We start from the raw sequence: 69,131 nt of genomic DNA on the forward strand, positions 1-69,131 counted from the left end.
AATAAAGCCCTTCTGTGGAGAAAAACTAATAATGATGTGCTGTGCCTTGCTCCCCAGTGGGTGGGCCTATACCCTCCCAGGCCCACCCATGGCTGCACCCCTGCCCAGTCATGTGAAATCCATATATTAGGGCGTAATGAAATTATTTCAGTTTACTGATGTCCTTAAATGAACTGTAACTCACTGTGTGACCGTTTAGTCACGTAACAACCCGTAACAGCCCTATTCACACCTGTCACGTTCCTGACCTTATATCCTTTGTTCAGTCTTTGTTTAGTTGGTCAGGACGTGAGCTGGGTGGGCATTCTATGTTTTATGTTTCTATGTTGGGTTTGTTGTTTGGCCTAATATGGTTCTCAATCAGAGGCAGGTGTTTGTCATTGTCTCTGATTGGGAACCATATTAAGGTTGCCTGTTTTCACTGTTTGTTTGCGGGTGATTGTTTCCTGTCTTTGTGTTCCTCTGCACCAGCTAGGACTGTTTCGGTTTTCACATTTATTGTTTTGTTACTTGTAGTGTTCACGTTGTTATCTTTATTAAATTATGTTGAACACTAGCCGCGCTGCGTTTTGGTCCTCCTCTCCTTCACCAACGGAAGAAAACCGTTACAACACCCCTTGACTTTTTACACATTTTGTTGTGTTATAGCCGCAATTTAAAATGGATTCAATTGAGATGTGTTGTCACTGGCCTACACGCAATAGCCCATGATGTCAAAGTGGAATTATGTTTTTAGAAATGTGTACTAATTCATTAATAATGAAAAGCTGAAATGTCTTGAGTCATTAAGTATTCAACCCCTTTTTAATGGCAAGCCTAAATAAGTGCAGGAATAAAAATGTGCTCAAGTCACATAATAAGTTGCATGGACTCACTCTGTGTGCAATAATAGTGTTCAACATGATTTTTGAATGACTATCTCATCTCCATACACCAGACATACAATTATCTGTAAGGTCCATTAGTCGAGCAGTGAATTTCAAACACAGATTCAACCACAAAGATCAGGGAAGTTTTCCAATGCCTCACAAAGAAGAGCACCTATTGGATATCCCTTTGAGCATGGTGAAGTTATTAATTACACTTTGGATGGTGTATCAATACACCCAGGCGCTACAAATATACAGGTGTCCTTCCTAACTCAATTGACAGAGAGGAAGGAAACCGCTCAGGGATTTCACCATGAGGCCAATTGTAACGGCGTTCCTCCTCCTCTTCATCCGAAAAGGAGTAGTAGTGATTCGACCAAAATGCAGCGGTTTGATACGACATGATATTTTAATAAACAAAACAGAAAACACGACGAACACTTGAATAATTACAAAACAAATAAACGATGTAGACAGACCTGGACACGAACTTACATATAACGTGAAGAACGCATGAACAGGAAACAGACTACATAAAAAAACGAACAAACAAACAAAACCGAAAACAGTCCCGTGTGGCGTAACATACACTGACACAGACACAGGAGACAACCACCCACAAACAAACAGTGTGAAAACACCTACCTAAATATGGCTCTCAATCAGAGGAAATGAAAACCACCTGCCTCTAATTGAGAGCCATATCAGGTCACCCTTATACAAACATAGAAACACATAACATAGACTACCCACCCAAACTCACGCCCTGACCGTCAAACACATACAAAATAACAGAAAACCGGTCAGGAACGTGACACCAATGGTGACTTTAAAACAGTTACAGAGTTTATTGACTGTGATAGGAGATAACTGAGGATGGATCAACATTATAGTTACTTCACAATAATAACCTAACTGACTGAAAAGACTGAAGACTGAAAAGAAGGAAGCCTGTACAAAATAAAAAAATATTCCAAAACATGCATCCTGTTCGCAACCAGGCACTAAAGCAATACAGCAAAAAATGTGGCTTGTCTTGAATACAAAGTGTTATGTTTGGGGCAAATCCAATACAACACATTACTGAGTACCGCTCTCCATATTTTCAAGCATAGTGGTGGCTGCATCATGTTATGGGTATGCTGGTTCAGTCTGCTTTCCATCAGACACTGGGAGATGAACTCACCTTTCAGCAGGACAATAACCTAAAACACAAAGTCAACACTGGAGTTGCTTACCAAGAACACAGTGAATGTTCATGAAGGGCCGAGTTACAGTTTTGACTTAAATCCTCTTGAAAATATGGCAAGACCAAAAAATGGTTGTCCAGACAGAGCTTGAAGAATTTTGAAAAGAATAATGAGCAAATCTTGCACAATCCATGTGTGGAAAGCTCTTAGAGACTTACCCAGAAAGACTCATAGCTGTAATTGCTGCCAACTGTGATTCTAACATGTATTAACTCAAGGAGTTGAATAGTTGTGTTTTTCTTCCACTTTGACATTACAGAGTGTTTTGTGTAGATTGTTTACAAAAAACGACAATTAAATCCAGGTTAATCCCACTTTGTAACACAACAAAATGTGGAAAAGTCAAGTGGTTTGTATACTTTCTGAAGGCACTGTGTTGCTATACCACATTTGTGTTAGCTCGCGGGATCAGGCGGCTTGTTGAGATTTCTCACTGTTTGGATTTGAAAACAGCCCCCCTCATTATCAACGCATCGTGCCGACAACAGCAAAACAGACTTTCCAGACACTGAAGTCAGGACTTTGGCATCAGCCAGAATTTACGAGCAGCAGAGGAACATTGTAATAAAGCATGATATATAGTATACAGTATAGGCTATCCATAAACCAAACCCGTGAAGATATTTCCGTTCCCAGTAACATATTGTAATGAAACAGCAGGGAGCAGGTCTCGAACCTTCGACCTTTCAGCCCGAAGTCCGGCGCGCTATCGACTGTGCCGCAAAAGCATGCGGCAAAGTCGATTTCCGTGCTTATAAACCCAGGGTCGTTACAATATATTTTAGTGCCCTTGGTATGTGCTATATACAGTATCTTTGACAAAAAAAAACTCAATAACATAGCTGCTACTGTATGTGTGTGGTGACTAAAAGTTCACAGGAATTTTCATGGCTCTTTTGAGATTAAGGTAGAATATGAGCCATTCCGACGAAAAACAAGTCACTCAAAAAGGAAAAGGTTGGCACTAGCTGTGCCTTCAAGAAGCTACTAGACAGATTTTCATTTCCCTCTGAATAACAAGTGTTAGACAGAGCAGTGAAGGAAACCAACCATTTAACGTCTTCAAGGAAAAACGAATGAAAATAAAAAAGAGTTTGACTGTAGCTTTCATTATAGCCTACATTATGTGTGCCATAATAAAATAATGTGAAATCATTGCGGGCTATGAATTATTTTTGAAACTCGCAAAGATTTCCTCCAGTGCAGTGACCATTACACGTTTCTACTATCTGGTTGTTTAATTGCTATACTGAATAGCCTACTGTTGAAATATTTTCAACCATGATAAATGCTTACCTGTTGAAGCTTCAGATGAGTTCCCTGCAACCGGCGAGGTGTTATCATACAAAACCGACACATTATAGAAATCCATTGATAACTTCCGATGTAATCTCAATCAAATCTGGGTAAAGAAAAAAAGATCAAGAAGTGTTTATGCTCAGGGAAAATTCTCAAGCAGTTAATAATGCAACTGTCTTGCTGGTTTTAAATAATATTGTAGTGGCTAGAACTCACTGATAAAACAAATAATATTTACAGTTCCATCTTGCACATAAAAATTCTAGTAGTATTCTAGTATTATTAAATACATTCAATAATGCCACTCGATTTTATTTGTGAGATCCATCTAAATATAATAAACGTTTCCGCTCTTGTAGTGGATTTTACTGATTAGTAGCGTATCGTTTGCACGCGCTTGATGGAGTGGAGACAGACGCCCAGTATCTTCAAGTATTTTACTAGGAGACTGATAACTCTCCTGCAGCTGCACGACGGTACTGTAGTCTATTTGCGACTGCGTTCTTCGTCTTTCATTGGCTGAGGATGAAGTTTCGAGGATAACTCTTCTGTTTAAGAAGTCTAGCTGACTGGCACCATTGAGATGTGGCTGTATTGTCTTGACTCACAAGTCGATGTGTGTATTTAATACATTTTGACAGCCACATCAAAGATCAAGGACGGCCAATGCACTTTTTTAATGCTAACATGGCACATGGCACCTCAATAAAGGCATTTTAATAGCACGAAGAGTGGTCCTACTTGTTATTTGATGACCAATAGCCTAGCCCGAAAGAATACCTTCACCAACATACTGTACGTTTTTGAAACTGTAGCATATCCAATCCCGGAATTTATTGCTTCCCATCCTTCTTTTTTTGTGACAAAATGAAAGCGAAAATGTTCGACGCATTGTGACGTTTTAATGATAATTTAAAACTAATTGGGAACTTACAGGTAGCCTAACTGCCAAAATAAAGGAAACATCAACATAAAGCAGTTTAATAGGACGCTGGGCCACCAAGAGCCAGAACAGCTTCAATGGACCTTGGTTGGCATCATTGTGTGTCGTAGAAGTGACGCCATCAAACGTCAGCCAATGCCTACAAGTGTCTGGAACTCTATTGGAAGGATGCAACCATAGAGATCCAGAGTGTTCTAATTGCTATGGATGCAACACCATTCTTCCACAAATTCCATTTGGTGTTTTGTTGATGGTGGTGAACATTGTGCTAATTATACCGAGTTTCGGGGCCTAATAGTAGACATGTCATTTAAATGTATATTGTTTTATACTACCTTTTCATTTGGCATGAACACAACCAATCATGATGTTTTCATCTTATTGTCAAACCAATCCCTTCAAAAAGTAACTATCAGCAAACAAAAAAATTATCACTAAAAATAGAATGTGGTGTATTGATAAATGTATTATGTGTTAATGAGTTTAGGTTTAAAATGGTTGCAAATAGCCAATGGGGTTTGCATGCAGGGGTTCAGTTATTTGAATTAACAAATGACAATGGGGTTTCCGTTCTGGCATTGAAGTGATTGGATTACGCGATGCAAGGGCGGTTAAAGTTCAATTATGTATTGGTGAGCTGGGCTGAAGACACTGTAGAGAGTGGTCGACTGGAATGTGTTATGGTGAACATGAAATAAACATGAAATAAATCTATTCCGTTTATTATAAGTCTTCAGCAGAAGAATCCAGCATCTTAGGATGCAACATAGAAATCACCCAAACATAAATATTAGACACTGTTAAAACATTTGTGTGGAGAAGATATCATTTTATTTGACATTCTGGGAGAAAGAAACACGTCACTCAATTCAGTGCTTCCAAGTTCCATGGATCAAACAGTTATTTCAATTATATTAAAATTAGGAAAATCTGAAAAGTCCCCTGCAGATCCATAAATGTAATAAATTCCAAAAATAAAATAATAACAAAACTTATAACAGAATGGCAAAACTATTTTCAACATTTTGTTACATTACAGCTTTATTCTAAAATGTATTAAATAAATACACACAATACCCCCATAATGACAAAGCGAAAACAGGTTTTTAGAATTTTAGCAAATGTATTAAAAATAAAAAACTGAAAAACCTTACTTACATAAGTATTCAGACCCTTTGCTATGAGACTCGAAACTGAGCTCAGGTGCATCCTGTTTCCATTGATCATCCTTGAGATGTTTTTACAACGTGATTGGAGTCCACCTGTGGTAAATTCAATTGATTGGCCATGATTTGGAAAGGCACACACCTGTCAATATAAGGTCCCACAGTTGACAGTGCATATCAGAGCAAAAACCAAGCCATGAGGTCGAAGAAATTGTCTGTAGAGCTCTGAGACAGGATTGTGATGAGGCACAGATCTGGGAAAGGGTACCAACAAAAATTCTGCAGCATTGAAGGTCCCCAAGAACACAGTGGCCTCCATCATTCTTAAATGAAAGAAGTTTGGAACCACCAAGACTCTTCCTAGAGCTGGCCGTCCGGCCAAACTGAGCAATCGGGGGAGAAGGGCCTTGGTCAGGGAGGTGACCTAGAACCCTATGGTCACTCTAACAGAGCTCCAGATCTCCTCTGTGGAGATGGGAGAACCTTCCAGAAGGACAATCATCTCTGCAGCACTCCACCAATCAGGCCTTTATGGAAAAGTCGCCAGACAGAAGCCAGTCCTCAGTAAAAGGCACATGACAGCCCACTTGGAGTTTGTCAAAAGGCACCTAAAGACCCTCAGATCATGAGAAACAAGATTCTCTGGTCTAATGAAGATGTGCATGCTCATCCCCAGAATCATTTCACGTGTCTGTTTTCAAATGATGGAGCTGAGAACATGAACAACTTCACAGTTAAGAACACTATAACAATATGAGGGATGTAACGGCTGTCTATCTCTTCCTCCTCATCTGACGAGGAGAGGCGAGAAGGATCGGAGGACCAATACGCAGAGTGGTAAGTGTCCATGTTTTAATAAACTGAACACTATACAAATAACAAAATAACAAATGTGAACGAACCGAAACAGTACCGTGTGGCGACAAACACTGACACGGAAGACAAACACCCACAAACCAACAGTGAAAACAGGCAACCTAAATATGGCTCCCAATCAGAGACAATGCAAAACACCTGCCTCATGGTTCTCAATCATATCAGGCTAAATGAACAAACCTAAACATAGAAACAAATAACATAGACGGCCCACCCCAACTCACGCCCTGACCATACTAAATAAAGACAAAACAAGGGAAAATAAAGGTCAGAATGTGACAGTACCCCCCCCCCCCCCACCCCCAAGGTGCGGACTCCGGCCGCAAAATCTAAACCTATAGGGGTGGGTCTGGGTGGGCGTCTGTCCGCGGTGGCGGCTCTAGCGAGGGACGTGGACCCCACTTCACCATTGTTTTTGTCCGCCTCCTTAATCGCCCCCGTGGCCTCTTATGAGCGGCAATCCTCGCCGCCGACCTTGGCCTGGGAACCCTAGCCATGGGTCCCGAATGGACGGGAGATTCCGGCAGCACCGGAATGAAGGACAACTCCGGCAGCTCCGGACAGGCGGGGGACTCCGGGAGCTCCGGAATGAAGGACGGCTCCGGCGGCTCCTGACTGACGGGCGGCTCAGGCGGCGCTGAGCAGACGGGCGGCTCAGGCGGCGCTGAGCAGACGGGCGGCTCAGGCGGCGCTGGACAGACGGGCGGCTCAGGATAGACGGGCGGCTCAGGACAGACGGGCGGCTCAGGACAGACGGGCGGCTCAGGACAGACGGGCGGCTCAGGACAGACGGGCGGCTCAGGACAGACGGGCGGCTCAGGACAGACGGGAGACTCTGGCGGCTCAGGACAGACGGGATACTCTGGCGGCTCAGGACAGACGGGAGACTCTGGCGGCTCAAGACAGACGGGAGACTGGCTGCGCTGGAGAAGAGGAAGGCTCTGGCAGCGCTGGACAGGCGGGAGCAACTGTAGAGAGAAACCGGAAAGACAGCCTGGTGCGGGGGGCTGCCACCGGAGGACTGGTACGTGGAGGTGGCACCGGATATACCGGACCGTGAAGGAGTACAGGAGCTCTTGAGCACCGAGCCTGCCCAACCTTACCTGGTTGAATGGTCCCCGTAGCCCTGCCAGTGCGGCGAGGTGGAATAGCCCGCACTGGGCTATGCTGGCGAACCGGGGACACCATGCGTAAGGCTGGTGCCATGTACGTCGGCCCGAGGAGACGCACTGGAGACCAGATGCGTTGAGCCGGCTTCATGGCACCCGGCTCGATGCCCAACCTAGCCCGGCCAGTGCGGCGAGGTGGAATAGCCCGCACTGGGCTAAGCACGCGTACTGGGGACACCGTGCACTCCACCGCATAACACGGTGCCTGACCAGTAGACGCCCTCTCACTCCACGGTAAGCACGGGGAGTTGGCTCAGGTCTCCTACCTGGCTTAGCCACACTCCCCGTGTGCCTCCCCCAAGAAATTTTTGGGGCTGACTCTCGGGCTTCCAACCGCGTCGCCGCGCTGCCTCCTCATGCCGGCGCCTCTCTGCCTTCAACTCTGCTTTGGGACGGCGATATTCCCCTGGCTGAGCCCAGGGTCCCTTGCCGTCCAGAATCTCCTCCCAAGTCCATGAGTCCTGTGTCTTCTGCCGCTGCTGCTGCTGTCCTTTAAGCAAAACTAACAGTGGCTGAATGATTCATGCCTTCTGCAGTGCTATAATGTCCAAAAGTTATGGAGTTACAAAGTTGGCTGTCAGAAGTTTTACAATATAAACTTACTTTGAGTCCGTCTATATGCCTATTTCAAGACATGGCATATGAGGGTGCGGTGAGATTCCCAATGGGTTGGACTGTATTTTTCTCGTCAATCTTTTTTTTTTTTACTTGGAGATGTGAGGTACCGGAATGCATTAGAACAAAATCACCTTCATAATAAAGCATTGCATACATGTCATCACATTTGCGTAGTGGCGTAGAGTAGAGGAACTTACCGAAGTTACACACATGGGGGAAAAAATGTTGTGGCCTAGTGTCCGGGAAATGTGGTGCCTTTATAAACGCATTTCATGCAATGCCACGTCATTTTACATGACTGGAGACTTTGGCATAATCGTTTTTAATGCCGCGTTTAAAAAAAACTGTGAATTAGGAGTTGGGAAATCTCCGACCTCAGTGTGTTCAAGACAACTGGGAAAGCAGGGGAAAACTATTTCCTACTGGGAAAATTAGTTTTGAACGGTCATCCTCGCTACAATATGAGGAAAAAATTAAAGTCCTAAAAATGCATTCCAGTTTCACTGACTCACCCAATGATGCACAGCTCGCGTGCTGTTGATGGCATATGAGCTCATGGCAAAAGCCTTTCTCTCTCTCGCTTTACTTTGTAAAACAATATTTGGAAGTTCAGAAAATATTTGGTACCCTACAGCTTTCCAACCTGTGCTTTCCTGCAATTGTAGACTATTTGAAATATTGCGAAAGGCCGGTTTTGTCTGCATGTTCTTTGTTCACTGACAGATTTGCTGCGTGTTCCCGGCTATAGGTTGTGCCTTGTTATTGGGCTGCACTCCGCAGTTAGGCTATTTTGAAAATAAGCTATTCGTCTGTGGCTAAATTTATCGTGGTGTAGTAGGCTATTCTGAATTATTTCATTTATTTCTGAACAGACAGCAGTAACTCTTTGGCACATTTATTTCAATTTATCAGGTGTGCTGCAGCTCCTCCGGGGTGGGGGGGGTTGCTGATTGCTGATGGCATTGCTGGACGTCCGATGTCTGTAGTGTTGCATGGCAGTAAGCATGATGGGTTTTTAATTGCTTAATTCACTCAGGAACCACACCTGTGTGGAAGCACCTGCTTTCAATATATTTTGTATCCCTCATTTATTCAAGTGTTTCCATTATTTTGGCAATTATCTGTATGTAGCCAATCAAATTATCTGCATATTTTTTCTCCTGTATCATTTCACAATTTATTCTAATTTTGTACCACTAGATGGCCCAGTAGTCCCTGCTATGGAGTCCCTGCACCTTATGACACATCTACAACAGGCGAGGTCTAGAGCCAAACTAAATGTTGTCGTCTACTCTTCACACATGCATATTCATACAAATGTTTGTGTGTGTGTGAGAGAGATCTTTAGAAAACAAAAATATAATTACTTGTCACATTGGAAAGCACTAACCAAAAAAAACGCAAACTGGAATGCTATTTGGCCCTAAACAGAGCAGTACACAGTGGCAGAATACCTGATCACTGTGACTGATTCAAAATGAAGGAATATTCAGTTTCCACAAAATTAGGTGGAAATTGAGATGCACTTTCTAACCTCCTGCCAAATATATGTCTTCTTTTTTTATTTAACCTTTATTTGACTAGGCAAGTCAGTTAAGAACAAATTCTTATTTACAATGACGGCCTACTAAAAGGCGAAAGGCCTCCTGTGGGAACGGGGGCTGGGATTAAAAATATAGGACAAAACACACATCACAACAAGAGAGACAACACAACACTACATAAAGAGACCTAAGACAACAACATAGCATGGTAGCAACACAACATGACAACAACATGGAAGCAACACCACATGGCAGCAGCACAGCACGGTAGCAGCACAAAACAGGGTGCAAACAGTATTGGGCATTGACAACAGCACAAAGGGCAAGAAGGTAGACAACAGTACATCACGCAAAGCAGCCACAACTGTCAGTAAGAGTGTCCATGATTGAGTCTTAGAATGAAGAGGTTGAGATAAAACTGTCCAGTTTGTGTGTTTGTTGCAGCTCGTTCCAGTCGCTAGCTGCAGAGAACTGAAAAGACGAGCGACCCAGGGATGTGTGTTCTTTGGGGACCTTTAACATAATGTGACTGGCAGAACAGAGGACCAGTTTACAGAGGAGTCTAGAGTGCAGTGATGTGTCCTATAAGGAGCATTGCCAATGCCAATTAGAGACACATTTCCCTCAGATTACACAGACCCACAAAGAATTTGAAAACAAATCCTATTTTGATAAATTCCCATATCTGTAAGGTTAAATACCACAGTGTGCCATCACAGCAGCAAGATTTGTGACCTGTTGCCAAAAAAGGGCAACCAGTGAAGCAAAAAAGTCATTTTAAATACAAACAATACTCATCTGTCTATTTATTTTCCCTTTTGTTCTTTAAACTACTTTCACATTGTTACAACACTGCATAGCCAGATGTATAACATTTGAAATGTCTCTATACTTTAAGAAACTTTTGAGAGTTTAATGTTTACTGTTAATTTCTGATTGTTTATTAAACTTTTGTGTATCATGTATTCCACTTGCATTGGCAATCTAAACATGTTACCCATGCCAATAAATCCCTTTGAATTGCATAGAGAGACAAAGCCATCACCTACAGAGAGATGAACCTGGAGAAGAATCCCCAAAGCAAGCTGGTCCTAGGGCTCTGTTCACAAACACACTCCACAGAGCCCCAGGACAGCAACACAATTAGACCCAACCAAATCATGAGAAAACAAAAAGATAATTTCTTGACACATTGGAAAGAATTACAAAAAAACTGAGCAAACTAGAATGCTATTTGGCCCTAAACAGAGAGTACACAGTGGCAGAATACCTGACCACTGTGACTGACCCAAACTTAAGGAAAACTTTGACTATGTACAGACTCAGTGAGCATAGCCTTGCTATTGAGAAAGGCAGACCTGGATCTCAAGAGAAGACAGGCTATGTGCACACTGCCCACAAAATGAGGTGGAAACTGAGCTGCACTTCCTAACCTCCTGCCCAATGTATGACCATATTAGAGACACATATTTCCTTCAGATTTCACAGATCCACAAAGAATTTGAAAACAAACCCGATTTTGATAAACTGCCAAATGTACTGGGTGAAATACCAGTGTGCCATCACAGCAGTAAGATTTGTGACCTGTTGCCACAAGAAAAGGTTAACCAGTGAAGAGCAAACACCATTGTAAATAGAACCCATATTTATGCTTATTTATTTTCCCTTTTGTACTTTGACCATTTGTACATCGTTACAACACTGTATATATACATAATATGACATTTGTAATGTCCCGACTCTTTTGGAACTTCTGGGAGTGTATTGTTTACTGTTCATTTTTATTGTTTATTTCACTTTTTTATATTATCTACTTCACTTGCTTTGGTAATGTTAACATATGTTTCCCATGTCAATAAAGCCCATTGAATTTAATTGGGGGGGGGGGGGGGTCATTTCTGTGCAGATGTAAGTATTCCCAAAATGTCGCGATAGGAAGCTTCTTATATACAGAGCTCACTTTCTAGGAAGTGGATAGCCTACTAATAACACGTGTTTGTAGAATTTCAAGGGATAGCAAGTAGAAACAAGGTAACATTAAATGTATGTAGGTGGACTTGGCCTAGGCTACTTCAGAGACCTGAATAGTTTCACTTTAGCTTCATGCAAGTCCTGGTGTACCGTCGTTGACTTTTTTGAAATGATATAGCCTGTATTCTTGTTTAATTAGCCTACAGTGTAGTACTAGCAAAACAATAGCCTAATAGTCGTATCTTCGTCATCTTTCTTCTGTTGGAGCTAAAGTAGGCCTACAAGTCTCGTGTCTAAGTTTTAGCAATTGTGACAACTAGGTTACTTTTAACTTTGTAACTAACTTGCTTGTCAAACTAGGAAACAATAATTTATTGCATTGTTACAACTATCGGAGCTCTTTGTTTTTATTCCCCAATGTTTCACTCGAATGAGCTGGACATTTATACAAAATATTGATGTAGGCTAATGGCAAGGAACGAGGGCAGAAAACATTGTACCAGACACAAAACGATTTTCAGTCAAAATTTGACATTCTATTAGCTCGAGTTTTGAGTCATCAACCACATCTGTCTGTCAAACATCCTCTACAAGGCGTGTAAATTAGCAATCCCATTAGTTTTGCACAGCTACAGTACACCTATTGGATATGACAGTATTCTCACATCCGATTGGTCAATTGTGGAGATGATGTGCTTTAGTTGGTCTGAGGAAACGTCAATCAGATTATATCCTTCCTCCCCTGATTGTGCAAGCTTCAGAATGCTAGTATTGTCTGTGGGCGCGGCATTACATCACAAGCTATCATATTAGTGCATTGTTTTTCGGTGTTGGTTAATGTTGCTTTACTGCTACATAGTCTCAGGTTCTCTATCTGCGTTCTTATTCACAGGTTTGTAGCGGCGTGCAGCGAGTGAGGGTATTTGCGCTACTCGGAGTGACTGGTCAGACCAGGGGGAAAACGGGACCGGAGCTATTCTGTTTTTTTTTCTGACATTGTTAATCATTTTCATAATTCCTTGGAGGAATAAACTCCATTGAAAGACTTCAGAAGGGTACTTGTGCGTTCATCAACACCGCATACAAGTGTTCCAACAAGCCTCACCATGGAGGCCATTGCCAAATACGATTTCAAAGCCACTGCAGATGATGAGTTGAGTTTTAAACGAGGAGAGACGTTGAAGGTAAGCAGCCAATTGTTTCACTATTTATATTCTTAAGAAATATGTCAGGGACAGCATGTTCCTGACTGATTAAAGATATTTTTCCTTTGTGGTTATTATTAGGCCTAGTTATTACACTATTTGTAATGGCCTGTTACCTTTATTTTGGTCATTTTGTGTCTTCATATTAGACACTCCTGCACAGTAACTGGTTTTAAGGACGTGATCTAAAAACGTGTAAACAGTAAGTTCCCAAATTCACTTGAATTGGTCGATATTCAATAACAAAGTATTTTCCAAGAGATATTACCTTGTCATTTCAAAGATCTATTTATTATGATAGGCCTACAGAATGAGAGGGAATAGAATGGAATATAATATAAATAAAAATATGTTGTAGGAGTGTTGTCCTTTGGTTCCAACACATTTGAATGAGGCGCAGCTAATGTCTTTGCCAATGGCAAGTCATATGGTAATCGGTGTCATGTTTTCAAGGAAAAGTTAAGCGATTGTTTCCGTACAGATATGGAAAAGGATAGCACTGGTAACCTTTGGCAGGACACGATTCTCTTTCTCACATCCTATAACAAGCATCCTATATTGTATGCCACATATTACACGCAGTCATCATTTTGTGTGGAGAACCAGAATGAGCAACCCCAAAATTAGTCTTCGTGGCCTATATGACAATAATTTTTAGAGTCAAATAAATGCTACAAGAGGAGTCAGAATGCTATGGTAAGTAAACCCTCCCTATAGATGGTTAAAAACAACACTTAAGCTCTTCCATCAAATCCTTTCTTTATCCTCAGTAGTTCAGCAATATTGGACTTCTTCTGTGGTTAAGTAGGCTATGTGATAATGCTGAAACAGGAAGTCTCCAGTATCATCCTTGGCTTCTATACATTTTTCCTCACTCAGAGAGTCAGAAATGGAGAGGGGGAAGGAAAGAGAGCAGAGAGAGCAAGAGAGAGAGGATGAGCTGGCAGTATGTTTACAACCACACCCCTTCCCTTGCTGGGATTATGACAGCTCCTTCATTTCAGTGTCAGAACTGTACGTTAACAGCTCTGCTTCAAGACATGCTACAATGGTTATAACAGCTCTATTATAGCTGAACTTTTTGTGGCATAACTGCACACTGACACATGACTGCCTGCACTGCAATCATAATACTGGTGTCAGTTCCTGTTAAAACCATATGCAAAAAAAAAAAAACAATATGCAGTAAAGTGAAGATTGAGAGTGAAGTGTGTGTTTCTGAGGTAAATGGCTGGTTGTGTGCAGTCTTGTCTTCTTTCCAGCTCCCTCTCTCCGCTGGTGTTTTGAGAACGGTCTGGCCCTGGTCTTGGCTCACCCTCCCTCCCCTGTTCTCCTCTACTCCGGCAATGTACCCCGGCAACGCCACGTTCAGAGGCAGAAACAGATCCGGCGAACCAGGACAGGAATACACATTCATATCTCCTCAAGAGAAACATCAGTTGTAGATGTTCACACTAGAGACAGGGACATATCTGATCATGTGGCTTTAAGAGAAATATGGCCGCGAGCTGTGAAAACGGTGAACACGGTGAAACGGTGAACAAAGTTATCAGTCAATTTGTTGCCTACTGACTTAACAAGTCTGTAATTGTCCAAGAGGAATATCTGAAGGACGATTGGTGCGATTGCCGATCAGTGATAGGAGGCATGTGCCTCCTATACTGCGTACAGTATACACTAGTCTAAGTAACTTTTACTATCCGTATAGTACATTCTGTCAGCCAAACCAATGGATGTCCCTCCCTCCTGTATTAGCCAAGCTTTTAGCCGGCGTGACAATGACCATAGCATTTGGCAAGACAGCACAAACCAATCTGGAAGCAGGCTATATTCTAACAACCAAGTCAATAGATTTCTTTCTTGTGTTAGCTTATTTGTTCACAGAAATGAAGCTCAATGGAGAGTGAACATTCTTTATCACAGCGCTGTAGAAGGGGATGGGGAGTATGCCAGGCAGCTTGCTCCATCCCCTGGGCCTTAGGCTTCGCTCGCTCGGCGGGCGTCACATAAATATTAATCGTCTAAGAGTGTGGTGTGTGGCAGCAGCTTGCCGGTAAAAACACTACTACACCCGAGGCTATTATTTTTTCCCCCCTGCTCGGTTCTTTCTGCGTAGCGCAGCATGCATGAACTCTGCCCGGACTTGCGAAAGGGTTCTGTTGAGTTCCGTTCTTGCAACTTCCTGGGATTGCTCTGCTGACGCAGTCTTGGCTCTTCTGAGTTCAGAGAGGGAGGGAAGGAGAGAGGGAGAATCTGGAGGGGATTCAGGAACGTCGGCAGTGATCCTATCCCTCCTTTCCTGATTGAATTCTGACCATGGAGGGAGGATGGGGCTCTTTGGCACTGTTTTCAGGGCGCATGGGCGGCCTCTTCTTAACCACACACTTCAAAGCTTTTGGCCTGGCACTGGGTTAATGCTCCAGTACTGTTCCAGCATGTACTATTACACAAGTGTTGTTACATGGTATTCAGTCAAGTGGCTCTTATAAAGTAGGTCTACTCTCTTGATGAACTGAGCTCTTATGGAATAAGCCTACTGTCTTGGTGAATTGCTGAGAAGTAGAATGCATCCGATGCGTGACGTGCCATGTCCATGATCGATTTAGCTCAGTTCTTGAGATCCCCTTACAATACAGGGGACATTAAGTCCTCCTGGATATTTTTAGAAATCTGTTAAGATGAGAGATTATTTCCTCTGAATATGTAGGGTAACTCCCCCATCCCCCAAATAAATAACGCTTACTGAACAGAAGTCTTGTCTTGTTTTTTGTGTTACTCGACATCGAGACATCTCGGTTTTTCTCACGCGTTTAGAAGGGCAGGAGAGGTGACCTCCGTTTTTATTTAGGGAAGTTTTTTTGTTGGACAGACATTCAATGGCTCTGGGGCACGCAATCTCTCTTTCTCTCTCTCTTTCTCTTTTCTGTTAACTGAGGCCGCAGCACAAAAGCCGGGCACCATCAGGTCTAAATTTAGCCTGCAAGGAGTGGAAAGAAAAACCATCTGAGACAGGAACCTGGTCACGGTCTGCGTGTCTGTTGGAGAAGTCCAAAGAGAATGGAGCATCACTCTGGTCAAACAAAGGAGAAGAAGGAAACAACAAACAGCTTTGGTCTCAAGTGTCTGGCTAAATAGTTTTTAGGGAAGTAGCAGCACCGTAGCCTGGTCCCAGATTAGTTTTTGCTGTACAGCCAAATCCTGTGGCCATTGTCAATGCCGTTTGGCTAAGGCTATACAGCACAGATCTCAGGCCTGCCTGGTCGCACTTTGGCTCCTTGACTTTTTGGTGCGAACCCACGGACACCAGAAGTCTGTGTTCCGAGCTGGCAGTCAGGCACAGAAGGATAAAGCGAGAGAGAGCGAGGGAGAGAAAGAAAGCACTCCACTCCGCTCTCCCAGAATGCCAGAGGCAGCGGGAGTCTAAAATGGGATGTACTGTGAATGTACAGTGAAGGACAGGCAGCGTCTGCCAGCGCTATCTGGTGAACTGAACTCATTCCCATGGCGGATGCTAACCTGCTAGGTTTCCTAGGAGCTTGTACACCAGAAGCTGCGTCCTATGGGTCACTTATGTCATGCATGATAGGGTCTTCTGCCATTTGACCATAGCCGTTCTATGTGTCTATTTATGAGTGTGTATGGTTGCGTGTGCACCTGCATGTGTGGGTGACACTGACTCCTTTGACAGGGCAAATGTACAGTATATCAACTCTCCCATTTACAAGGTGAAATCATCACCCTATGCAGATGAGTGTCAAGACAAGGGCGATGGAAGGAAAGACAATAATAGACACACATTGAGAGAAGGACAGAACAATCATTAATCAATCTGCTCTTCTCTGTCACAGATCTTGTCCTTCTCTTTGTCCTCCAGAAGGAGGAAACGAAGGTGAGGGATGCGGCTGGCTGCACTCCTCCATCTCTCCATTTCTCCCCTCTGTTCCCTTCACCCCTCGTTCACTTCATCCTGCCTATTGGGGAGGGAGCGAGAGTAATCTAAACAAACTAACTAGCAGGTCCCATGTCACAGCATGTGACCTGCTAGAGGTGCTAAAGAAGACAGAGGGAGAACAGGCATAAAGTAAACCTTAATTCCTGTGCCGGGCTCTCTCTCGTCACCTCCCGTCACTGTGTGTACAGAGTTACAGTATATTGACTTTTCAATTACAGGGCAGAAAAACAAAGCATGACAAAGAAAGAGAGAGTGGGATGGCAGAAGGAGAGGTAGACTAGTGTTGCCTTACTACACGGTAGACACAACTTTAACAACCCAAACACCGGACCTAAATTGATAGAACAAGGGTCTTTTCAAGAATAAAACCATCAGGTTAGGTTTGTGAACTAACGTCCGGGTGTTCTAACAAATCGTGCACTCCCCTCAATACAATGGCAGGGTGTTCAAAACATTTTTGCACCCCCCCCCCCCCCCCCCCCCTGCGGCTACTGCAGCATGGATGATGCTTATTACCCTTGGAAGTGAATCTGACCTAATTACAGTATGAGATCGTCTGACTGGAGGGCTGGCAGTGCACACATGCACAGAGAGAGACACACACACACACACCGAGTTGTCACACTGTAGCTTTGAAAAGTTTACTGCTACTGTCTGACCCAGTCGTAAGGCCCAAGGCTGCTCTTATTACCCCTGTGTTCAGGGACCTTCACTTTGCAGCCGTCCTGAAGCTTTGCTTCCTTGTTTTCCTGCTTGTCCTCCTGTGGGGTTTGGGATGGGTAGATGCCGAGTTCGCTCTATTTCTGTTGGGAATGCCCTGAGATTTGACAACATCTAAGGAACGAGAGATTTTAAATATTCAGGAGAAGAGAAAAGAGTGTATCTTTTCAGGTGTGCGCAGAACTTTCCAGACCTCGCAACTTGCCAGTTTCATTTTGCATGGGTTGACTTCACCCAGTCGTAATTCTCTCCTAGGCTACAGTAGTTGAGGCTCACCACAACACACTCCCTACTGTTCTTTAGCTAAGAGTGTGATCATGGGCCCGACAGTGTGATAAGCAAAACATGGTTTTCTGTCACATCTAATGCTTCTCTTGACTCTCAGCTTCACAACCATATATATTTTTTTTTTATTTAACCTTTATTTAACTAGGGAAGTCAGTTAAGACCAAATTCTTATTTACAATGACGGCCTAGGAACAGTGGGTTAACTGCCTTGTTCGGTGGCAGAACGGCAGATTTTTACCTTGTCAGCTCAGGGATTCGATCTAGCAACCTTTCGGTTACTGGCCCAACGAATCTAACCACTAGGCTACCTGCCGCCCCGCCCTTAGCCTAGGGGGAGTGCAAGTAGATACACACACACACACAGACATACTAAACTAAACTAATCTGGAGTGGACTAGCGTGGGTTGATCAACATTGTTTTTCGTCAAAGCTGCGATCCCAACACCGCTCTGTCTAATGCCACACCTCTCTCACCCTCTCCTCTCCCACATCTCTCTCTCACACCACACACAGCCTCTCACCCTCTCCTCTCCCACACCTCTCTCTCACACCACACACAGCCTCTCACCCTCTCCTCTCTCACACCACACACAGCCTCTCACCCTCTCCTCTCACACCACCCACACCTCTCACCCTCTCCTCTCTCACACCACACACAGCCTCTCACCCTCTCCTCTCTCACACCACACACAGCCTCTCACCCTCTCCTCTCTCACACCACACACAGCCTCTCACTCTCTCCTCTCTCACACCACCCACACCTCTCACCCTCTCCTCTCTCACACCACACACAGCCTCTCACCCTCTCCTCTCCCACACCTCTCTCTCACACCACACACAGCCTCTCACCCTCTCCTCTCCCACACCTCTCTCTCACACCACACACAGCCTCTCACCCTCTCCTCTCCCTCACCTCTCTCTCACACCACACACAGCCTCTCACCCTCTCCTCTCCCACACCTCTCTCTCACACCACACACAGCCTCTCACCCACACCTCTCTCTCACACCACACACAGCCTCTCACCCTCTCCTCTCCCACACCTCTCTCTCACACCACACACAGCCTCTCACCCTCTCCTCTCCCACACCTCTCTCACACCACACACAGCCTCTCACCCTCTCCTCTCCCACATCTCTCTCTCACACCACACACAGCCTCTCACCCTCTCCTCTCCCACACCTCTCTCTCACACCACACACAGCCTCTCACCCTCTCCTCTCCCACACCTCTCTCTCACACCACACACAGCCTCTCACCCTCTCCTCTCCCACACCTCTCTCTCACACCACACACAGCCTCTCACCCTCTCCTCTCCCACACCTCTCTCTCACACCACACACAGCCTCTCACCCTCTCCTCTCCCACACCTCTCTCTCACACCACACACAGCCTCTCACCCTCTCCTCTCCCACACCTCTCTCTCACACCACACACAGCCTCTCACCCTCTCCTCTCCCACACCTCTCTCTCACACCACACACAGCCTCTCACCCTCTCCTCTCCCACACCTCTCTCTCACACCACACACAGCCTCTCACCCTCTCCTCTCTCACACCTATCTCTCACACCACACACAGCCTCTCACCCTCTCCTCTCTCACACCACACACAGCCTCTCACCCTCTCCTCTCCCACACCTCTCTCTCACACCACACACAGCCTCTCACCCTCTCCTCTCCCACACCTCTCTCTCACACCACACACAGCCTCTCACCCTCTCCTCTCCCACACCTCTCTCTCACACCACACACAGCCTTTCACCCTCTCCTCTCCCACACCTCTCTCTCACACCACACACAGCCTCTCACCCACACCTCTCTCTCACACCACACACAGCCTCTCACCCTCTCCTCTCCCACACCTCTCTCTGACACCACACACAGCTTCTCACCCTCTCCTCTCCCACACCTCTCTCTCACACCACACACAGCCTCTCACCCTCTCCTCTCCCACACCTCTCTCTCACACCACACACAGCCTCTCACCCTCTCCTCTCCCACACCTCTCTCTCACACCACGCACAGCCTCTCACCCTCTCCTCTCTCACACCACACACAGCCTCTCACCCTCTCCTCTCTCACACCACACACAGCCTCTCGCCCTCTCCTCTCCCACACCTCTCTCTCACACCACACACAGCCTCTCACCCTCTCCTCTCTCACACCACACACAGCCTCTCACCCTCTCCTCTCCCACACCTCTCTCTCACACCACACACAGCCTCTCACCCTCTCCTCTCCCACACCTCTCTCTCACACCACACACAGCCTCTCACCCTCTCCTCTCCCACACCTCTCTCTCACACCACACACAGCCTCTCACCCTCTCCTCTCTCACACCACACACAGCCTCTCGCCCTCTCCTCTCTCACACCACACACAGCCTCTCTCACACCACACACAGCCTCTCGCCCTCTCCTCTCTCAGACCACACACAGCCTCTCGCCCTCTCCTCTCTCAGACCACACACAGCCTCTCGCCCTCTCCTCTCTCAGACCACACACAGCCTCTCGCCCTCTCCTCTCCCACACCACACACAGCCTCTCGCCCTCTCCTCTCCCACACCACACACAGCCTCTCGCCCTCTCCTCTCCCACACCACACACAGCCTCTCGCCCTCTCCTCTCTCACACCACACAAAGCCTCTCGCCCTCTCCTCTCTCACACCACACACAGCCTCTCGCTCTCTCACACCACACACAGCCTCTCGCCCTCTCCTCTCTCACACCACACACAGCCTCTCACCCTCCTCTCTCACACCACACACAGCCTCTCACCCTCTCCTCTCTCACACCACACACAGCCTCTCACCCTCTCGTCTCTCACACCACACACAGCCTCTCACCCTCTCCTCTCTCACACCACACACAGCCTCTCACCCTCTCCTCTCTCACACCACACACAGCCTCTCACCCTCTCCTCTCTCACACCACACACAGCCTCTCACCCTCTCCTCTCTCACACCACACACAGCCTCTCGCCCTCTCCTCTCTCACACCACACACAGCCTCTCGCCCTCTCCTCTCTCACACCACACACAGCCTCTCGCCCTCTCCTCTCTCACACCACACACAGCCTCTCGCCCTCTCCTCTCTCACACCACACACAGCCTCTCACCCTCTCCTCTCTCACACCACACACAGCCTCTCACCCTCTCCTCTCTCACACCACACAGCCTCTCGCCCTCTCCTCTCTCACACCACACACAGCCTCTCGCCCTCTCCTCTCTCACACCACACACAGCCTCTCGCCCTCTCCTCTCTCACACCACACACAGCCTCTCGCCCTCTCCTCTCTCACACCACACACAGCCTCTCGCCCTCTCCTCTCACACCACACACAGCCTCTCTCACACCACACACAGCCTCCCGCCCTCTCCTCTCTCACACCACACACAGCCTCTCGCCCTCTCCTCTCTCACACCACACACAGCCTCTCGCCCTCTCCTCTCTCACACCACACACAGCCTCTCGCCCTCTCCTCTCTCACACCACACACAGCCTCTCGCCCTCTCCTCTCTCACACCACACACAGCCTCTCACCCTCTCCTCTCTCACACCACACACAGCCTCTCACCCTCTCCTCTCTCACACCACACACAGCCTCTCGCCCTCTCCTCTCTCACACCACACACAGCCTCTCGCCCTCTCCTCTCCCACACCACAGGCTTCCTAACTAAAAGCTTTGTTTTCCCACCCTCCCTAAGCTTTGATTTTTTTATTGCAACACCCTGAAATGGCTCCCTATTCCCTATATAGTGCACTACTTTTGACCAGAGTCTTATGGGCCCAATCAAAAGTAGTGCGCTATATAGGAAAATAGGGTTCCATTTCGGCTGTGCAAGTTGCCTTCTCACACCTCATTTGTCTTTACTGTGATGTCATTAGAGCCACTTCCTGATATTGACCGTTCTCCCTCTGTTTATTAACTTCAGGGGACTGGAGTGAACAGGCTAAATTCTCACTGTCTTTATATACTTCAGGGGACTGGAGGGAACAGGCAAAATGTTCACTGTCTTTATATACTTCAGGGGACTGGAGGGAACAGGCTAAATTCTCACTGTATTTATATACTTCAGGGGACTGGAGGGAACAGGCTAAATTCTCACTGCCGGATTATTTACTGGTTTGCTTCAACTCCAGGAAAAGCGTAATTGTATCAGGAACCGTGTGTGTGTGTGTGTGTGTGTGTGTGTGTGTGTGTGTGTGTGTGTGTGTGTGTGTGTGCGCGTGTGTGCGTGTGTGTGATTGGGAGATAAATGAATCTCCTCTCTCCCTCTTCTCTCCCATCCTGTAATTTGGCCGTCGCGATGGAACACAATTCCATCAACATAATGATTATGAAAATCCCCTTAACTTTTGCTTATGTGGTTGCCAAAGTGTCATTTCCGTGTTGTATGGGTTCTGGAACTGCAAAATATGGTTATTTTTGTTTGAATGGGCACAGAAACGGTTGTAACGGGATCGTTACAATATCGTAACTATTACTTCTCAGAGGAAACTCGTGAGAAACCCTCAACAGAAACTCTGGGTATAGACTAGAGTTTGGGTATAACCAGAGATACTGGATATAATGACGGAATGCGTGTCTCCCCCCTAACAATGGGATTCGTTATCCACAGAGCGGAATGGCAGGCTGTCGAGCTCCTGTCTGTTCCTCTCTGGTGATTGGCGTATAGATCTCCGTTATTTAATACTTTTTTGAATATTCGATGAGGCGTCAACCGCCTGTATTCAATGTAGAGTGAGAGGCTAACCTCATGAATATGCATAGACTGTCAAGAGTTCTAACAGGGACAACTCTGATATAAAGTATTTTTTCTCAAAGTTTCCGGGATGTCACTTGCGTCACACATAATTCAGTACACCCGTAACATGCTAAGCATTACGAAATGGCTATTAGATCAAAAAGCCTCACTCATCACAATAGCAATACATTTTTATCTTGACTAAACTCTCATTGCCCCCCATACAAAAACACCTTACTTGCTTAATAATCTGCTAAATGTGGACAGATTTTGGGCGGAGTAAACCCTCTCGCTTCGCCTCTTCAGGCTTAATCCCTGTACCCCCCACCCTTAGCCCTCCCCCTCCGTTTTGCACCATCCCGCGAGCCACATCGAGTCGGAGTGGTGTTCCAATTCAACTTTGAGCGAGGGGTAGTGTCTTTGAGCCCTGTAGTTGTCCCTCCAAACGATGCGAATTGACATGCAGACTTTCTATCTAGTGGTTATCAGAACTCCCATGAAGCACTGCGACCGAAGTGTCTAAAGTTGCTTCAGGAAGATGGCTGCCAAAAATACTATGATGGAAGCAAACGTAAGTAATTATAACGTCATAACAAATTATGCAAAAAATTTACAGTTAAAAGAAATATATTGCGGCCTCCCGGGTGGCGCAGTGGTCTAGGGCACTGCATCGCAGTGCTAACTGCGTCACCAGAGTCTCTGGGTTCGTGCCCAGGCTCTGTCGCAGCCGGCCGCGACCGGGAGGTCCGTGGGGCGATGCACAATTGGCATAGCGTCGTCCGGGGTAGGGAGGGTTTGGCCGGTAGGGATATCCTTGTCTCATCGCGCTCCAGCGACTCCTGTGGCGGGCCGGGCGCAGTGCGCGCCAGCCAAGGGGGCCAGGTACACGGTGTTTCCTCCGACACATTGGTGCGGCTGGCTTCCGGGTTGGAGGCGCGCTGTGTTAAGAAGCAGTACGGCTGGTTGGGTTGTGCTTCGGAGGACGCATGGCTTTCGACCTTCGTCTCTCCCGAGCCCGTACGGGAGTTGTAGCGATGAGACAAGGTAGTAATTACTAGCGATTGGATACCACGAAAATTGGGGAGAAAATGGGATAAAAATAATAATAAAAGAAAAAAGAAAAAAAAATATATACATTAATGCAGAAAAGGATTGTGCATATTTTTTGGTCATGAAGTTGATTTATGAAAATCGCTATTTAACATGCTGACTAGCTAACATTAGCCAACTAGCCAGACATTTAGCTTGCTGATGGGCGTGACATTTGTATGACTTGTAATTAGGGATGCACGATATATCGGTGAACATATCGGAATCGGCCGATTATTAGCTAAAAATGCCAACATCGGTATCAGCCAATGTCTAGTTTAACGCCGATGTGCAAAACCGATGTCAAAGCTGACAAGTATAAACACCATGGGACCATGCAGCCGTCATATCGCTCAGGAAGGAGACGCGCTCTGTCTCTTAGAGATGAACGTACTTTGGTGCGAAAAGTGCTAATCAATCCCAGAACAACAGCAAAGGACCTTGTGACGATGCTGTAGGAAAACAGGTACAAAAGTATCTGTATCCACAGTAAAACGAGTCCTATATCAACATAACCTGAAAGGCCACTCAGCAAGGAAGAAGCCACTGCTCCAAAACCGCCATAAAAAAGCCAGACTACGGTTTGCAACTGCACATGGGGACAAAGATCGTACTTTTTGGAGAAATTACCTCTGGTCTGATGAAACAAAAATAAAACTGTTTGGCCATAATGACCATCGTTATGTTTGGAGGAAAAAAGGGGAGCTTGCAAGCCGAAGAACACCATCCCAACTGTGAAGCACGGGGGTGGCAGCATCATGTTGTTGGGGTGCTTTGCTGCAGGAGGGACTGGTGCACTTCACAAAATAGATGACATCATGAGGATGGAAAATTATGTGGATATATTGAAGCAACATCTCAAGACATCAGTCATGAAGTTAAAGCTTGGTCGCAAATGGGTCTTCCAAATGGACAGTGACCCCAAATATACTTCCAAAATTGTGGCAAAATGACCTAAGGACAACAAAGTCAAGGTATTGGAGTGGCCATCACAAAGCCCTGACCTCAATCCTATAGAAAATGTGTGGGCAGAACTGAAAAGGCATGTGCGAGCAAGGAGGCCTACAAACCGGACTCAGTTACACCAGCTCTGTCAGGAGGAAAGGGCCAAAATTCACCCAACTTATTGTGGCAAGCTTGTGGAAGGCTAGTTGAAATGTTTGACCCAAGTTAAACAATTTAAGGCAATGCTACCAAATACTAATGGAGTGTATGTAAACTTTTGACCCAATGGGATTGTGATGAAAGAAATAAAAGGTGAAATAAATAATTTTCTCTACTATCATTCTGACATTTTACATTCTTAAAATAAAGTGGTGATCCTAACTGACCTAAGACAGAATTATTTTTTTATTTTTATTTTTTCAATTTTTCTCCCATTTTCTCCCCAATTTTCGTGGTATCCAATCGCTAGTAATTACTACCTTGTCTCATCGCTACAACTCCCGTACGGGCTCGGGAGAGACGAAGGTCGAAAGCCATGCGTCCTCCGAAGCACAACCCAACCAGCCGTACTGCTTCTTAACACAGCGCGCCTCCAACCCGGAAGCCAGCCGCACCAATGTGTCGGAGGAAACACCGTGTACCTGGCCCCCTTGGCTGGCGCGCACTGCGCCCGGCCCGCCACAGGAGTCGCTGGAGCGCGATGAGACAAGGATATCCCTACCGGCCAAACCCTCCCTACCCCGGACGACGCTATGCCAATTGTGCGTCGCCCCACGGACCTCCCGGTCGCGGCCGGTTGCGACAGAGCCTGGGCGCGAACCCAGAGACTCTGGTGGCGCAGTTAGCACTGCGATGCAGTGCCCTAGACCACTGCGCCACCCAGGAGAAGACAGAATTCTTACTAGGATTAAATGTCAGTAATTGTGAAACTGAGTTTAAATATATTTGGCTGAGGTGTATGTAAATTTCCAACTTCAACTGTATGTCATGTGGCCTTGTGGTGTGCGTCTGAGAGTAACCAGGGGAGCAGGGAGGGGGAGAGAGATGTCAACCATGTTGACTTGCAGTGGTAGACTTATTGCTCGTTATCTCATCTGATTACTTAGTGTCTGTCTTGACTGCATCAAGATGAGAGAAACTAGCTTAGCTTAGCTAACGTTAGCTAGGCTAATTGAGACTACATAACTTAAACTTAAATCATCAAATTTATTTATAAAGCCATTCTTACATCAGCTGATATCTCAAAGTGCTGTACAGAAACTGTGTGCTTTCCACTCCTTTCTATAGCAAATAACTACATTCAGAGTATCAAGTAGTAGCCTACCTGTTGGCTCTCGGTGTTGTAGCCTGTGTTTCTCATTTAACTTTTAGTTCTGTCATTTTAATTCCATCTTCCAAAGACTAGCCTAGATATCTGCCACACGGAGCGTCTATCTATGTGCCGGTTTGATGACTTCAGAACAGTACTTCCACTGGTAGTGACTGAGTGAAGGAAATGCGACTGTTACTTGTCAAACTGCTATGGAATGAAAGTCCAGCTTCAGTACTCCTCCACTTTGAACGACAACCAGAGGATGGGTATATTACGGGCATATTGTTGTTCTGCTGTTCTCATTTGTTGCTCATATGGTAAGTACGTATTTTTTGCACGAGAAATATAAGGAAAGCTATTACTGCCACCAGTACAGGCATTGTGAAAAACACAAGGCTTGTCGTCAATGAATTGAGTGAGCCAGTTTCTGACGTGCTCAACTGATGTAGTGATGTCCCATTCCCTCGGCCTAATTTAGCTCTCCCTACCACTAGTTGCTCCATTTGAGTGCCACTCCTCCACCGAGCGACCCTCTAAAACGAGGAGGAGGGCTAAGAGGAGGTATTGGGAATAAGCCCTCCTCTCTGGTATAACCCTAGTCCTTGCGTGCCAACATATAGTACAGGACCCTCAACCCTAGTCCTTGCATGCCAACATACAATACAGGACTCTCAACCCTAGTCCTTGCATGCCAACATACAATACAGGACTCTCAACCCTAGTCCTTGCGTGCCAACATACAGTACAGGACTCTCAACCCTAGGCCTTGAGTACCAACATACAGTACAGGACTCTCAACTCTAGTCCTTGAGTACCAACATACAGTACAGGACTCTCAACTCTAGTCCTTGAGTACCAACATACAGTACAGGACTCTCAACCCTAGTCCTTGAGTACCAACATACAGTACAAGACTCTCAACCCTAGTCCTTGAGTACCAACATACAGTACAGGACTCTCAACCCTAGTCCTTGCGTGCCAACATACAGTACAGGACTCTCAACCCAATATCTTTGAAAATAAATATAATTGGCTTTTAAAACATTTCAAAGCCTATCAGTATGCAAATTACAGAGTCAAATTAACTGCTCTCTTAGTGATGTGACTACAGACAAGTAACTCACTTTAACATCATTGTCTGGCCAGTACTAAAGGACTTCATATCGAAAATACAAATGAGATCTTTAGTTGTCCCGATGCGACACCATGGACATATACAGTAACTACGTTGTATGATTTATGAATGGCAAGGATATATGAGATTGACTTTATTCAGTCAGTTCCACACCTTTTATATACGAGTCAAGCTTGCTGTTCGTCAATCAAAGCACAGTAAATAGCCTATGCGCCACCACTCCGTGGCTGATTATGAAACACGCCAGGGTCCATCATTAGCTTTTTTTCTCACAGGTAAAAATTATCCAGTTAACGTTGGACGCTGGCAAAAATCTACCTGCATGAACAGAATTTCTACCGGCCCGGACATGGTGTAGTTCTTAAAGGGATAATTCAATATTTTGGCAATGAAGTTGCTAACTAGCATTAGCGCAATTGCTAACTAACATTAACACAAAGGCTGGAAGACTATGGTAACTGCTAGCATGCTAGTAGGTACCTAGCATTAGCTTGCAAAAACTAACACCAACTTCCTTCATTGCCAAAACGAAGAAGTATCCCTTTAAATGAACTGGGGTCATGCAGGGCCTATAGGTTGGCATGCTTTCTCAAAATTCAGCTATTAAGAGGCTACATTTGGTTATTATATGTTTTAAAAAGCTGTGTAATATAATTCGGCAGTGTAAGTCATTACGCTATTCTTTAGAATTGCATTGTATTAATTGTATACGTTTTTGTTTCTAAAGCATGTCTTTTTGAGAATATTTGAAAATAGGACGCTGCCTCTTTAAGAGTCCAAAGACATATCGACATGGCTACATACAGTAGGCTAGCCAAGACTAATGCTACGTGTCTTTTTGTAGCTTTCTTTTTGCAGACTATCAACAGTAGCCAACATATTGCTAGAATGTTTACTTTTGTAAATCACTTTCACTAAAAGAAGACAATAGGCTAATTGGATTTCGACTCATCGTTAGCACATTTTATTGGACGTGCAAATTCATGCTCCATCCCTCCGTGTAAAGAAACAGCACACACAACACACACACACCCAAGTACCGCGAGACGGGACAGACCGCAGACTATCAAACCGTTAGTGTTCCCGGTCATCGCTCACTTTGTAAAGCATAACCTAGTTCAATAGTTATCCTCAAAATATGATCAGTTGCCCCTGTAGCATCTGCTCGTCTGTCACCTGGGGTGAGTCAGTTAGCATTACCCCGCTAACTTGTTTACGCTAGCTCTAACGTTCCCAGGCCTGGCTGCCTGCTGTGTCTCCTGTGAGGCGAGAGACATAGTTAGCATTAGAGGTACACCAGAGTGACTCATTTCTCCCCTAAGTAACCCCTGAGCTCATTCACAAGTGGTAGACGTCATACCACTCACTACACCTGTCAGTGGAGCAGGGCAGAGAGCAGGGTAGAGGGGTTAGCTTGTGGTGTGCATGTGTTTTGTGTGTGTGTGCTTTCTTCTCCTGCATTAAAAGCTCCTGTCGATTCTGCTTTCTCTCAATTCAAATTAAGGGCTTTATTGGCATGGGAAACATATGTTTACATTGCCAAAGCAAGTGAAATAGATAATAAACAAATGGTCTCTCCCTGTCTCTGTGCTGACCCTGAAACTCTACTGTTGTTGACAGTTTGCAGACATAGATAGAAAGCCCTCCCAGGGGGGGGAAGTGTCTGAGAGGGGCCATCTGGGCAGACTAGATTCAGAGGCCTGTCCCCTACACTGAGCCTCTCTAGTCTGAGTGGGCTTGTTGGGACTGCCTGTCAGAACCTAATGGGTCTGCTCTTTCACACTCTCTGTCACTCTTTCTCTCTCTGTCGCTCTTTCTTTCTTTGTAATCCAGACAGCCCCAATCTGGGATCTCGTTAAAAGTGTCCCAGTGCTGTAGCTGGATTAGTGGTTTAGCTGTCGCTCCTCGCCCTTTATCCCCTCCTCCGACACAGGATAAATAGACCTCATGGATTAGCCCCAAAACAGAGGTTGGGACCGGTGCCAACCGGGCAGAACCAGGACAGGGGGCAGAGGGAGACACAACAGCACATAGCTCTCCAGGAAAGCAAGGCCCCAGCTGCTACAGGCTAGGCTCTTGGCACAATCCAAAATCCCAGAAAACTAGACGGTTGCGTAATGAACCTCGATTACCACTAACTTTATCCAAGTGAAGGCTTGGATGTGTGGCAACTGGCAATGCAAGATTCATTCCAACTAGAGGATTGTGTAATGTTGTAGGGGCATACACCACTGCTTTGTACACCATGCTATTATACTATGCATCAATGTTTTAGTGTTGCTATTTCCATAAAGCAGTAGTTTGGATGATGTTGTCGACACGCTAGGTACCATGTTACTTAGCAAAGTATGCATCAATGCTTAATGTTGCTATTTTCATAAAGCAGAGGGTTGGATAATGTTGTAGACGTTTCAGAGGTCTAAACGGATGTAAATCACTGTGCTGTACATGGAAATGCACCACTTTGTTCACTGTACCAATTCCTACAGTATGCTTCTATAAATTGCTGCTTAAAGCACTATTTGTACGTTTTTGTGGAGACAAAGCAGATTCTTGTGAGTTTATGTAGAGCCTCTCCGTGGAAAGAAATGTACCGAACAAAAATATAAATGCAACATGTAAAGTGTTATAAAAGATTACAGAAATGTTCCATATGCACAAAAAGCTTATTTCTCTAAAACGTTGTGTAGCATTGTGTTTACGTCCCTGTTAGTGAGCATTTCTCCTTTGCCAAGATAGTCAATCCACCTGACAGGTGTGGCATATCAATAACCTGATTAAACAGCATGATAGGTCACCTTGGGGACAGTAAAAGGCCACTCTAAAATGTTTAGTTTTGTCACACAACACAATGCCAAGTTGTCTCAAGTTTTGAGGGAGCGTGCAATTGGCATGCTGACTACAGGAATGTCCATCAGAGCTGTTGCCACAGAATTGAATGTTAATTTCTCTACCATAAGCCGCCTCCAACATTGTTTTCGAGAATTTGACAGTACGTCCAACTGGCCTCACAACTGCAAACCACATGTAACCACGCCAGCCCAGGACCTCCACATCCAGCTTCTTCACCTGGGGGATCGAATGAGACCAGCCACCCGGACAGCTGTTGAAACTGTGGGTTTGCACAACCAAAGAATTTCTGCACAAACTGGCAGAAACCGTTTGGAAGCTCATCTGCATGCTCTCTCAGGGAAGGTCATCTGTGTGTGCATCGTCCTCACCAGGATCTTGACCTGACTGCAGTTCGGCGTAGTAACCGACTTCAATAGGCAAATGCTCACCTTCGATGGCCACTGGCACGCTGGAGAAGTGTGCTCTTCACGGATGAATCCCTGTTTCAGCTGTGCCGGGCAGATGACGTCGTGTGAGCGAGCGGTTTGCGGATGTCAACTTTGTGAACAGAGTGCCCCATGGTGGCAGTGGGGTTGTGATGTGGGCAGGCAAAAGCTACGGACAACAAACACAATTGCATTTTATCGATGGCAATTTGAATGCACAGAGATACCGTGATGAGATCCTGAGGCCCATTGTCATGCCATTCATCCATTCATCCGCCATCACCTCATGTTTCAGCATGCTAATGCACGGCCCCGTGTCGCAAGGATCTGTACACAATTCCTGGAAGCTGAGAATATCCCAGTTCTTCCATGGCCTGCATACTCACCAGACATGTCACCCATTGAGCACGTTTGTGATGCTCTGGATCGACGTGTACGACAGCGGGTTCCAGTTCCTGCCAATATCCAGCAACTTCACAAGCCATTGAAGAGGAGTAGGACACCATTACACAGGCCACAATCGACAGCCTGGACAACTCTATGCGAAGGAGATGTGTCGTGCTGCATGAGGCAAATGGTGGTCACCAGATACTGTCTGGTTTTCTAATCCACACCCCTACTTTTTTTTTTTTTTTTTTTTAAGTTATCTGTATTCCCAGTCCTGTGAAATCCATAGATTAGGGCCTAATGTATTTATTTAAATTGACTGATTTCCTTATATGAACTGTAACTCAGTAAAATCTTTGAAATTGTTGCATGTTGCTTTTTATATTTTTGTTCAGTGTAGATATAAGTGTATTTCTTTTGCACGTTCCTCTCTGCAGTTGATACATTTTCTTGTCTGCCCTGATTCCCAACATGCACGCACACACACACTCTGATTCCCCTCACATAGTTCATTAAGTTTTCTGTCAGGTATCGCCCGTCTTTCTCCATGCGCCTCCACGGACACATTGGCTGTTTATCTCTCAGGGAGAAAGATAAGCTTACCTCCTGTGTGTAAGTGTGTGTGTCTCTCTCTCTCTCTCTCTCGCGCGCGCTCTATCTCTCGCTCTCTCTGTATTTCTTTCATTATGCAAAAAAATGTCTCTCCTTCCTTCTCTTCTACCATCTCATGTATATTAATGACGCACCAGAAACCAGTATTCGCCCTGAATGCCTTGTTCCCTGGCTGGTTGTGCATACTGAACACACACACACTGAAACGCATAAATACATACACACACATTCCCCCCACTCAAACACCACACACAAGTCTGTCTTGTTTTGCCAGTGCGGGCAATTAGGAGGCAGAAGGCAGTAAGTGTGGCGGAGTGAAGGTGTAGAGGAATAGAGGAGAGGAACCCCCTGTGGATATGATTTAGGTTTAAGAGCAAGTCTGCTGAGTTTTTCCCCTGATTGAATTCACACCCATGGTTATAATCCTGCAGTTTGATTCCTTCCCGATCCTCTCTGGTCTACACTCTGCAGTGGCAAAATACCCATCTCCCTCTCTCCCTCTTCCTCTCCCTTTCTTCCATCTTCCTCTCCCCCTCTTCCACCTCTCTCTTCCACCTCTCTCTCTTCCACCTCCTTCTCCCTCTCTTCCACATCCCTCTCCCTCTCTTCCACATCCCTCTCCCTCTCTTCCACATCCCTCTCTTCCACCTCCCTCTCTTCCACCTCCCTCTCCCTCTCTTCCACCTCCCTCTCCCTCTCTTCCACCTCCCTCTCTACCACCTCCCTCTCTTCCACCTCCCTCTCCCTCTCTACCACCTCCCTCTCTTCCACCTCCCTCTCTTCCACATCCCTCTCCCTCTCTTCCACCTCCCTCTCTACCACCTCCCTCTCTTCCACCTCCCTCTCTACCACATCCCTCTCCCTCTCTACCACCTCCCTCTCTTCCACCTCCCTCTCCCTCTCTTCCACCTCCCTCTCCCTCTCTTCCACCTCCCTCTCTACCACCTCCCTCTCTTCCACCTCCCTCTCCCTCTCTACCACCTCCCTCTCTTCCACCTCCCTCTCCCTCTCTTCCACATCCCTCTCCCTCTCTTCCACCTCCCTCTCTACCACCTCCCTCTCTTCCACCTCCCTCTCTACCACATCCCTCTCCCTCTCTACCACCTCCCTCTCTTCCAACTCCCTCTCCCTCTCTTCCACCTCCCTCTCCCTCTCTACCACCTCCCTCTCTTCCACATCCCTCTCCCTCTCTTCCACCTCCCTCTTTTCCACCTCCCTCTCCCTCTCTTCCACCTCCCTCTTTTCCACCTCCCTCTCCCTCTCTTCCACCTCCCTCTTTTCCACCTCCCTCTCCCTCTCTTCCACCTCCCTCTCCCTCTCTTCCACCTCCCTCTCTTCCACATCCCTCTCCCTCTCTTCCACCTCCCTCTCTTCTACCTCCCTCTATTCCACCTCCCTCTCCCTCTCGTCCACATCCCTCTCCCTCTCTTCCACATCCCTCTCCCTTTCGTCCACATCCCTCTCCCTCTCTTCCACAACCCTCTCCCTCTCCTCCCTCTTCCACATCCCTCTCCCTCTCTTTCACCTCCCTCTCTTCCACCTCCCTCTCCCTCTCTTCCACATCCCTCTCCCTCTCTTTCACCTCCCTCTCTTCCACATCCCTCTCCCTCTCTTTCACCTCCCTCTCTTCCACCTCCCTCTCCCTCTCTTCCACACCCCTCTCCCTCTCTTTCACCTCCCTCTCTTCCACCTCCCTCTCCTCCCTCTTTCACATCCCTCTCCCTCTCTTCCACATCCCTCTCCCTCTCTTCCACATCCCTCTCCCTCTCTTTCACCTCCCTCTCTTCCACCTCCCTCTCCTCCACATCCCTCTCCCTCTCGTCCACATCCCTCTCCCTCTCTTCCACCTCCCTCTCCTGCCTCTTCCACCTCCCTCTCCTCCCTCTTCCACATCCCTCTCCCTCTCTTTCACCTCCCTCTCTTCCACCTCCCTCTCCCTCTCTTCCACATCCCTCTCCCTCTCTTTCACCTCCCTCTCTTCCACATCCCTCTCCCTCTCTTTCACCTCCCTCTCTTCCACCTCCCTCTCCCTCTCTTCCACATCCCTCTCCCTCTCTTTCACCTCCCTCTCTTCCACCTCCCTCTCCTCCCTCTTTCACATCCCTCTCCCTCTCTTCCACATCCCTCTCCCTCTCTTCCACATCCCTCTCCCTCTCTTTCACCTCCCTCTCTTCCACCTCCCTCTCCTCCCTCTTCCACATCCCTCTCCCTCTCTTCCACATCCCTCTCCCTCTCTTCCACATCCCTCTCCCTCTCTTTCACCTCCCTCTCCCTCCCTCTTCCACATCCTTCTCCCTCTCTTCCACATCCCTCTCCCTCTCTTCCACATCCCTCTCCCTCTCTTTCACCTCCCTCTCTTCCACATCCCTCTCCCTCTCTTTCACCTCCCTCTCTTCCACATCCCTCTCCCTCTCTTTCACCTCCCTCTCTTCCACATCCCTCTCCCTCTCTTTCACCTCCCTCTCTTCCACATCCCTCTCCCTCTCTTTCACCTGCCCCTCCTCCCTCTTCCACATCCCCCTCCCTCTCTTCCACATCCCTCTCCTCCCTCTTCCACATCCATCTTCCACATCCCTCTCCCTCTCTTCCACCTCCCTCTTCCACATCCCTCTCTTCCACCTCCCTCTCCCTCTCTACCACCCCCCTCTCTTTCACATCCCTCTCCCTCTCTTCCACCTCCCTCTCTTCCACATCCCTCTCCCTCTCTTCCACCTCCCTCTCTTCTACCTCCCTCTCTTCTACCTCCCTCTCTTCCACCTCCCTCTCCCTCTCTTCCACCTCCCTCTCTTCCACCTCCCTCTCCCTCTCTTCCACATCCCTCTCCCTCTCTTTCACCTCCCTCTCTTCCACCTCCCTCTCTTCCACCTCCCTCTCTTTCACCTCCATCTCTTTCACCTCCCCTCCTCCCTCTTCCACATCCCTCTCCCTCTCTTCCACATCCCTCTCCCTCTCTTCCACCTCCCTCTTCCACATCCCTCTCCCTCTCTTTCACCTCCCTCTCCCTCTCTTTCACCTCCCTCTCCTCCCTCTTCCACATCCCTCTCCCTCTCTTCCACATCCCTCTCCCTCTCTTCCACATCCCTCTCCTCCCTCTTCCACATCCCTCTCTTCCACCTCCCTCTCCCTCTCTTTCACCTGCCTCTCCTCCCTCTTCCACATCCCTCTCCCTCTCTTCCACCTCCCTCTCTTCCACATCCCTCTCCCTCTCTTTCACCTCCCTCTCTTCCACCTCCCTCTCCCTCTCTTCCACATCCCTCTCCCTCTCTTTCACCTCCCTCTCTTCCACCTCCCTCTCCTCCCTCTTCCACATCCCTCTCCCTCTCTTCCACATCCCTCTCCCTCTCTTCCACATCCCTCTCCCTCTCTTTCACCTCCCTCTCTTCCACCTCCCTCTCCTCCACATCCCTCTCCCTCTCGTCCACATCCCTCTCCCTCTCTTCCACCTCCCTCTCCTGCCTCTTCCACCTCCCTCTCCTCCCTCTTCCACATCCCTCTCCCTCTCTTTCACCTCCCTCTCTTCCACCTCCCTCTCCCTCTCTTCCACATCCCTCTCCCTCTCTTTCACCTCCCTCTCTTCCACATCCCTCTCCCTCTCTTCCACATCCCTCTCCCTCTCTTTCACCTCCCTCTCTTCCACCTCCCTCTCTTCCACCTCCCTCTCTTCCACCTCCCTCTCTTCCACCTCCATCTCTTCCACATCCCTCTCCCTCTCTTCCACATCCCTCTCTTTCACCTCCCCTCCTCCCTCTTCCACATCCCTCTCCCTCTCTTCCACATCCCTCTCCCTCTCTTCCACCTCCCTCTTCCACATCCCTCTCCCTCTCTTTCACCTCCCTCTCCCTCTCTTTCACCTCCCTCTCCTCCCTCTTCCACATCCCTCTCCCTCTCTTCCACATCCCTCTCCCTCTCTTCCACATCCCTCTCCTCCCTCTTCCACATCCCTCTCTTCCACCTCCCTCTCCCTCTCTTTCACCTGCCTCTCCTCCCTCTTCCACATCCCTCTCCCTCTCCCTCTCTTCCACCTCCCTCTTCCACATCCCTCTCCCTCTCTTCCACCTCCCTCTCTTCCACCTCCCTCTCCCTCTCTACCACCTCCCTCTCTTCCACCTCCCTCTCCCTCTCTTCCACCTCCCTCTCTTCCACCTCCCTCTCCCTCTCTACCACCTCCCTCTCTTTCACATCCCTCTCCCTCTCTTCCACCTCCCTCTCCTCCCTCTTCCACATCCTTCTCCTCCCTCTTCCACATCCCTCTCCTCCCTCTTCCACATCCCTCTCCCTCTCTTCCACATCCCTCTCCCTCTCGTCCACCTCCCTCTCCCTCTCTTTCACCTCCTCTCCTCCCTCTTCCACATCCCTCTCCCTCTCTTTCACATCCCTCTCCCTCTCTTTCTCCTCCCTCTTCCACATCCCTCTCTTCCACATCCCTCTCCCTCTCTTTCACCTCCCTCTTCCACCTCCCTCTCCCTCTCTTTCACCTCCCTCTCCTCCCTCTTCCACCTCCCTCTCTTTCACCTCCCTCTCTTTCACCTCCCTCTTCCACCTCCCTCTTCCACCTCCCTCTCCCTCTCTTTCACCTCCCTCTCCTCCCTCTTCCACCTCCCTCTCCCTCTCTTTCACCTCCCTCTCCTCCCTCTTCCACCTCCCTCTCTTCCACCTCCCTCTCTTTCACCTCCCTCTTTCACCTCCCTCTCCTCCCTCTTCCACCTCCCTCTCTTTCACCTCCCTCTTCCACCTCCCTCTCCCCCTCTCCTCCATCCTTCTCTTCCTTTTACTCCTTGTCCATCATGCTCTTGTATGAGACCTTATTTAATTAATTTATTTAATACTTGATTTAAAGTATGAGAGAACATGGTGCAGTAGCATTGGCGTCCTATATTTAGATGTGGATAGGCATGCAAGGTGTGTGTGTGTGTGTCTCTGCGTGTTAGTTAGTATGCGTACATGCATGCATGTGGTTTTGCCACCCACAGCCATTGACAGACGTGTTCCACTCCCATGCTGAAGCGTGTTAACCGGGACCTTCCTCCCAGGTCATTTTATCTCATGTCACGTACAGCCCTATCTGGTGTCCTTCCTCCTGAAAACCCACGGTGGTTTTCAGACACACATACACACACACACACACACACAAACTGTAACACTTGGTTCCTCAGCGCACGGCAGCTGCCGCAGTAATGGGGCCATCACGAGACTATCACGTCTGGTTTAGGAGATGGCAGAATGAGGATTTGGGATGATCGTGATGGTGTGTGTGGCAGCTGTGAAGGAGATTACTCCGGGGCCTGATCTTGTAAATGTAAGCGCATCAATGCCCTTACAGAGGTTTACAACAAGGCAATGAGATCCGTCCAGAGGACTGTGCCTCAGCCACGACCAGTGACACTCTGAGGCAATTACCATACTGAGATATATCATTCACTACAGCCACTATGGTTCAGCATGCTGAATTGGAAGCAGACGCTTATAGCTTCACCCTACGTTAGCACGGTGGTTGCTGATGACATATACATAACATAGTGTCATTGTGCTTCTGTATAGAAAATAGAGAGAAGTGGAGAAAGATGGGGGGGGGGGGGAATGAGAGGTAGTACAGAGAGAGAGAGAGAAAGAATATCAATGTGTGCGGCAGGAAGAAAGAGCTAGGAGAGACAGATGTGTGTGCATGTCATTGCCCCAGCCAGTCAGCCTTTTGTGACAGCTAGGCTACCCCTGTTTCTGTCCCTAGGCCTGATACGATCAAACTAGCAGATGGTGGTGTGTGTGGTCAAACTAGCACTGAGTGGTGTGGTCTCATTTCATAGAGTCGACAGTTTTATGTTTTTCCAGCTTTAAAACACATTACCGGCCTCTGTTATGGGAAGGACAAACTGAATTAGACAGCCACTGATGAAACAGTGTACTGTACAACAAAATGTACTGTTAATGGGAGCCAGAGAAAAACAGACATTGACTGACACTGTCTTCATTGCAGTGTCAGATGGGTTTTACTAGTCTGTTTTCTAGTCTGTCTCTTTCTTTGAAGTGCGCTTGTCTTTATTTGGCTGTAACAAATCCCTGGCTCAAATTCACTTTGCTGTAGTGCTAAATGCATGGCTGCGTTGCCTTTAGTTTTTCATAACATGCTCTCAAAGTCTTTATAGGAATTCAAAACAATGGGATGACAAAGGTATAGCCTTCCAAACCATGGATTAGATATGTTTTGAGAGAAACTCTCTCTTACGTCTTACTCGTCTGGTTGGGTTGGGAGGTTATGATGAAGGGTATGCCTAGTTCTTACGAGTCAGCAAGCAAGGTGGAGAACGTCCACAGTACCCTTCTGTTATGACCACATATCGCCCCCCCCCCCCAAACCACACACACCCACATACAGAACGCATCCTCTACTTCTGTGTACTTGTCTCTCTCTTCCCCCCGTGTCTCCTTGTCCGTCTGTCTGTCCCTCCCTCCGTCCGTCTGTCTGTCTGTCTGTCTGAGCACTAGCTCCTTGTTTCCTAGCATTGGTGTAATTAGTTTTATCAGCAGCCGGAGCTCCTGCCTCGCTCAGGGGAGGGAGAGGAGAGTCATTATCTCCCTCATTTCCTTCCCTCCAGCTCACACACACACACACACACACACACACACACACACACACACACACACACACACACACACACACACACACACACACAGTGTTGCACATTTCCACACAGACATGGGAGTGCACAGGCAGACACACACACACACACACACACACACTTACACTGGCATAGAGACGTTAGCTCATCCTCTCCTTCACCCTCAGAGATTCATGTATGAGCAGTATTCAGTCATACTAGAGGCCCTACATGTGTCTGTTAGGACTGGATTGGCTCTGACTCTTCACAAGGTTACAGCACCGCTCCTCTCTTCATCACTAGCAGTAGCTATCACTTTAGAATCCTGCTCATGCCAACACAGCCCCTAGGGTACAGACGGGCTGTGACGGAGCACTGGGTGAGTCACCAGTACTGGGCAGCTGGATGTGTGTGTCTGGGGGTGGAACTGTGTGTCACACTGTCTTTCTCTCTCCCCTCCTCTCCCCTCTCTTTTTCTCTCTCTCTCTGTGTTTGTTTATCTCCTGCGTTCTCAACCTGTGTGAGTGGTTATTACCGTGTTTTGCAGTCTGAGGTCATGCAGAGTTTAGAGGGACAGCCGGCCAGTGTTCAAAAGAGGCATGGGCCACACACACTGCGCTGGTCGTGCTATAGGAGGTATTGTGTGTGATTGGCAGATTGGGAAGCAGTCAGAGGCAGTAAACACACACCAGCCTCCCTCAGAACAAATAAGGGTATCCACCCCCTCATCTGTCACTTTCTGTGTGTGCGTTGTATGCTTACTTATTTGTCTTAAACCCCTCTTCTCTGCCAATAGGAGATTTGAATTCAATTATACAGAAATTGGGGGAGATTTAGCATATATTCAGATTTCTCTCCACAGGAAAAGGAGGTCAGCTAGTTCAAAACTGGTTCCATATTTATAGTTATTTTTGGAACAAATATTTCTGGTAAACAGTGGGGCAATTACCACGGCTACAGAATGATGCTGAGATGTATGTCTGTATGTCAAACAAAAGCAGTCAACTCGTTGCACAAGGATGACATTTTCCACGGAACAGTCGACAAAAACCCATTTACTTGAGGAACTGTCACGTTGGTCGTACGAAGGAGACCAAGGCGCAGCGTGGTATGCCTACCTTCTTTCATGTAATAAGAATGAACACTGAACAAACTAACCAAAATAACAAACCGTGAAGATATACAAACCGAGTGCTGCTAGGCAACTACACATAGACAAGAACCCACGAACACCAAAGGGAAAATGGCTACCTAAATATGATCCCCAATCAGAGACAATGATAAACAGCTGCCTCTGATTGGGAACCATATCAGGCCACCATAGACATCCAAATCACCTAGACCTACAAAAACCCTAGACATACAAAAAACCCTAGACAATACAAAAACTAACGTACCCACCCTAGTCACACCCTGACCTAACCAAAATATAAAGAAAACAGAGATATCGCAGGTCAGGGCGTGACCGGAACGGTGCAGATTAAAAATGTTTGTGGTTTGTGCCGTCATTCTGTTACCAAACTTTGCATCTGCACAGTCCAAGTAAATGTGTTTTTGTAACATTTTCAGTAGCAGTTGTTAGAAGTCGTCCTTGTGCATAAAGTTGTATGGTTTGTTTAACTTTGCAATCATTGGTATTTGTTTGACATGCATTTTAAAGTGAACAATCTGAGTCTCGGCGTCATCTTGTAAGTGTAGAATTGCCCAGTAGTAGAGATGATGAAGATCATGGTACAATAGAAAGCATTTTAGGAATCACTGGCGCGGTTAGCTCCATTTTAAAATTGGCCCATATGTGACATCACAACTGCCTATACATTTACAACCCACTATTATTTACATTAGTAAGCCTAAAATATAACCCATGTCTTTTTTTCCCTGCTTGATGCACATTATTTCCTGTCCTCTGTGTTTACAGTGGCAGTCCATTTCACTTATGGCCTGGTAAGAGTGGCGCCATCGCCCCATGGCAGAGACCGAGAGAGAAAGCTAAGATTAATGGGTGTTTACTGAGACCAGCGAAGGCTAAGAGACTGAGCCTGGCCATTTCTCTCCACTAAGATGACTGGTCATCCACCGTAGAGTGTGGAGTCACCGTGGGAGACGATGCAGACCCCACTCCCAGTCACATCAGTGTTCTGTATGATGGTCTTGCTTGTGGGAGATGATACAGTCCCATGCTGAAGCTGAGTTGGTTTGGCATCAGACAGGGACAGGGAAATAAAGTGGAGTGGAGGTGTAAGGCCATGTGTTTGAACTAGTCTGTCTAGGTAGAAGTTGCCTTTATAGACACACAAAAGCAATTTTTCACTCCAAAACAAACTCATCCTGAAAGAGCAATTCCACCAAGACTCATACTACTCCCACTCACACCTAAAATCCAATTTGTGTTCTATCAACCGGAATCCTCTTCCATCCAACCCTAAAAACCCATCTAACTCGTTGTCTCTCAGGGAGCTCTCTTGGCCGGTTACGGAGTGTTAGTGTCAGCCGTTGATGCTGATGGATCCGGGGCCAGAGTGGTTGTGACAGATGGTGTCTCTGTGGGGACAGGAGGGGGTCTGCGTCTGGTGTAGTGGTGGCAGTCTGGTCAGGTCCCACTGTGGATCCTCCAGATGATCACGGTCAGGTTGACTGACCAGGACTAGGACTCATGGGGCCTGGGATGGGCCAGTCTGTCTGGAATGTCCTTTCACCTGGCTAGGCTTTGTGAATAGACGTATGGGAAGTTAGGGGGGAAATATGTACGGTACATGGTGTATATCATATCTTTCAGCTGGATTCACCTGGTCAGTCTACCATGGAAAGAGCCGTTCCTAATGTTTTGTTCACTCAGTGTATGTACATACCAATACATGAATATAGAGGATCTGCATGATATTTCCTTAAAGAATATTTGTGGTTAGCTCATCCAATGGTTTCCACACCATTATGTTGGTTTTCATGTACCCACTTTGTCAGTTTTTAAAAAATAATGTAGTCTTGTGGTCTTATGTTTGTCACGGCCATGCCTATAACCATTTGTGACTCTTTGACCAAACTCGCTTCCCTCTGTTTTGTGACTTCAGGTTTTGAATGAAGAATGCGACCAGAACTGGTACAAGGCAGAGCTGAATGGGAAGGAAGGCTTCATCCCCAAGAACTACATAGAAATGAAGGGACACCCGTAAGTATGAGCCAGCCTTCGATACCAGTTGCCCTATATGAGCCTGCCACAAGTCCACATAAAACTGGAGAGACAAAATGGCGGCGTTCACCTCCCCCAAATTACCTCATGTTTAACCTGGAGCTCAAAATTGGGGTATCAAACGTGAGGTTCTAATGTTGGAAGGTTCCACTACTAGTTTGTGAAATGTCATTTTTCCAAAGGGCATTTATTTGTGCTAAATATCAGAAGAAAAGTAACTTCATAGACAGTTTAACTTCTCTAGTTCCCATGTTTAGAACCATTCGGAAGACACTTGAAACAAAGTCTAGCGATCTCCTGTGGCTAGGATAAATGCTCCTCTGGTCTGAAGAAGGTCTGGAAGCTAGCCTGGAAGTGACCTGGCTTTTTAGAGCTCATTTGTGGGTTATAGGCCTCTGAGATCCATGTGGTCGCAGGGTTGTCGGTTTGGCATCCCAGAATCCCTCATCATGTGGCGTCGTCAGTCCTGATTCCGGAGTCTGTTTCTGCTGCGTCAGACCTATTAGGTTTTCCCCCACAATCGCCCTCTGGCCCAATATAGCCTCTGTAGATCTTTCTACATACCCTCTACTTAACATACAGTGCATTGGGAAAGTATTCAGACCCCTTGACTTTTTCCACATTTTGGAACGTTACAGCCTTATTCTAAAATGGATTAAATTGTTTTTTTCCCCCTTATCAATCTATACACGGTACCCCGTAATGAAAAAGCAAAAACAGGTTTTTAGAAATGTTAGTGTGTGTGTGTATGTATGTGTATATACATACATACATACATACATACATACATACATACATACATACATACATACATACATACATACATACATACATACATACATACATACAGTTGAAGTCGGAGGTTTGCATACACCTAGGTTGGAGTCATTAAAACTCATTTATCAACCACTCCACAAATTTCTTGTTAACAAACTACAGTTTTGGCAAGTCGGTTAGGACATCTACTTTGTGCATGTCACAAGTCATTTTTGCAACCTTACAGTGAAATGCTTATTTACGAGCCCCTAACCAACAGTGCAGTTTCAAAAAATACGGATAAGAATAAGAGATAAAAGTAACAAGTTATTAAAGAGCAGCAGTAAGAAATAACAATATATACAGGGGATACCGGTACAGAGTCAATGTGTGGGGGAACCGGTTAGTTGAGGTAGTATATACATGTAGGTAGAGTTAATTAAAGTGACTATGCATCAGCATTTGTGGGTTCGATTACAGGCTCAAAATGTCCAGAAACAAAGAACTTTCTTCTGAAACTCGTCAGTCTATTCTTGTTCTGAGAAATGAAGGCTATTCCATGCGAGAAATTACCAAGAAACTGAAGATCTCGTACAACGCTGTGTACTACTCCCCTCACAAAACAGCGCAAACTGACTCTAACCAAAATAGAAAGAGGAGTGGGAGGCCCCGGTGCACACCTGAGCAAAAGGACAAGTACATTAGTGTCTAGTTTGAGAAACAGACACCTCACTGGCAGTCCTCAACTGGCAGCTTCATTAAATAGTACCCGCAAAACACCAGTCTCAACGTCCACAGTGAAGAGGTGACTCCGGGATGCTGGCCTTCTAGGCAACATGCTATATTTAGTAAAGAATATATGACTTCAGCCGAGCAACAGGGCTTTTGTGTAACTGTCAGATAGGAGATGGGTTGTACTGTAACTGTCCTACAGAAGCCCTTTCTACATAAACTTCAGGGTTACTAAATGGATCTTATTCTGAGGTAGCCACTAAATAGAGATGGATTGTGCTTTATATTCTACAGATGCACACAGTAGCAAAGAGGGGCTTTGTTCTGTGTAGTCGTCAGCTGTGTGAGAACGCCTTCCCCATTACCGCCACCTGCTCTCAGGGCTGAGAGGGCTCTCACACCGCAACCAATCAGAGACAGAGGGCCCTATTATAGCAGTCAGGAAGAGACTGTCCATTAGCCTTAAGGGTCCTATGACTGATTGGTCAGCTGGGCCTAAATACAGGAGGGAATCACCTGCTCTATGGAGGAGCAGCTGGTGGAGGAGGGTCCAGGATAGCAGGCAGGCAGGTGGTGGGGCTGGATATGAAAAAAACAGTACTCACTTCACTATGGGGCTGGCCTTGGCCTGGTTTACATCCACCATGGTTGCAGCTACCATGCTGGAAAAGATCATGTGAGGAGAAGAAAGCCAAGTCACCACAGAATGGTTTGGTTCGGCTCGATAGTGTGTAAAGGGCTCTGACTCCCTTATGGATCCTGGGAGCCGTGGATGTCAGTGCTACCTCATCAAAGAGCAGCACTCCCCCACCACAAAGCAGGAAGGACCGGGATAATAGGAGAATATCCACATTATCTCTCTACACACAGTGTTACTGTTACCTCAGGGTGTTACCTCAGGGAGATCAGAGCACTGTGGATGGGGGGGTTGGAGTTCTGTCATCCCTAAGCCTGTTTGCGTGTGAACACCAGACACAAAGAATAGCATTGCTAAATGCTAAAAGCTTGTGGGTTGAAACCTATGGCCCAGAGATGCTAGTGCTACCTGACAGGTCAATGTGTGTGTACACATGTAATAGACTTGTTCTACTCATATCTGTCGTCTTTACCCAGCAGGCAAAACTAGCCGGTGGATATGTGACTATCGGCTTGTGACACTGTTTGAGTACTCTGCCCTGATGATGATACTGTATGTGAAACCTGGCTGGATTATCATTCCCTCGTGAGGAACAGCTGGAGTTGTTCAGGTCCTCTGGCTTTGTCATGTTGTCTGAGCTCACAAACGAACAAGCTAAGAGGCTTAGCGCTAGCGCTCACCTGCACTGACATGCTCTACTGCAGAGGCCATGGCTATTGGCTAAGCCAATGGTATGCTATCGCTAAGATAAGCTACAGTATATGGTAAGACTAAGCTATATGGCTAAATTAAGCTATATGGATCAAGCTCAGGGTTTGCTTTCACTGGAGATAGAGGAGGCAAACATTGTGTGTTGCAACACCTTTGTTGGCACATTGTGACATAACACCTTTATCTGGACCGGAAAATTCCACACCTGACTAGTCACAGAAGGATTGGGAGGTCCCACACACCACCACACACTGTACACCCATGCACAAACACACACACAGTGACACACACACACTCTGTATGGAGTATCCGTGGGGGTTGGTGACTGACCGCTGGTATTGGGCACCAGTCAGAGCCAGACAGTCCGAGCCAGAGGAGTAGGTAGCAGGTGCGGTTGGCATGGCAGCACACAGAGTTGTCATTGTCTCGGCCCAAAGCTCCACCAGCTTTTTTATCAGACCAGGAACCTCCCTGTAATTACAACCTACTAGGACAAATGCAAAAAGACAAATGAAATGGCCCATAGGTGCTCACTTACTGCATTGATTTCATTCTATTTGGCATGCAAAATAGATGCGATATTCTGATTTTGACATCATTGTTTAGTAGTGTTATTGGTTGCTATGCACTTCACTCACTCCTCCCCCAGACACAACAACCACTACAACTGTCAATAATAGGGGTCAGGTTTGAGGTCAAGCTCTGCTTAGGGCCGTGTTCCCATGACATTGAGTCATGCCTATGACCCTACGCTTTGAGGTTACTCTCAAGGTCATCGCTAACTAGCTACCTGTCACAACCACACCACAATCAAATTCTGCTAAGTGCAGCTTTCCCTACAAATGAAGAATGGAAACACCCAGTGTGGTAGGGCTGGTTGAAACAACGTCATTACAACCAAATTACAACCATGTAATAACGTCATTTCAACCAGTTTTGCCCACAGGGTATTTTTTCTTTCTTCTTAATTTGCAGTATAACAGCACCGTGACTTGCGACTTGTTTTTATATAATTTTGAATGAGTTATTAAAGTGTTTTGTTCCGATTTGTTGTTGTTGTCCCAGGTGGTTCTATGGTAAGATCCCCCGGGCGAAGGCAGAGGAGATGCTGAACAAACAGAGACACGATGGGGCCTTCCTCATCCGAGAGTCGGAGAGCGCACCGGGAGACTTCTCCCTCTCTGTCAAGTATGTCACACGCACACACGCAGTTTTATTTCACCTTTAGTTCATTTCAGTTCAATCATTGTATAACTCGTCGACCAATTATCTGTTTTCCCTTTTTTAAATTACTTTCAAAAATACACTTTTCTCCAATATCAGTCCTCTGTTTACATATTTTTTCCCAACTCTGTATTAAGTGCTAGCTTTCTCACGCACAGCTCCCATCTTGGTTTACGAGGGTGGCGTCTAGCCAGCTTGAACTGGGAGGTACTGACTGTTCTAGCAGTGACTGGCCACCCTGTTCCCACTCTAGTCTTCATGTAAAGTCGCTGTGCAGATCTACAGATCCATATCAAGTTAATTGGCTGTGTCATCTCTGACTCACCTGGGGCTAACCAACAGTTATCTGCTACTAAAGCACGTTGGTCTCCTTCAGATGGCTCCGGTGTGGGTGCTGCTGCCTCTTATCAAAGCTTTGCAAGCTGGCACTTTCCCTAGTCCCAGGCTGTGTCTGCAGTAAGTAAGTGTGTGTGTGTGTGTGTGAGAAATGGAACCTTATTCCCTTTGTCCAGGCCAAAAGTAGTACACTGTATAGAGAATAGGGTGCCATTGTGGACACATACTCCAGTTCAGCACTTAATAGTAGGTGACAGAATAGAATATTATTCTTGTCGCTACTGGTACAATTGCACTGTCCTAGTGTCACAGCTGTGTACCAAACAACTGTCCTAGTGTCACAGCTGTGTACCAAACAACTGTCCCTGTCTAATCCATTTGTAATGCAATCTAATGAAGTATATCTTCCGTGTCAAAATCCCAAACTCATGGTATCACGCTGTGAGAAGGAAACTGGACCAACTGGGCTTAAATCATTCATGAAAGCGCCGACACAGATGGTTATGAAACTAGTGCCCACGTGATGTAGACTTAACAGTGCTGTCCTCAGATGGTTACCACGGTAAATGTCATCACTCACTTTCTGTTTATTCTATACTTATCTCCCCCTTCTTCTTCTTCTCCTCCTCTTCCTCCTCCGCCACAGGTTTGGTAATCAGAGATCTGAAACGGTTGGACTGATGGAAGTAGTAGGACGGTCACCTTGTTTAAACTTAACCAGTCACTTCTAGATCTATGCTACCTCTCCACAGGTTTGGTAATGACGTGCAGCACTTCAAGGTCCTGCGTGACGGGGCTGGGAAGTACTTCCTGTGGGTGGTCAAGTTCAACTCTCTCAACTCCCTGGTGGACTACCACCGTTCCACCTCTGTGTCCCGCAACCAGCCCATCTTCCTCAGGGACATCGAGCAGGCCTCACAGGTGAGGAGGGAGGCACACACACACACACACAGGGACGCACACACAGGGACACACGCGCGCACACAGGGACACACACGCGCACACAGGGACACACACACACAGGAACACGCGCACACATAGGGGAGCACACATGGACACACGCACATACAGGGACACATGCGCACACACAGGGACACATGCGCACACACAGGGACACATGCGCACACACAGGGACACATGCGCACACACGCGCACACACAGGGACACATGCGCACACACAGGGACACATGCGCACACACAGGGACACACGCGCACACACAGGGACACACGCGCGCACAGGGACACGCGCGCACAGGGGCACACACAGGGACACACGTGCACACAGGGACACACGTGCACACAGGGGCACACACAGGGACACACGTGGACACACTCGCGCACATGGACACACGTGCACACAGGGGCACACACAGGGGCACACGTGCACACATGGACACACGTGCACACAGGGGCACACACAGGGACACACGTGCACACAGGGGCACACACAGGGACACACGTGCACACAGGGACACACGTGCACACAGGGACACACACATACTTTAGAAAAGCCACTTTTCTCCAATATCACTCCTAATTTTACCTTATCAGTAATCACTCATTTTCTGTTTATTCTATCCTCATCTCCCTCTTCTTCTGCTTCTTCATCTTTTTCCTCTTCTACTTCTTCTGCTCATCCTCGTCCTTCTCCCCGTCCCCCAGAAACACAAATACATGTAAACACACAGATACAGTGCCTTCAGAAAGTATTCACACCCCTTGACTTATTCCACATTTTGTTGTTACAGCCGGAATTAAAAGTGTATTACATATATTTTTCCCCTTACCCATCTACACACACTACCCCATCATGACAAAGCGAAAACCTGTTTTTAGAAATGTTTGTAAATGTATTCAAAATGAAATACAGAAATATTTAATTTACATAAGTATTCAGACCACTGAGTCAATACTTTGTAGAAGCACATTTGGCAGCGATTACAGCTGTGAGTCTTTCTGGGTAAGTCAACATTTGGATTGTGCAACATTTGCCTATTATTCTTTTCAATATTCTTCAAGCTCTGTTAAATTGGTGGTTGATCATTGCTAGACAACCATTTTCAGGTCTTGCCATAGATTTTGGAAGTAGATTTAAGTCAACTGTAACTCGGCCACTCAGGAACATTCACTGTCCTCTTGGTAAGCAACTACAGTGTAGATTTGGCCTTGTTTCAGTTTTTTTTTGCTGAAAGGTGAATTCATCTCCCAGTGTGGAAAGCAGACTGAACCAGGTTTTCCTCTAGGGTTTTTCCTGTTCTTAACTCCATTGGGTTAATTTTTTTTATCCTGATAAACTCCCCAGTCCTTAACGATTACAAGCATACCCATAACATGATGCAGCCACCACTTTGCTTGAAAATACTGAGAGTGGTGCTCAGTAATGTGTTGTGTTGGAGTTTCCCTAAACATTACACTTTATATTCAGGACAAAAATTGAATTGCTTTGCCACATTTTTTTTGTTGAGGATACAGGATACATGTTTTGGAGATTAAAAAAAATTCTGTACAAGTTTCCTTCTTTTCACTCTGTTAATTAGAATTGTGGAGTAAATACAATGTTGTTGAACCACCCTCAGTTTTCTCCTATCACAGCCATTAAACTCTAACTGTTTTAGTCACCATTGGCATCATGGTGAAATTCCTATGCAGTTTCCTTCCTCTCCGGCAACTGAGTTAGGAAGGACGCCTGTATCTTTGTAGCGACTGGGTGTATTGATACACCATCCAAAATGTAATTAATAACTTCACTGTGTTCAAAGGGATATTCAATGTCTGCTTTTATTTTATTTTTTACCCAGTTACCAATAGACACCCTTTGCGAGGCATTGGAAAACCTCCCTGGTCTTTGTGGTTGAATCTGTGTTTAAAATGTATTACTTGACTGAGGGATCTTACAGATAATTGGTACAGAGATGAGGTAGTCATAAAAAAAAACTTTTACTCCACCCAGAGTGAGTACATGTGACTTGTTAAGCAAATGTTTACTCCTGAACTTATTTAGGTTTGCCATAACATAGGGGTTGAATACTTATTGACTCGAGACATTTTAGCTTTTCATTTTTTAAATGAATTTGTAAAAATGTCCAAAAACACAATACCACTTTAACATTATGGGGTATTGTGTGGCCAAAAAAAAACATCTCAATTTAATGTATTTTAAATTCAGGCTGTAACACAACACAATGTAGAATAAGTCAAGGGACGTGAATACTTTCTGAAGGTAATATATGTACACACAGCGCTGCACATCATACGGAATACCAGGGAACTTCCTCATCTCCGACAATCATTTAATGAGATTGCATCACGTAATCTCATCTAAGCAATCATGCAGAAACACAGTCGATTACCAGTGAACTACAGTTCACTAAGCAATTTTGCAGAAAAATAGCTAACTCCACTATGGTCGCCTTCATGTTGGTTATGAGACAAATAAACAAATAGAAGTACAATACAATTGGAAGTTGGAAAAAAGGGTCACGTTCATTAGGCACCAAACAGAAGAAAACTGATTTTAACAGAGGGTCTACTACACAGACCAATAAGAAATACTGTTCCATTGCAAAGCGTTTTTAAACATTATCCATTGCGTGCCCTAATGAACACGATCCAGGACCATGTCACTACACTCGTCACATATTCTAACCCGTGTGTTTCTCCTCTCGTCTCTCCAGCATTCAACATACGTGCAGGCACTGTTTGACTTCGACCCTCAGGAGGACGGCGAGCTGGGCTTCCGACGCGGCGACTTCATCCAGGTCCTGGACAACTCCGACCCCAACTGGTGGAAAGGGGCTTGCCACGGCCAGACGGGCATGTTCCCGCGCAACTACGTCACGCCAGTCAACCAAAACATGTGATCGTGTCACGCCTGTCAACCAAAACATTTGATTGGCTAAGTGAAAAATGACATGACCCCCTCGTCCCCCATTGGCCAATTTACAACCCCTCAGGACTTTGAGGGACACTTCAGAAACAGACCTAAATGAGGAATGGAAGAATGGGAAGAGGAACAAAAATCGTGCAAAGACACAGAGCGAGAGGCAGATTTCATTACTCAGACTCTACAGTTGACTCTGTGGATTCTTTGATGCAATGAGGGAGACACACGGAACAGAGAAGCATTGCAAAGGAACCTAAGTTGACGTAAAAAAACAAACACAAGGGATCCGGCTATAGCTCGACTCCGGCTACGGCCTCCCTTCTGATACGTTCTTTGTTTTCTTTCTTTACGCATAACATCACCGTTCTATGTTTCAGTCTATTAGACAAAAACAATGAAGAAGATGTCAGAGACCAAAGACTCTAGTCTAGTGTGTTATTGATTTCAACCCAGCTTTGGGAGAGAAGGACCATGGACTGGAGAGAAATTCTGTTGTTATCGATGTGTATGTATATCTCTAAATATTTGTAGTTTGAGCCTGTTTTAGTGTGGGGGTTTTTCATTCATTTATTTGATTTCTTCCCTATTTGTAGACCTACATATTGTCGTTTTCTAGGATCATATTCATTTAGTACCAAATGGAAGAAAATAGACAGGGAGGAACTACCTGAACTGAATAAGAAACTCATTTTTGTTTTCCGTAGCAAAACGTTTTGTTGCGTTTTGAAACTGTGCACTAATTAATATGACCCAGATCATGCACAGAGTCTCTGAGACAAGAAGCTAAATGGTTTTCATGTGATTGGGAGTTATTCAATACTCTCAAGACAGAAATAATATTTCAATAATAGTTTTCTGGTGGAAATCTAATTTGGAAAATGTCAGGATTTCTACTTTGTTCTGGTGTGAAAGCAGAAGCGCGGTTATCATCTGGAACCAATTGTGTCATTTTTTACCCATTTAGGCATTTAGGGGCTTTCTCCATTTGTAAATGTAGCCATCTTTCTCAATAAAATCAGATAAAATGGTATAGAGTTTTATGTCCACCCGCAATCAATAGACTTAACTGATGATGGGGCAGATTCAATAGGACCTAAATGTAGCTAAATTGGGTTGTACGGGTTCTTTATGGAGATTGGTAGTGGTTGACTGGGTTGAAACGGCAGTATCCTTATCATTAGTTGTATGAAAGAAGGTATTGAATAGTGCTACACTCACTGATTTCACCCTGCGCTTGTGGAAGTTGGGTAGTGCCTTTTCCATCTCTGGTGTTTTTTGTCTCTCCAGGTTGACCAATGAGCGCTTTTTAAGCAGCAGATCTCCGAGATACGGTGACCAATACAATGTCTCCATTCTCCACACATGCTGGCTTTTGGTTAGGGGTTACCTTATGGAAACTCCAGTCTGAATCTCTAAACCCATCTCAGCTTTGCAGTCTCTTCTGTCTCACTTTCAAGTATGATTATCCGATGAAAGAGAAACTATGTTTTGTGCCAGAGGGTGTTATGTAGTGTTTCCCTTGAAAGGACTAAATGGTTTGATGTAAATGTGCAATGTGGATCTATGTTTTCAACAGAATGACATGCATATGACAAAGTCTTGTTTTGTCTAATTATGGGACGTATCAAAAGGGCTTTTAGAATTCTATGCGATTTAGATGCGAACACATTATCTGTCGGTTTGGTTGCGTCTAAAGGGGGACATTTTTGACAGCGGGCGAAAAGAAGTCACAGAAAAGGTAGTTTAGCGTTTCCTGAAAGAGGGAACATGAATTGTCATAAAGACCAACGTAAGTGCTTGATCTGGGAAACATCTTACGTATTTATCCTTCAGTCAGTGTCTGCTTGTGACGGAGGCAGAATGGAATCCTCCATCTTTGATAAAGAGATTAAAGGACCAATGATGCTGACAAACTGACTCTAGATCAGAACGACAAGCGCAACGGGTGGGTCAATGACCTCTATTGAACTCTGTGTCCACAACTCTCTACTTTGGAAATTTTGAGAATCTTGAAGAGGACCTCAAATGCAAGGAATTCCATATGATCTCTCCTCCACTCTGCTTGTTATTCCTTATCTACACTCTTTGATTTGGAAAACTACTCGAATATGCTTTATGGTTTCTTGAAGTAAAATGTCTGAAATACACAAAGAGGCAGGTCTGAAGGGAATATGCAGGGAGTGGACCATGCAAGTTTTTCAATGTTATTTCTAGCCTGCAATGAACTGCAATGAGCCATTTGCAGGTGGTTGAAAATGCAAGGGCACGAGAAACCTTGCTTACGTGGTTTCGCTATGAACTGTAGCCTGGCTATGTGTTGCCTTGCTGTTGTTGCAAAGCCCCCCCCCCCCCCCCCCCATTCAAAGTTAAGTATGTCACACTATGTAAAAAAAGCACTAAAGTGTGACGCGTGTGTGTATTTTCTGTACTAGACATGTATTTACCTCTTCAGGTGTGTCTGTATTCTCAGCCAATCATATGACATATGACAAAACCCTGAGGTTTTCCTGACCACCTGGCCATCGGATCTGGAGGATTTCCAAGTCATGTCACGTGTTCAGGAAAAATTCCTGGCCCTAGACCTTATGTGATTGCAGGGGTCAATGTTTCAGCAGGTATAGAGTTGAGACTGGTATCCTATTGGTTGACTCTTGGCCTGGTTGAACCAGATTGAACGCTGCGTTCAACATTCAGTCTGTTCTACCAGGCTAATTGACGCTACCAGACGGTGGATTTCGCTGCTCTCAAGGGGCCTGATAAATAGCACCCAGTCCAAAACGTTGTCTATTTACGCTGTCTCTAGGTTCCTGGACAGCCTTGCACTCTCCCGTGGTCAATATTTACTCTCTCCTCCGTCAGTCATTCATTACAGTGCGAAGGTTGCCAGCAAGTGTACCATTCATTAAGCCTAGTTAAATATGACATAACACTGCACTCAGCACTCACTATTTGTTGCACTTCGGTGACAATAGTCTCCAGTTTGCTACCAGTATCATTCTATGGTTTATTTCCTCGTCCATTTGCAGCCGTCTGACTCGTTATTCCGGAGTGGTATCATACAGTGGTTGACACCTAAGACGATGTGATTGTTTACCTTATGCTGGAAAGTCTTTGTATGTATATCTGACATGGTTGCTTTATGATGTCATTTCATGATGTGCGTGTATTAGAAACGTTTCAGTTTTCAAACGGGAGGATGATGATGTCCCCTGATGTCTGTCACAGCATTTGATTTCCTTTGAACGTAGATCGACGACGACAGAATAATAAAACAATCACTATGAAGAAGCTACTGTTGTGACGTTGGTTACTTCTTGTTGTCGCGGGTACTGTATGTTTCACATTAGAACAATCCACATTGTTTTTAGGAGGAAGTTCTACACATAGAAATTAGAACCCCAGTCACAGATTAAGCCTAGCCATTACGTTCAAAACTCTTTCAATGTCGATTCTCCATTGAGAATGCTTTTTAGTCCAGGACTAGGCTTCATCTGGGAAACTGGCCCTGTATTTCTATGGTTACTCCACTAACTATCTCACCACTTTAGCACAACAGAGAGAGTTCCTACAGAGAGCATGGAGGAGCAATATAGCAGATTGGATGTGGGCTCTTATCATGGGTCATGCTTGGGTTACACTCAACACCACACACTGTGACACAATGGTTCTCAAAAGAGAAAGATGCTGATTAACTGGGTGACATAAGTAGTCAGATAATATGCCCAAGTCCTGATCTAAGGTCAGTTTGATATGTACCCATTAATGGTTACTATTAGAATGAGTGTAAGCTAAGTCTTATCCTAGATCTGTGCTTACGACCCAGACAGTCTCTCAGATATAGGATCAGTTTAGCTTTTTAGATAATTTTTATGATTATATGGAGTGGGGGGGACCTGATCCTAGATCAACACTCCAACGCTGAGACGCTTTATGAATACAGGCCCATAGGCTACCTCTACCCAGTAGCGTAGATAAAATCACAGAGGAAGCCAAGCCAGGAAATAAAAATGCCATATTACAACCTATGTGTTGTGATAATTGCGTTGTTCGTTCTATAACCTGTTAGTTCATATGCCTTGACACCATGATATATAGGCTTAAGGCCGAGACAAGAAGACAGTGGCAGAATAAATTCAACCACACCTTTGTTTCATTACAAAACCGGAGAGCAAAATCTGTCCTGTGGAGTCCACAAAACATTTAGCATGTAACTACCCGTTACATGACCTACAGCATGGTCAAGCAAGGTTATGTTTCCACTAAACAACTATTGATTTAGAACCACAGAGTTACCGCAAGTCGCAAAGAAAACAGGAACTGCCTCCACTATTCCAGCATCATTTCAACTTCAACATTTCAACATCATCTAATCACCTATGCTTAGTCTAATCGAGTGACAACTAAACTATACCCAAAACTTTTAGTCCAATCAACGTAAGCTAAATATGTGCCTGTGTGTGTGTTTGGTATATGTGTGTGTGTGCATGCAAGTAGATAAAAACATGTTGACTCACCCTGCTTGTAGAGAAACACCAATTCCGCCATCCTCTTTCATGTTGCCTAAACAAGTCTACGAGTCACACTTTTAGCTTTTGTTTTCCTAGGCTACCTGGCTAAAATGCTTGCTCGCTAGCCTAACTTCCTTTCATGGGCAATGATGCGCCAGGTCAGCTAGTTAACATTAGCCTACTACATCTAGCTACATATTGAATTTCCATCCTCTCGGGCCAGTGGCACAATGTTGTAATTTATGGTTGGATCAGAATCGCGTTATAATCATTGGCCAGTACCGAGAAGTAAATCCACAAGTCCAAATCCCTACCTCCATCCATGGCTAATTTAGAAAAGGGCTGATTTTAGCTAGCTAGAAAACAACACGAAATGCAAAAATTATATATTTTTTCTGTCAATGATGTTTGGCTTCTGATGTGATTGGTCTGAAGCCAAATCCAAACTGGCTTTCCTGGACACTTACTTTTGGTACATCAAGACAAATCACAGCTGAGCTCGCTCAGTTTTGCTCAACACTGATTAGCTGTTATTCTTTTGAAAAAACATCAAGGGAGGCCAAATTTTCGCTGGCTTCCTTTGGATTCAATGCTACTGGCAGCAAAAATGTCATACTCTTTTTGACCAGACAGCATCAGATAGATATGCTAAACATACTGAGACAGAGATGTGCTGTTTCTTTCGTTTGGATGCTTTTTCCAGTGAGAAACATTCAGCCTCTTGCAAATTGAATGAATTTGATGAAACACAGTGAGATGAAAGATACATTATTTTGGATGTTTTTTTCCTGGTACAATTTTTGGGGAAGCCTGGTTTCACTTGGCATCCATGAATACACACCACTGCCTTTACCTGGAGTGTATGTAATAGAGATGGTCTTTCTCTGGGTTGGGAGGGGTTGTCTCATACCCATCCTGCTGTCTGTCATATGTATGACCCATCTCCAGATCAAAGTCAGTGTGTGGAGTGGAGGAGCCACTTCTCCCTGACATGAAGTTCCTGTCTGAAACACATGCAAAACCCCCTCCGCTGCCTCACACTGGTTTCTTTGTACCTCGGCCTGCTCTAATCTGAGCTTTTCATCTGTGTCTGTTAAACTGTGCTGTTCTTTCACACATTGGCACTCCCATAAGAGTGTTCACAGGGAGGAGGATCCATGGGAAATTACTCACCTAGACAGGAGAGAAGTGAATGTTGAAGAAGAGGTTAACTGGTTTGCCCAGTGCTCTCGTAGTCAACTATAGGGTGACATGCTGTTCATCTTGCATCATTGCATCATTGTACCCATACCATACTTGCATAATGACTGACCCAATGGCTCTATCTAGCGTTTTGCTCTGGTGAGGCTTTGGTACTCCGGCTCTTTCTAGTAAGAGCCGGAGATTATATACTGTGTTATTTGCGCCATCTGCTGGCAGTACAACATAATTACAGTACAAAAACAACAGAACATCAACCACAGCGACTACAGAAAAAGTGTAACTGGTAACTAATTAAGTGAAACCTATTCTAAAAACTGTAAAAAGATAACAAGATATTATGAATCTTGTGTTTTTGTGCGCCCCCCCCCCCCCCCAAAAAAAACACTGCACCCTATTTCGCGAGAGGACACACCGCATGTGCAGTGCAATTGGCGGGAAGAACGGGTGCTGAGTGTGCAGCAGTACCCCATAAAAAATCGGAAAAAATCAAATATATATACAGTACGGTCAAAAGTTTGGACACACCTACTCATTGCAGGGTTTTTCTATATATTTTTTTTAATTTTCTACATTGTAGAATAATAGTGAAGATATAAAGACTATGAAATAACACATATGGAATCATTTAGTAACCAAAAAAGTGTTAAACAAATCCAAATATATTTGATATTTGATATTCTTCAAAGAAGCAACCCTTTGCTTTGATGACAGCTTTGCACACTCTTGGGATTCTCTCAACCAGCTTCATGAGGTAGTCACCTGGAATGCATTTCAATTAACAGGTGTGCCTTGTTAAAAGTTCATTTGTGGAATTTCTTTACTTCTTAATGCGTTTGAGCCAATCAGGTGTGTTGTGACATGGTAGGGGTGGTAAACAGAAGATAGCCCTATTTGTAAAAGACCAAGTCAATATTATGTCAAGAACAGCTCAAATAAACAAAGAGAAACGACAGTCTACATTGTAGAATAATAATTACTTTAAGACATGGTCAGTCAATCCGGAAAATTTCAATAACTTTGAAAGTTTCTTCAAGTGCAGTCGCAAAAACCATCAAGTGCTATGATGAAACTGGCTCTCATGAGGACTGCCACAGAAAAGGAAGACCCATTGTTACCTCTTCTGCAGAGGATAAGTTCATTAGAGTTTCCAGCCTCAGAAATTTCAGCCCAAATAAATCATGCCTTCATGGTCGAATTGCTGCAAAGAAACCACTACTAAAGGACACCAATAATAATAAGAGACTTGCTTGGGTTAAGAAATACGAGCAATGGACATTAGACCGGTGGAAATCTGTCCTTTGGTCTGAATGTCCAAATGTTTGATTTTTGGTTCCAACCGCAGTGTCTTTGTGAGACGCTGAGTATGTGAACGGATGATCTCCGCATGTGTGGTTCCCACCGTGTAGCATGGAGGAGGAGGTGTGATGGTGTGGGGGTGCTTTGCTGGTGACACTGTCTGTGATTTATTTAGAATTCAAGGCACACTTAACCAGCATGGCTACCACAGCATTCTGCAGCGATACACCATCCCATCTGGTTTGCGCTTAGTGGGACTATCATTTGTTTTTCAATAGGACAATGACCCAACACACCTCCAGGCTGTGTAAGGGCTTTTTGACCAAGAAGGAGAGTGATGGAGTGACATGGCTTCCACAATTGTCACGACTTCCGCCGAAGTCGGTCCCTCTCCCTGATCGTTCGGCGGTCGATGTCACCGGCTTTCTAGCCATCGCCGATCCACTTTTCATTTTCCATTTGTTTTGTCTTTTTTTTACACACCTGGTTTCAATTCCCAAATTACATGTTCATTATTTAACCCTCTGTTTTCCCCATGGTTTTTGTGCGTGATTGTTTTATGTATGTTCGGTCCGTTATTGTGGGCTTGGTATTACGACATGTTATTGTAATATTTGAGTAAAGTTACTTGTGTTACTCATCTCTTCTGTCCTGCGTCTGACTCCTCTGCACCAGCTACACCCAGACCACTACAACAATCACCCGACCTCAACCCAATTGAGATGGCTTGGGATGAGTTGAACCGCAGGGTAAAGGCAAAGCAGCCAACAAGTGCTCAGCATATGTGGGAACTCCTTCAAGACTGTTGGAAAAGCATTCCAGGTGAAGCTGGTTGAGAGAATCTCAAATATAAATATATTTTGATTTAACACTTTTTTGGTTACTACATGATTCCATTACTTCATAGTTTTGATGTATTTACTATTATTATACAATGTAGAAAATAGTAAAAATAAAGACAAAACCCTTGAATGAGTTGGTGTGTCCAAACTTTTGACTGGTACTGTATATTAGGGTTGTGCAGTGGACCGACCAATATGCACCAGTAAAGGGAGTGAAACATTGAGAGGTGAACCTTGCTGACTGTTGAGCTCCTTCCTAATATGCATCTGGGTAGTGTGTATTATGGTAATTGTATATCCTTCTGTATTATGGAGTTCACAGATGGAGTTAGGGCCCACCAATCCTCAATATTTCAATCCCTTTCCTGATACATCACATGATGGCTTAGCAGTTGCCTTGCAACCCTCTGCAGCTAGCCTCCCAATGATGTTAAGGTATCTACCTCCAGCTCTATCAGTAATACATACCCTAATACATAAACAATAAAGTACACACGGGTGACTAATTGCAAATTCTGGTTATTTGTCAGGTAGCAGAGATGGTTGCGTCCATGAGGGAAGTCGATGAGAAGAATGAGGAGGGCAACCGTATAGATACTGCCGAGCTGGAGAAGGCTGAAGAGCTGGAGAAGGCTGACGCCAAAATCAAAGACCTCCAGAGGCAGCTGCACAGGAAAACCTTCTCCAAAGAGAGATTCCAGGGAAGTGCTGGGGATATATGGTTTTACACCGGACTGACGGATTACATCAAATCAAATCAAGTTTATTTTATATAGCCCTTCGTACATCAGCTAATATCTCGAAGTGCTGTACAGAAACCCAGCCTAAACCCCAAACAGCAAGCAATGCAGGTATAGAAGCACGGTGGCTAGGAAAAACTCCCTAGAAAGGCCAAAACCTAGGAAGAAACCTAGAGAGGAACCAGGCTATGAGGGGTGGCCAGTCCTCTTCTGGCTGTGCCGGGTGGAGATTATAGTCATATACATGACCTTTATGACCTTATACGACTTCCTCCGACCAAAGCAAAGTGGCCAGCTGCACGGAAAAAGATGGCCAAGAGTTGGGGAGACACAGAAAGCTCAGTCCCATGGATGGACTGTTCCTGGTCCTCATTCGTCTCTGAGTCTGACTTTTAATGAGGGACCTTGCTGACTGCTTTGGCGTTTTGGTGCAATATCATGTATCATCGTTTCTAGCAGCTGCCCAGTCGACAGTTTGTACAGGAGCGTATGCGTGTCATAGTCAAGACAGCATACCCGAACTGTCGAGTCATAGTAGACTGCACAGAGGTTTTCATTGAAAGCCATCTAGGCTTGCCGCACAGACCTGCACCTGGTTCAACTACAAGAACCCTAACATGACCAAGGCCGTAGTGTGCATTGTACCTCATGGCTCCATTGTGTACATGTCTGATCTGTATGGGGGGGCCACCTCTGACAGACAGGTCTTTGAGCAAGTGGATTACTGGACATGCTGGAAGCAGGGGACAAGGTACTGGCGGATCGGAGTTTTGACATTCAGGACTTACTTGTTTCCAAAGGAGTCCGTGTCTCTGTAGCACCACTTGTGAGGGGGAAGTCTCAGTTCACTGCTCCAGAGGTGTTTGACACCCGTCGCATTGCTCACCTACAGATTCATGTTGAACGTGCCGTTGAACGGGTGAAAAACTTCAGGATTCTCCAGCAGCGAGTTCCCATCAGCATGTGCTCAGAACTGAATGAGACCTGGCACATATGTTGTCATCTGACTAACTTTTCCCCCACACCTGGTTTGAATGGCCTGGCGTGGTGTGGCGGTCTGGGCTGCTGGCCCTGGGGTCCCATGTGTTTGTGTTGTCGTGTTCAAGTCGGGCGCTGTCTTTCTGGCGTGGACACTCCTCCTGGCTTTCCGGTCTCTCTCGCACTGTCTGTCCAATAATTAGTATGTAATTGAGCATACATTTCCTTACATTTCAAATAGAAAAGGTGTCTGTTATAAGTGTGTATTTGAACATATAATCACCATCAACATGGAAGACAATTTAAGTGTATATCATTTAGGTACAGCTCACATTTTTGGGGGAGCAAGATTTCTGGGCAAGCAAGTATTTTCTTTTGTATGTTAAATGTTCTAACTATATTAGTGTTTATGGACATTTAAAGCATAGTAGTGGTTATTCTGATTGACAGATTTTTTTGGCTGTGGTCATTCACATTTTTCATCTTCGATTATATGCTATTAATGCACGTCACTTCAAATGTCTTGGAAACATTAACCCTTTTCACAATCGTGGGAGTTGGCCTATATGGATAGGGCTAAATTGAAATGTTTCTTACAGAAAAAAAAAAGAAAAGCACGGAAGCAATTGAAATGGAAGTTTGGAGATTATGGGAAAATTATTAGACCAAAGTTGGAAGAAACAACAGTTCGCCTGACACAGGACTGAATCCAAACATTACACTGTTGCTTTTATGTGCATTTTACATTTACTGTACTTTTTGCCGCATTTGTTGATAACTAAATCTGAAAATACTCTGAATACATTCAGTAACATGATAAGAATATTCCTGGAAAATGTGGGTTAGGTGCAACATAAGAGAAAAACAATAGTCTCCAAGTGGCCACACCCCTCTCCAAAGTGTGCACAGTTTCTAAGTCATTTCAATGCACTTTTATGACTCAAAGAAGTCTTCAGCTATAAGGTGCTTTTTTGATCTCCTAGCTGTGCCGTTGAGGAACTAGAGCAAGAACACTTGTAGTTGTTGTGTTTGGAACACAGCCCCGCATTCCCGCCATCACACAATTACTGCTGTTGTTTAAGCAATCCAAAAACGGACCATTGTAAATCACAATCTGAGTAAGGTGGGCATCATTTGAAAGTTTGTTCTAATGCCAACATGACCAGCTAAGTTATAAAATACGATTTTACGGTGTTACGCTTTCACCGGGTAATTCATAGAAGCAGATTATAATTCTGGTGCGCATAAAAAGGAGTGGATTCCGATTCGTGTTCTGCTGCTAATTTTCCTCACAATAGACAAACATCGTCTCATTCTGTTCAGAACAACTCAGGGTATGACGCCATGTCACCTTGTAACTGTACATCAACCATAGTGATCATAAACGCTGACACTGTATAAGACGTGAGTTTGATTATATGGGTCCTAGTGTAAAAGGGGTACTCATCTGTATGTCATTCCCATTCTGAACCAGAACAGAAGACTTTGAATAAGGCCAGCCCCTGTTGAGTCTCAGACATGTATGTTGTTCATTCCAAGTGGCAGAAGTGCAGAACATGTTTCATTGTTGTCACAAGCAAGCTACATCCACTACAGCTGTACTGCTACTAATTCACACAAGTCAGTCCCTCATGAAACAAGATAGAATAGCTTTATTAGGCCTTGAACAAAAGTAGTATTTCAATTGAAAGCTGAAGAAACCAAACCAATATTAACAGATGAAACAACTCTGGGTACACATACTGTATACACCATGCATAAGAAACACAGAAAGCTGAAGAGACTGTTTCCTTTGACCATCCTAACGTACTATCTAAAAGTGTCATTTAGTTAGTAAAACGGTACATTTTTTCCTTATTTTTTTGCCTCCCTCACATCATGAGATGATATCTGTCTAATGTATGTATTATATGTAACAAGCAGGAAAAGTGAGGAAGTGCTCTTCAACAAATTTGAGTCAAGGTGCAGGCCAAAAAAGACTTGCATATTCCTGGGTGGAAGTATGACATTTATGCGACTCCTCATTCATGATTTATTGGTGAGCTTGGGCAACATACGTAAGAAATAGAACCTCTCCAAAGGGAACATGCAGTCCTGCCATAGACAGTCATCAAACAGAACTCTACACACCTCCATTCCTCTCTGTCTAGAACACCACATCGCATCAATGTGTTCTCATTTTGGCCATTTGCCCCATTACACAATAGTAGTACGGATGTGTCTAATTCAATCAGAGCTGGTCATTTGAATCTACTACAGCTGGGAAACTCTTGTCATGTTTTGCTGTTTCTTTTACGTGGATATTCCTGAATTTTGAGCTGCATCTCAGTCCCACAGGTGCATCTTCCTCGCCTTACACCACGATACCATCTGGGGAAGCAGCCAGGAAGGGAGATCTTGTGTGCACCACTAGGCCGGAGTTCTTCACCTTGTAATGTGGGCTAAGGGCTTTGTATGCATCCTGCCCATGCTCTTTACCAAACTCTGTATGGTTGTGAACTGGATTTGGTTTGTTAGGTTGTCAGCTAACTTTGTGTGCTTCGTTTTCCTCCTGATCACAGCGAAGAAGTTTGAAGCTGTTATCCATTTTATCCGCCACATCATGGTGCTTGCCCCCCCCCCCCCCATCCCTCTCCCATCACTAACAACATTTTGAAGGTAGTAGGCTTTCTGCTCTACAGGAATGTCACTCAAATCTAACTCCTCGTTGACACATACTGCAACAGTGTCCCCTTGACTGTCATTGTCTCCCTCAGTGGTCAGGACATCTTGGAGTGGAGCATCATATCCTTTTAATGGGAGGGACCAGGCTCATCCAGGACATTCACAGGCTGGAATGCAACTTTTCACATATCCATCTTTGAAAAACGTGGATCCATTTGCCTTATTAGCTCAGGTCAGCTGCTCTACGGTACTAGCTATGTTTATGTAGATACCGTGTGTCTACGAGAGATGACGGCAAAGATTACAACCTCTGCTCTGGTGGTGTGGATGTAGACCCGCTTGTAGCCAGCCTACAATGGCCAGGCGTGCTTCAATTAGAAAAATCTGACTTTCGTAAACTCTTCTGATTAAGTGATTCAGTTGTTAATCAGATCTATGAAATTATATCACATTGAGGCCACTGCTTTTGACATTAGATCTAATTGGTCAACCTTTGAAAGACGAAGTAACGTTAGCTTCCACGCAAACAAATGTGGCGCCATTTTGGCGGAAAGTGTTACACGGGTTACGTTCAGTTCGATTAAACGTTTGCTACGTTGAGGAACGGTTTGTGCTGAACGACACGTTTCCCTAAAACTTTCTTGTACGGATGTATTATTATCAGGTTTATCTTGACTGATTTGCGTTATATATTTTTTTATTTCGTATAATCAAGGATATGTTTATTTTCTTACCTTTTAATCAAGTCTTATTAATGAAGATATTTCTTATTTCACTAGAGTAGCCTAAGCCGATTTTGGTTGTTCACAATTTGAATCGATCATTTTTCTACATTGCGTGAATATTTTATTTTGTAAAACGTTTTTTTGTTAACATTTTGAAACTGAAAACATTCAAGCTTGAATCCTTAGTTGAAACAATAACAAAGCGGCCAACCCACCTCTGTTTTGATAAGAAGCTGAGGGATGGGCCTGGAGAAATGTAACCACTCTCAAATTCATTGGCAGAGCGATGGATGCAAGGACTGACCATCCATGATATCAAACTTATAGTTTTAACCATGTTAACATTTACATTGTTTACAAACTTTGGAGTAAAACAAGCTTATATTTTGGGTACAAGAGATTCTAGAAAAAAAAGAAAAAAAGTTACAGTTCCAAGATGGCGTAGCAGTTGGACGTGTGTTTGTCTTGTCCCGCGTAAATAGTCCTCGTATTTTTTGTATACGTTTCGTATATATTTTAATTTCACTTTCCATCTAGGAACTGAATATACATTCCCGCAACCCGCCTCACCCAATGTGGTACGGATCTGCTATTTTTTTATACTTTAGAACCGTAACCCCAATCAGAAGCTAGCCAGATAACTAGCTACTAGCTAGTAGTCAGTTAGCCACTGCTGCGGTCTTCACCCTTAACTCGGACACCAGCCAGCTTCAGCTCGGGCCAATACCTGCCAGTCTGCAGGCGCGATATCAACCCAGAGCATATAGGACTGCTTTTTCTCTACCACATCACCGGATTCCTGACGCAAGCTCTGGACAATTACACCGGATCATCGTCGCTAGCTAGCTGCAACCAAGTGGCTACTACTGGCTAATACCTCTGTCCCGAAACAAGCACCAGTTAGCCTTGAGCAAGCCTCGAGCTAGGCCCATCTGCCGGCTAGCCGAAGAGGTCTACCAGCGAATTCTTGGGCTACAATACCTGTTTTGCCAATTGGACTGGACCCTTTATTGCCGACACGGAGCCCCGCCGATCCATCACGACTGGTCTGCCGACGTAATTGTCCAAGGTGGTTTCAACAGGCTTTTCCATTGCGACGTTTCTGAATACCCATCTGCTAATTATTAGCTGTCTTATCGGCTGCTATCTAAATAAGTATACCGGACAATTTTTTTTCTTTTTTTCTTGGGTCACTATATCTATTTTGCCAATTGGATCGATCCCCTCTACCACACGGAACCCCACTAATCTACCGACGGAAACGAACGAGGTGACAAAAAAATAAAATAATATTTTTTTTTTTTAAATAATTAAAAAAAACAGACCTCCATCCTATGTTATCTTGCTACCGATAGCCAGCTACCCGGCCAGCTGTCTGGATCGCCGTGACCCCAACCAACCTCTACTCACTGGACCCTTATGATCACTCGATTAAGCATGCCTCTCCTTAATGTAAATATGCCTTGTCCATTGCTGTTCTGGTTAGTGTTTATTGGCTTATTTCACTGTAGAGCCTCTAGCCCTGCTCACTATATATCCAACCTCTCAGTTCCACCACCCACATATGCGATGACATCACCTGGTTTCAATGATGTTTCTAGAGACAATATCTCTCTCATCATCACTCATTACCTAGGTTTACCTCCACTGTATTCACATCCTACCATACCTTTGTCTGTACATTATTCCTTGAAGCTATTTTATCGCCCCCAGAAACTTCCTTTTACTCTCTGTTCTAGACGTTCTAAACGACCAATTCTCATAGCTTTTAGCCGTACCCTTATCCTACTCCTCCTCTGTTCCTCTGGTGATGTAGAGGTGAATCCAGGCCCTGCAGTACCTAGCTCCACTCCTATTCCCCAGGCGCTCTCTTTTGATGACTTCTGTAACCGTAATAGCCTTGGTTTCATGCATGTTAACATTAGAATCCTCCTCCCTAAGTTTGTTTTGTTCACTGCTTTAGCACACTCTGCCAACCCAGATGTTTTAGCCGTGTCTGAATCCTGGCTTAGGAAGACCACCAAAAATTCTGACATTTTCATCCCTAACTACAAGATTTTCAGACAAGATAGAGCGGCCAAAGGGGGCGGTGTTGCAATCTACTGCAAGGATTGCCTGCAGAGTTCTGTTTTACTATCCAGGTCTGTTCCGAAACAATTTGAACTTCTACTTTTAAAAATCCACCTCTCTAAAAACAAGTCTCTCACTGTTGCCGCCTGCTATAGACCACCCTCTGCCCCCAGCTGTGCTCTGGACACCATATGTGAACTGATTGCCCCCCATCTATCTTCAGAGCTTGTGCTGCTAGGCGACCTAAATTGGAACATGCTTAACACCCCAGCCATCCTACAATCTAAGCTTGATGCCCTCAATCTCATACAAATTATCAATGAACCTACCAGGTATCACCCCAATTCCGTAAACACGGGTACCCTCATAGACATCATCCTAACCTACTTGCCCTCCAAATACACCTCTGCTGTTTTCAACCAAGATCTCAGCGATCGCTGCCTCATTGCCTGTATCCGTAATGGGTCAGCGATCAAACGACCTCCACTCATCACTGTCAAACGCTCCCTGAAACACTTCAGCGAGCAGGCCTTTCTAATCGACCTGGCCGAGGTATCCTGGAAGGATATTGATCTCATCCCGTCAGTAGAGGATGCCTGGAACAGATATAGCCCTTGGTTCTCTCCTGACCTGACTGCCCTTAACCAACAGAAAAACATCCTATGGCGTTCTGCATTAGCATCGAACAGCACCCGTGATATGCAACTTTTCAGGGAAGCTAGAAACCAGTATACACAGGCAGTTAGAAAAGCCAAGGCTAGCTTTTTCAAGCAGAAATTTGCTTCCTGCAACACAAACTCAAAAAAGTTCTGGGACACTGTAAAGTCCATGGAGAATAAGAACACCTCCACCCAGCTTCCAACTGCACTGAAGATAGGAAACACTGTCACCACCGACAAATCCACTATAATTGAGAATTTCAACAAGCATTTTACTACGGCTGGCCATGCTTTCCACCTGGCTACCCCTACCCCGGTCAACAGCACTGGCCTCCCCTCTGCTACTCGCCCACGCCTTCCCCAGTTCTCTTTCTCCCAAATACAGTCAGCTGATGTTCTGAAAGAGCTGCAAAATCTGGACCCTTACAAATCAGCCGGGCTAGATAATCTGGACCCTTTCTTTCTAAAACTATCTGCTGAAATTGTTGCCACCCCTATTACCAGCCTTTTCAACCTCTCTTTCGTGTCGTCTGAGATTCCCAAAGATTGGAAAGCAGCTGCGGTTATCCCCCTCTTCAAAGGGGAAAACACTCTTGACCCAAACAGCTACAGACCTATATCTATCCTACCCTGCCTTTCTAAGGTCTTCGAAAGCCAAGTCAACAAACAGATTACCGACCATCTCGAATCCCACCATACCTTCTCCGCTATGCAATCTGGTTTCAGAGCTGGTCATGGGTGCACCTCAGCCACGCTCAAGGTCATAAACGATATCTTAACCGCTATCGATAGGAAACAGTACTGTGCAGCCATATTCATTGACCTGGCCAAGGCTTTTGACTCTGTCAATCACCACATCCTCATCGGCAGACTCGACAGCCTTGGTTTCTCTAATGATTGCCTCGCCTGGTTCACCAACTACTTCTCTGATCGAGTTCAGTGTGTCAAATCGGAGGGTCTGTTGTCCGGACCTCTGGCAGTCTCTATGGGGGTGCCACAGGGTTCAATTCTTGGACCGACTCTCTTCTCTGTATACATCAATGATGTCGCTCTTGCTGCGGGTGAGTCTCTGATCCACCTCTACGCAGACGACACTATTCTGTATACTTCTGGCCCTTCTTTTGACACTGTGTTAACAACCCTCCAGGCGAGCTTCAATGCCATACAACTCTCCTTCCGTGGCCTCCAATTGCTCTTAAATACAAGTAAAACTAAATGCATGCTCTTCAACCGATCGCTGCCTGTCCAACATCACTACTCTGGACGGCTCTGACTTAGAATATGTGGACAACTACAAATACCTAGGTGTCTGGTTAGACTGTAAACTCTCCTTCCAGACTCACATCAAGCATCTCCAATCCAAAGTTAAATCTAGAATCGGCTTCCTATTCCGCAACAAAGCATCCTTCACTCATGCTGCCAAACATACCCTTGTAAAACTGACCATCCTACCAATCCTCGACTTCGGTGATGTCATTTACAAAATAGCCTCCAAAACCCTACTCAATAAATTGGATGCAGTCTATCACAGTGCCATCCGTTTTGTCACCAAAGCCCCATATACTACCCACCACTGCGACCTGTACGCTCTCGTTGGCTGGCCCTCGCTTCACACTCGTCGCCAAACCCACTGGCTCCAGGTCATCTACAAGACCCTGCTAGGTAAAGTCCCCCCTTATCTCAGCTCGCTGGTCACCATAGCAACGCCCACCCGTAGCCCGCGCTCCAGCAGGTATATCTCTCTGGTCACCCCCAAAACCAATTCTTCCTTTGGCCGCCTCTCCTTCCAGTTCTCTGCTGCCAATGACTGGAACGAACTACAAAAATCTCTGAAACTGGAAACACTTATCTCCCTCACTAGCTTTAAGCACCAGCTGTCAGAGCAGCTCATAGATTACTGCACCTGTACATAGCCCATCTATAATTTAGCCCAAACAACTACCTCTTTACCTACTGTATTTATTTATTTTGCTCCTTTGCACCCCAATATTTCTCTCTACTTTGCACCTTCTTCCACTGCAAACCAACCATTCCAGTGTTTTTTTTTTTTTTTACTTGCTATATTGTATTTACTTCGCCACCATGGCCTTTTTATATATTTATTTATTTATATATATTTTTTGTTTGCCTTCACCTCCCTTATCTCACCTCACTTGCTCATATTGTATATAGACGTATTATTGACCGTATGTTTGTTTTACTCCATGTGTAACTATGTGTTGTTGTATGTGTCGAACTGCTTTGCTTTATCTTGGCCAGGTCGCAATTGTAAATGAGAACTTGTTCTCAATTTGCCTACCTGGTTAAATAAAGGTGAAAACAGTTGGGTTTATGCCTATCATATAGGCATTTTAAAGTTTGTTTCCCATACAGACTAGTAAACTATATTCAGTTTCTAGTATAGGGCTGTAAAATAAAAGTTTACCCCAAATCCTATCTATCACTATTTATTTTTACAGGCACGGGGTGCACCGGGGCTATTGACCGTCCACGTGACCGGTCGAAGCCGCGAGGGAGGCGCACGCTGCTCAAATCGTACAGCAATCTGCACCGCTCGGTTATATTGTCAAGGCAGCATGATCCATCGTTCAGAAACATACATCTCTTGTACATTTTCAAATTACTTTTCATTGGGATTGCAGATAAAGCGTTTTTATCAAAATGAATCACTTTTGCATGTGAAAACACAAAATCCTACGCATTACTCCATGTGCTTAATAACCTACCTCACTTTTGTTTTGAGACAACTTTGCCATTGGTCAGAAAAGTACAATCACTTTTCATCCGGTGCTACCTATGCCTACTAAGGCGCCCAAACCAGATCGATAGAATCCCTGAAATGATTTATCGTCATTCTACAGCCCAGTGGGTGAAAGAGTGAGAAATTTGGTCCAAAGACATGTAATTTTGGTCGCAGTCACGTGGTGTCTCCACAGCTCTTTGGTTTCTCCCTCATATACAGTTATCATGTACAGTTATTATATTGTGCACCGGTCCATGGCCGAATACTTGGTAGAACTGTAATACAGAAACCAGCTATTCTCTGAATAGCTGGTCAGCGGGCAAAAGGAGAAGGGTCTGACTGCGGCCCGGCAGGGAAACTCCAGGGAAGAACCGCCCAGGGAAACCAAATCCCTCTCTAGCTTCTCTTTCTATTGGCTTTTGACTACTTTGTCCTTCTGTCACTAGGCGGATTCGATTATGCTGAGCCGCGGGCTACCAGGCAAAAGCCCGTTACGTCATCGGGCGAAAGCCGGGAGGGAGGAGCGCGGCCGCCCTTCTAAAATAGAATAGTAATATGTGCCGCTCTGTCATTTTGTCAACAATGCAGAATGGTGCATCATCCATTTTTTTCAATAAAATAAATGTTATAATTTCTATCTCATTTTCATCGGGAAGGTAGATAAAGCTCAAAAGCAATCACTTTTGCATGTGAAAAAAACAGAATCATTACTCATTACTCCACATACCCATACATCACTTGGTATTGAAACTCCTTTGCCATGTGCTTTAAACAGGGCACATGGCTCACGCCCAGGAGGCAGCCTGGTTCCAAAACTAATGCAATCAACTTTCACCCGGTGCAAAACAGGCACCCGGGCGAGATTAAACAAACCCCCTGATTGTAGCTAAACCTAACCCTTTTCCAAACTGCCCCGTAGCACTCACATCTGTAGCCATAAAATGCTTTGAAAGGCTGGTCATGTTTCACATCAACACCATCATCCCAGAAACTCAGAACCCACTTCAATTCACATAACCGCCACAACAGATCCACAGATGACGCAATCTCTATTGCACTCCACACTGCCCTTTCCCATCTGGACAAAAGGAACACCGATGTGAGAATGCTGTTCATTGACTACAGCTTAGCGTTCAACACCATAGGGCCCTCCAATCTCATCACTAAACTAAGGACCCTGGGACTGAACAACTCCCTCTGCAACTGTATCCTGGAATTCCTGACGGGTCGCCCCCAGGTGGTGAGGGTAGTCAACAACTCATCCGCCA

General features: G+C 45.4%; 2 protein-coding genes across 2 annotated transcripts in view; one reads left to right on the forward strand and one right to left on the reverse strand.

Annotated features, from left to right (window-relative positions):
- Nucleotides 1-3,853, reverse strand: part of LOC129836469 (melanin-concentrating hormone receptor 1-like) — a 10,049-nt gene extending 6,196 nt beyond the window's left edge. The window contains exon 1 of the mRNA XM_055902698.1: nucleotides 3,416-3,853. Within this exon, the coding sequence (XP_055758673.1) occupies nucleotides 3,416-3,491 (76 nt within the window). The 5' untranslated portion in view covers nucleotides 3,492-3,853. The remainder of the gene's footprint in view (nucleotides 1-3,415) is intronic.
- An 8,569-nt stretch (nucleotides 3,854-12,422) lies between these two features.
- LOC129836471 (growth factor receptor-bound protein 2-like) lies at nucleotides 12,423-52,723 on the forward strand. The gene is made up of 5 exons (XM_055902712.1): nucleotides 12,423-12,889; nucleotides 41,038-41,135; nucleotides 45,058-45,180; nucleotides 46,305-46,473; nucleotides 49,227-52,723. The coding sequence occupies exons 1-5, from the start codon at nucleotides 12,812-12,814 to the stop codon at nucleotides 49,410-49,412; spliced, it is 654 nt and encodes a 217-aa protein (XP_055758687.1). The 5' UTR covers nucleotides 12,423-12,811; the 3' UTR covers nucleotides 49,413-52,723.
- Nucleotides 52,724-69,131: the final 16,408 nt, after the last annotated feature.

The sequence above is a fragment of the Salvelinus fontinalis genome, chromosome 3 (genome assembly GCF_029448725.1).
Source record: "Salvelinus fontinalis isolate EN_2023a chromosome 3, ASM2944872v1, whole genome shotgun sequence".
NCBI classification, from domain to species: Eukaryota; Metazoa; Chordata; class Actinopteri; order Salmoniformes; family Salmonidae; genus Salvelinus; species Salvelinus fontinalis.

Coding starts and splice junctions, on each gene's coding strand:
- LOC129836471 (XM_055902712.1), top strand. CDS start 12,812: ATGGAGGCCATTGCCAAATACGATTTCAAAGCCACTGCAGATGATGAG. Junction 45,181..46,304: donor GACTTCTCCCTCTCTGTCAA/GTATGTCACACG, acceptor ACCTCTCCACAG/GTTTGGTAATGACGTGCAGC. Junction 46,474..49,226: donor ACATCGAGCAGGCCTCACAG/GTGAGGAGGGAG, acceptor TCGTCTCTCCAG/CATTCAACATACGTGCAGGC.